Raw genomic sequence first — 72,089 nt, forward strand, 5'->3', positions numbered from 1 at the left:
CCTTGAAGTGCATATGTGTTTGTCATCATAAAAAAGGGGAAGATTGTTGACTCAAAGAGTCATTATGCTCTTATTTTGATGATAACAAACTAATATGTCCCTTAGCATATTAACTAATGATTTTACTTGAGTGTGTGTTTAGATTGCAAGAATTTATCTAATGCACTTGAAGGAGTTTCAAGATGAAAATGAAGACAAGGCTCAAGTGAAGAATTCTTGAAGATTTGAAGTAAAACTCAAGTTTAGGTAGACATGTTTATAATTTGGAGCATTTGTTTTGATTAGAATACTTATTCGCATGGGATAGCTCACTTGAAAACTCATTTTTATATCTTTCACATTTTGGGTTAAAATGTCATTTTTTCAAACTTATTGGGTTAAGCCAAGTTTTTCACTAAAGTTTATTAATTCATTTAAAATGATGAAGTTTTGTGAACTATATTTTCATATCTTAAAGTTGGTTTTGAAAGAATTTTCAAAAATGGGTTAAATTGTCACTTTTTAAAGTTTTAAGGGTCAAATTATGATTTTTGAAAATTTAGGGGGTAAAATGTAATAAAATTTGATCGTCCAAATTTGAACGATTGAATTCCTCAATGGCAGCTTCCGAATTGTCTAGAAGCCATGTATTTCAGCTTTTAGAAATTCGATCAACCGAATTTTGGTTTGAATTTTCCAACGGCTAGTGCCACGTAAGCTCCACGGAAGTGCCACTTCACATTCGGTTGACCGAATTACATCCGATCGATCGAATTGTGCATTTTCTAGAAAACTAAAACGGTTATTTTTTATGCACAACGGTAACTTTCCTTATTTTCCCCTATATAAACCTAATCAAATTCGTTCGAAAAAAAACTTTTGCCACCAAAAACTTTCATATATTTGAGAGCAAATTAGTTTTGAACTATTCACTTGCAAATTCTTTTCTCTAATCAAAACCCTTGCTCATACACTTTGTAATTTCATTTGCATTGGGTTGTACTAAGCTTTAACTTTCATATACACTGTTTGAGAGAGAGATCATATTTCAATTTCGTACTAAAATTCGTGCTATAAAAGAGTGAGGTTCACTCTTTGAGGGATTAGAAAATCTTTAGTAAGAGAAATTGAGCTTTGACATTTGTAAAGGTTAATAGCACCTTAGAAGCTATTTTGGTTATGAAGAAAAGTTTGGTTGAGGTTTTAGTCAAGCAAAGATTAGTGGAATACTCCAAGGGAGAAAGCTTGGGAGAATGGACGTAAGCCGGGTTGAGTCAAACCACTATATATCACGTGTTTGATTTTCTCTTCCCTTTAACTCATACTTTATATTATGTTATTTTGATTGTATTGATTATTTGAAATATTTTTGTTATTCTCATAAATTGGATTAAAAATAGGCAATATTCATTGATTTGAATAAATTGTTTTAATTCTCTAAATTGGTAAAGATTGTTTTAAATTGCCTAATTCACCCCCCTCTTCGACCATTCGATCCTACACATAGAGTGTGTTTTAAGTATAGTACATTTGTACCTTTAAATAACTAAACATACGGATAGGACTAACATGGTAACCCAGACGGACGTACTACTATAAACAAGCCACAAGCGTATTCAACATTGAATCAAGCATATGTACTCACCATTGAGCGGGTTTGTGTTCCTTCAAGACATGTGCAAGCATGTGTCTCCTACTGTATGTTTGTACATCTACATGTCAAACCACAAAATCCTACAGGTAATTACGATTTCTGACCGACTACAAAAATACCTTAATCTCTAATAAAAATACTATGCATATATGATCATCCTCGAACATTTTTCTTATATAAAAATCTCAACAATACATAACAACAAATTATAGATCATTCACTAGCATCTTATACCTATTTCATACAAAACTTACAAAACCAAACACCTATAATATTCGTTTCCATCCATAAATTAGGTTTATTACATGTGTTTTCTATACCACATTTTTATGTGCGTGTACACAGACACATACACATATATAGAGAGGGAAGGAGAAACACTTATCACAAACCATTATTATCAATGTTCAATTGAAACTATAAACCAAGAAATTCACCATACTTACTTGGAATTCAACACACACTTAATCTTCACGTGGTTATGAGAGTAATACTAACGTCTTCAACAACCTTTTTAAGCGATCCTTTCTGTCACTCATACTCACAATTCTCTTTTTCTTTTTGTTGTTCTCTCTAAAATTGAGTTATGTAATAATTAGCCAAATACCTTGTGCAAGTCTTTTTATTTTGCATAAAACTTAACATGTACAGTCATGTATCTTTTACACATGCGCGTACTCACGATTATCGTGAAAATCACAATCCAAAATCATCAAAAATTGCTCTTATCCAAAATTTAACTATTCATAAACTCGATGCCACTAAGTTCGCTTTACAAGAAGTGGTAATCTAGATTAGGTTGTTGCAAGAGGAAGGGAACATTTTGACTAAAACCAAACAAAGTATTAAGTTCAAGCAAAGGCAGATTATAGTCTTATAAAAAAACCTAAATCGACACATGTCATTAAGGGAATCAAAAGTAAACAAACTCAGGAACTCTAAAGTAAAAGACTCATATGTAGGAAAAGCCATATATGAGTCTCATGTGAAGGGTTTCTATCCTTTGGCCTATCGTAGCACTTTCAGGTATGCGTTATCGATTTCTTGGCTATTGTGTAGTTAATAAAGAAAGGAAAATGGTGTGGCTTGTGTTAGTGAGAGTGTGAAATGTTAGTGAAATGGTGGTGTTGACAAAATGAAGTGGAAAGAAGAGAAAAGTTCATTGTATACTTAGAGTAAAATCACGACAAGAAAAAGCAAAAACAGAACCCAAGTTTTGCTAAATGACTTAGCCCTAGGATTTTAATCATTTTGGCATAATCTCATCATAATTTGCCTTTATTTTCTCATTCTAATCCATTCTAAGCCCTATCCAATATTTGTCCATAATTGAAACCCCATTTCCACTACTCCTTAATAGTAAATTACTGTAAAATGAATCATGTTAAACCCAAACAATCAAACAATAATCCAACAAATGTTTGTATGTGTTGTATTAGTTATTTCGTTATGCAACACTGACAGGTATATACAAAGGTACTTTGGTTTTTTTCTCTGAATTGACTTAAGTGTGCCTGCCTTAAAAAGGGCATAATTGTCATTTCAGGTAAGGCACATGAAAATGGCTAAATATAAAGGATGAACGACTATAGAGGTTAAGAGTCCACATTTGTGTGTCCATTTGTAGAATTTGAAATTGGATAAGGACCAATTTTGTAGTGATCTTAAAATGTGGTTCTCGTCATGCAATCATAGGGACAATCGTGCAAAGAGGATACATGACCACTCATGACATTATTTTAATAAAATAAAAATAGGCATGTGTTGTCTGCGATTTCTTTTGTGTAAGAAAATTATATTAAGAGAAAAAAAAAACTATACAAGACATGGAAGGAACTATACTATAAGACATGCCCTCAAGTTATGGAAGAATTCTTAAGATGCAAAACCTACACCCAAGGCCTAACAAGATACACACACAGTGAACCAACAACAAATAAGCAATTGAAACAACTGAGAAGCACTCTTATATTTTTATCTTAACATTTGCTATATAGAGCATAAAAGGGCAATAACCAAAATCTATACAAATAAATGCGCAAAAGTAGTTTTGGGGCAAATCAAATAACTTGCTTCTAAAATTTTCACTAAAAAATTTATGGATGAAGCCAAGCGAATACTACCTAAGTTCCTACAAAGATAACAATCAAGAGAAGTTAGATAGTACTTCAAAAGAAGGCAAACTAACCCAAAAAAGAGCACAAAACCAAGCCAAAAACTCTAATAGAGAAGAGTTAGGAAAACCATTCACACAGCCTAGAAAAACAAGAATCTAAACTAAGCAAAAAAAAAGTTGCTCTATGTAGCTATACACAAAAATGAAACCTGCATTAGGCTAATAACACCTAAAACTTTGGAATTATCACACCAAAACAAAAGGAGGTAGAACGATTTTAAAAAACACAAGAAGATAAAACTATCATGTGTATGACTAGGTTGTTCCAATATGTGGTTTCTAGATGTGTAGATAGTGCATCTATTTGTATTTACAAACTGGACAATTGGGTTGAGGCAAACAAATATAATACTAGACAATACAACACTTAGCATTACCACTACCAATAATCCAATCATAGGAAAACAAGTGAGCAAGTCTTAACAAGATAACATAAAAGACTAGGAAGATGTTTAGAAGAACTGGAAAACTAGGCAGCAAGGAATGAAGCTTGTTTTTAACATCTAATAAAGTTCCAATCTTTGAATGATCCTACTTGTAAAACAAAACACACGTTAGGAAAAAATAAGGGAATACCCCATTACTCAGCCAACCTACCCCTAACTCTACCACCACAGCTGTAGAATGCAAAATGGAACAAACATGACTCAAGATACCAACCGAGAATAACAAACACAATCATCAATTCCCACCAACTTTCTGTTTCTTTTCAGTAAAAATATGACTTAAAGGCCCACATCTCTTAGCTAAGTTAATATTATATCTCAAAGGTTTTTCTTTGGACAAACTTGTACCTTTATCCCTTATAAGTCTCTTAATGTTGTGAATGATACAATCTCTAGATTGTTTCACTCAAAAGAAACTTTTACTATTCCTCTCCCTCCAAATGGCATACATTGTCACTCCTAGCCCCATTTTGCATGAAATGTTATTAAAGTTATTATCTTTGCATTCTTTTGATATTTCATTGACATAATTATCCCAAGGTTGAATTATATAACCCTAACCATTCATCTCTAGGATACTCTTCCATATATATTTGCTAAAGGTACATTAGAAGAAGATGTGGTTTATAGTTTCCTCTTCTCTTTCACAAACGACATAAATGACTTTATTGATCAAACCAAATCTCACAAGTTTGCCATTTGTTTCATTCACATAAGATCAAGATTGTGTTCAAATACTAGAAATACCTTTCATGGCATATCTTTTTGTAAAAGAATCAAAATATATAGAACTCATACTTAATAGTCTTTCTTGCTTGCAAAATACAATGTTAAAAATATCTACAAATCATTAAAAAAAAAATCCATTTTCACAAGCAAACGACTACCTTGAACAATCATGACTTTTCCTCTCTTAACCTTGATAAATGCTCAATATTATAGAATAAGAATGAATATACGATATGTTTCAAAAATCATAGAAGCAATCCTTACGTAAAAAATTACATGTAATGGGTATCACAGTCACGTGTCATTTGATGCACAATCGTACACGCAACTTCACTTATTAATATGGCACGATTCTTTTATCGTTCATATGGTAAGTTAGTGTACAAATGTGCATACCTTATGTAAAATTGTAGATCAGGTCAGAATTTTACTTTTCTTCAACACTAAGCAATATTTTATCCATAATACATATCTCTTTTTATGAAAAGACTAAAATAACCCTTCACATACTAGTGGATGTTACATTACTTGGAACGGTCATATGAATAAAGAAATCAATTGTTTCCATGAGGTGATTGAATCATAGGGTAATTTTTTTAACCATTTTTTCACTCCCTTTGCAAGTGACTACCATGCATTAGTATCAGGCAAGTTTAGAAACTGGGTGAAGCTCTATTAGATCATTAAAGGTGTACAAATGATCTGAAGGATCTCCGGTTTCATTAAAAAGGTTTATAAGTCACGCCTTGAATCTATTTAGTATAAGTGCATTACAAATTTATAGAGAGTAAGGAAATTCTCCTAATATGACCTATATATCATTTTCTTGACTATCTCAATATTCCAAAGCTTGTTTAATATAGGAAGGCTAAATGTTAATTGGATGTTTGTGACAAGCACAATAGTCATTCAAGTGATCCCTTATATCTAATCTTTGGGATTGTTCATCAAATAAGTAATTTTGTCAAAGAAAGACCTCGATTCATCTTGAGATTATTGAATAGATCCCTCATGGATTGAGTTTTCTTTCGCACGCCAAAGGCCAAAATTCCTATTATAAGGTTTTAGCTTGCTCTCAAAAGATGTCTTTAGGCAATGGATTGGGATTCACATGATATAGAGTTACTTCGTCATGATATAGGCTTGTGCCTTACTTATGGCATTGCCCCAATTTGAGTTATTTTTAAAAGGTTGAGGATTGCCCACACATATGACACATCTTATGCATTGATTAACCTTGCTAAGATATGAGTTATTTCCACGTCATCATAAGTCAACAACACAAGCTGGTGAGTTCAAATCCACACCTTAATTTTTGATATTATGACAAGGTATAACATTTATATATTTCATAAGTTATGTTCTACATGCAAGATAGGGGACAAACCCCTTACCATAGAGGTTTTCTATCATATTTTCTTAAAGGGGGATAAAGAATTTATGTGAGAAGCATGAAACCTTTCATGAGTTACTTGTAAAGGAATTAAGGACTTTATTGGTGCTACTAAAGTGGCATTATCAAGTCATTGTATAAGTGTTTGGATAGCATTGGTTAAACCAATTTTTTATATTGCCACTTTTGGGGGTGTAACATGTTATCTTTCCAATCACAAGGATGGTTTGGTTTTCCAATAATAGTGAAGGTGTTAAACCATGACTATAGCCTTTGTCATTAGCATGACTAACAATACTCACTAATTAAGTAATTCTTTTACTTAGTGATGCTATTGAAGTTGAAAATATTGACTCAAAGAGTCATTATGCCCTTATTTTGATGATAACAAACTAATATGTCCCTAAGCATATTGACTAATGACTTTACTTGAGTGTAAGTATAGATTGCAAGAATTTACCTAATGCACTTGAAAGAGTTTCAAAATAGAAATGAAAGACAAGACTTAAGTGAAGAATTCTTGAAAATTTGAAAAAAAACTCAAGTTTAGGTAGATATGTTTGTAATTTGGAGTATTCATTTTGATTAGAATATTTATTTGCATGTGATAACTCACTTGAAAACTTATTCTTATATCTTTCACATTTTGGGTTAAAATATTGTTTTCAAACTTATTGGGTTAAGCCAATTTTTTTATCAAAGTTTATTAACTCGTTTAAAATGATGAAGTTTTGTGAACTACATTTTCATATCTCAAAATTGGTTTTGAAAGAATTTTTAAATATGGGTTAAATTGTCACTTTTCAAAGGTTTAAAAGGCAAATTTCAAGTTTTCAAAATTCAAGAGGTAAAATGTAATAAAATTTGGTTGACCAAATTTGACCAATCAAATTCTTTGATAGCAGCTTCCAAATTATCTAGAAACTATGCATTTTGGCTTTTAGAAATTTAGTTGATCGAATTAAATCCGATCAACCAAATTTTACTTTGAATTTTCTAATTACTAGTGCCACATAGACTCCACAAAAGTGCTATGTCACATTCAGTTAATCGAATTACATTTAATCAATCGAATTTTACGTTTTTTAAAAAACTAAAACAGCTAGTTTTTGTATACAATAGTAACTTTTCTTATGTTTCCCTATATAAGTCTAATCAAATTCATTTGGAAAGGACTGTTGTCACCAAAAACTTTCATATATTTGAAAGCAAATTAGTTTTAAGCTATTCACTTGCAAATTCTTTTCTCTATTCAAAACCCTTGCTCATATATTTTGTAATTTCATTTGTATTAGGTTGTACTAAGCTTAAACTTTCATATGCACTCTTTTAGAGAGATTATATTTTGAATTCATACTAAAATTTGCATTATAAAAGAGTGAGGTTCACTCTTGGAGAGATTAGAAAATTTTTTAGTTAGAGAAATTGAGTTTTAGCATTTGTAAAGGTTAATAGCACCTTGGAAGCTATTTCATTGTGAAGAAAAGCTTGGTTGAATTTTTGTCAACCAAAGATTAGTGGAATACTCTAAGGGAGATAGCTTGGAGGAGTGGACATAAGTCAGGTTGTGCCAAACCACTATATATTGCGTATTTGATTTTCTCTTCTCTTAAACTCATACTTTGTGTTATCTTCTTTTAATTGTATTGATTATTTGAAATATTCTTGTCATTCTCATAAATTACATTAAAAATATGCAATATTCATTGATTTGAATAGATTGATTTAATTCTTTAATTTGATAAAGATTGTTTTAGATTGTCTAATTCACCCCCCTCTTAAGTCATTCGATCCTTCAATTGGTATCAAAGCAAGGTTACTAATTTTTGTAAACTTAACCATTTAGAGCAATGACCATGAACCTAGGAAAATCTCATACTGTTAGTAAAGAGTTTGATGGCATCGGATATGTCATATTAAAAACATTGTATGTCAATTTTCTTTCAAAGTGATTATGAATTGTGGGATGTAATGCAAGATGGATAGGGAAAACAAGTGTCTTAAACTAGGGAAGAAATGACCCCTCAAGATAAGAAAAATATTGTCATTAATGTTATAGCTATGAATGTGTTATATTATGCATTAAATGAATATAACTTTAACAAGATACAAGTTTGTACGTCGACTAAAGAAATTTGGAAATTATTAATGGTGTCAAATGAAGGAACTTCATAAGTCAAAGAGACTAAAATTAGCATGCTCACACACTCATATGAGTTATTTAAAATGAATGAAGATGAGACTACTAGTGACATGTTTGATAGATTTATTACTATTGTGAATGAATTGAAAAATCTTGATAAAATTTATACTAACCAAGAAAATGTCAAGAAACTTCTTAGGTGTTTGTCTCCTTTTTGGGATCCCAAAGTGACGGCAATTAAAGAAGTAAAAGATGTCAAGACTTTATATCTTGAAGAACTTTTAGGTTCACTTCTCACTCATGAGCTCACTATGAAGCAATAACAAATTGAAGAAGTGGAGAAGAAGAAAAAGAGCATTGCCTTCAAATCACCCATCAAAGAGAGTGAAAAGTTCCTAGAAGAAAAAAAAGAGACATCAAATGATGAAGATGAAAACATTGCACTCTTAACTAGAAAGATTAGAAAGCTTCTAAGAAATAGAAAGCTAAGAAGAAATGGAAACTTCACAAAAATGGAGGCTAGTAAAGGTGAAAGAGGAGAGAGACAAAGGAAAGAACAAGTTGTGTGCTATGAATGCAAGAAGCTGAGACACATCAAATATGATTGTCCTCTTCTTAAAATTGATAGATCGAAAAAAAAAAATCAATAAAGGCTATATGAGATAATAACGACAAAAGTGAATCTGAAAAAAAAGGATAATGAAGTAACCAATATGTGTATCATGGCAATTACAAATGATGAGGTAATTAACTCTAGTTCATCTAATACTTGTGATGATTTAGAAAATATAGATGATGAGATAAATATGCAGACTTATATGATACACTTGAAGAGATAAATGAAAAACTTGTTTTTTGTATGTCTAAAAATGCAACTCTTAGAAAGACAAATTTTAACTTGAAAAATGAAAATGAGTCTTTAAAGAAAGAAAATGAAATTCTTAACCAAAAATTTTTAAGTTTAAAGAAAAAGAAAATGAAGAAAATAAGTGTTCCATTTTTGAAAATGAAAAACAAAAGTCTGAAAATGATCTTTACATAACTAAAAAGGAAAAAAAAATTATAAAAAGTGAAATTGAAGTTTTAAAAAGGGGAACAAAGGATTTAAGTAAAATAGTTTTAAAATTCAAAAATAAAAAGGACATTTTTGATAAAATGTTTAGTGTACAAAAGAGAATTTTAAACAAAAGAGGACTTGGTTACATACTTTTTTATCAAAGCAAAATATTTAAAAAATTATTTTGTTAAAGTTTCAACTTCAAGTGAATCAAATATAACTTGAAATTATTGTGGAAATAAAGGTCATATCTTATCATCTTGCCCAATTTAAAAGAAACATCACATGGGCACTAAGAAAGTGTAGGTTCCTTAGGAAACAAAAACTAACCACTAACGACCTAACATGATTTGAGTACCTAAGACAAAATCTTGAATATCTCATTGTGTTTAGGAACCAAAAAATAAAAGGAAGAAAAGAAAATAGTTCCTCAATAGTGTTTGCTTAAGACACATGACTGGAGATATTTCACAATTCTCTACAATAAGCAAGAAAAATGGAAGACATGTCACCTTTGGAGACAATGCGAAGGCTAAAATTATTAGCATTGGAGATATTGGTAACAACTCTCACATTATCATTGAAAATATTCTTTTAGTGGATAGTCTTAAACATAATCTCCTTAGCATTAGTCAACTATGTGATAAAGGATTTAGAGTTATTTTTTAGCCAAATAGTTGCATTATAGATAGAAAACCAATTTGTGTAGGAAATAGAGATGGAAATGTTTACACTATAGATGTGACAAAAGACATCTCATGAAAATCTATATTTGTCCGCATTGTATAAAAATAGTTGGTTGTGGCATAGAAGATTAGATCATGTTAGCATAGACTTGATTTCAAAAATCTCCAAGAAAGAGCTTTTCAAGGGTCTTCCAAAAATAGATTTTGTTAAAGATAAAATTTGAGATGCATGTCAATTTGGCAAACAAACAAAAAACTAATTTAAAAGCAAAACTCATATTTCCACATCTAGACCTTTACAACTTCTTTATATTGATTTTTTTAGTCCTTCAAGAACCACATGCCTAAGTGGAAAATATTGTACTTTTGTTATTGTTGATGATTTTTTAAGATTCACTTGATAATTTTTCTTGTATCAAAAGATGAATCCCTCAATGCATTTTCAAAACTTGTCAAGAAAATACAAAAAGAAAAAGAAATGGACATTTCTTGCATTAGAAGTGATCATGTGGGAGAATTTGAAAATCATTTATTTGAAAACTTTTGTGATGAGCATGGTATTGAACATCAATTCTGTTATTCTAGAACTCTTCAACAAAATGGTGTTGTTGAAAAAAAGAATAGAAAAATTCAAGAGATGGCTAAAACCATGCTAAATGAGAATGTTTTACCTCAAAATTTTTAAGTGGAAGTCGTAAATCCCACATGTTATGTTTTAAATCATGTTTTAATAAGACCATCATTGAATAAAACTTTATATGAACTTTGCAAAAACAAAAAACCAAATATTGATTATCTTAAAGTTTTTGGATGCAAATACTTTATTTTGAACAAAAAAAACTTAGGAAAATTTGATTCAAAATCGGACATTGGTATCTGTCTTGGATATTCATCATCTAGCAAAGCATATAGGGTGTTTAACAAAAAGGCACTAGTAGTCGAGGAATTCATGCACGTTATTTTTGATGAATTTCAACTAGTGTGCAAGTTGATACTGATGATGATCAAGTTAAGAATGGAGATCAAACGGAAACACATGATTCACCAAGTGATGTTAAAGATGAGACAAAACAAGAGCCAAAACATGAAGAAAATAAAGATAAATATCTTCCTAAGGCTTGGAGGTATGCAAATACTCATCCTAAAGAATTAATTATTAGTGAGGAAAATCAAGGTAATAAAACTAGATCATCCTTTAATCTTTGTGATAATTTTACATTTTTTTCATAATTTGAACCAAAAACACTTCATGATGTATTAAATAATGAGTCTTGGATTTTAGCCATACAAGAAGAATTAAATTAATTTGAAAGAAACAATGTTTGGATAGTTCTTTGGCCGGATCATCAATCCGTTATTGGCGTATAATGGGTTTTTAGAAACAAAATAGATGAATCGAAGTGGTTGTTAGAAATAAAGCTAGATTAGTGGCTCAAGGCTATAACCAAGAAGAAGGAATAAATTTTGAAGAAACTTTTGCACCAATAGCTAGACTAGAATCCATTAGGATGCTTTTGGCATATGTATGTTCTAAAAATTTTATTTTATATCAAATAGATGTCAAAAGTGTACTCTTAAATGGATTTATTATGGAGAAAGTTTATGTTGAATAACCTCTCAGGTTTTAAAGTTATGATTTTCTTAACCATGTTTTTAAACTTCAAAAAGCTCTTTATGGTTTAATACAAGCACCTTGAGCATGGTATGAATGTTTGAGTAAATTTTTGCTTGAAAAAAGTTTTTGCATTAGAAAAGTAGATACTATATTGTTTATTAAACACAAAAAAAATGATATACTTTTAGTTCAAAATTATGTTAATAATATTATTTTTGGCTCTACTAATGTTTCTTTGTGTGAAGAATTTTCTAATCTGATGAGCAAAGAATTTGAAATAAGCATGATAGGAGAACTCAAGTATTTTCTTGAACATAACATCAAACAAAGCAAAGAGGGCATCTTCATCAAACAATCTTCATGCATCAAAGATTTATTAAAGAAGTTTGGCATGGAGTGACTAAAAGCCTTAAGTACACCAATGAGTTCAACTATCAAGCTCACCAAAGATGAAAGTAGGCCAAACGTTGATGTTCAAATGTATAGAGGTATGATTGGCTCTCTTTTATATTTAACCGCTAGTAGACCCGATATTATGTTTAGTGTATGCTTATGTGCTTAATTCCAATCATGTCCTAAAGAATCTCATTTAAAAGCCCTTAAAAGAATTTTCAAATATTGGCATGACACTAGATTTTTACGCTTGTGGTATCCCAGAGAAACTTTTTTTGACCTAGTGAGTTATTTAGATGCCAACTTTTTGGAAAGCCAAGTTGATAGAAAAAGTACTAGTAGCGCTTGTCATTTTTTAGGTCATGCATTAGCTTCATGGTTTTCAAGAAAATAAAACTTCGTAGCTTGATCGACCATGGAAGTAGAATATTTTGTCGCCGCTAGTTGTTGTGTCCAAGCCTTGTGGATGCAACAAACCCTTAGGGATTATAGAGTTAGTCTATCTAAAACTCAAATCTTGTGTGACAATATAAATGCTATTAGTTTATCCAAAAATCTCATTCAAAACTCTTGAACCAAACATATAAAAATTATATATTATTTTATTCGAGACCATGTTCAAAAGGGTGATATTTGTCTTGACTTTTTATCTATCGAAAATCCACTTGCGGATATTTTTACAAAACCTCTTGGGGATGATTTGATTGAATTGAAAGTGTCAATATATGTTTTATGCATCATTTCATATTTGACCATATTTGATAGTTTTCTTGTACAATCATTCGTGTATTGATTTTTAATGTGTTTGATTTAATTTTCATCATATTTAGTATCAAAGTTCATTGTACTTTATGTTACTGAGTCAAAATTGCATAGTTGGATCATTTTGGCTTTGTTTATACTCAAAATGGGATAACAAAGTGCAAAAAATATACACCAAAATTCTGTAAAATTTGGCTAACGAATTGAACAATTCAATTGACCTAATTTTTCAAAATTCAGCCTATCTAATTTGTCAAAATTTGGTTGACCTAATTGATTTTGCATAAAATTTAAATTTAAGTGGCACATGGTTGTGTGCCTTAGACACACACCCATGTGTGTTGAACATATTTTCAATTTATATATGACATGTTATTGCGTTTTAGGGATTATAATCCATATTCCCTAAAATGCACAAAACCTCCCAAAAAGAGTGAGAGAGTAAAGTTTGATCCTCCAACATTCTTGTGGAAATCAAATAATCCAACTCCAACAATGTGGGAAGGAGAAAAGTAAGAGAGAATAAGCCTTTTTCATCAATTTTGTTGCAACAATTTGATAAGAGGAAAGTAGGATTTTTATTTTTTGTTGTGATTAATGTTGTGGTCATTTAAGGTTGTACACGATTCTTGTGGTCATGATAATTAAGTATAGAATCATGCTTGATATGATGGTTTTGATAAGATCAATGAACTTGTTATGTTTCCATTATGATTGTGTGATGAGTTTGCATATTCATGTGTTGCCATGATAAGTTTTTATATTTAATTGTTAGTTGGCATAGAAAAGGCTTCTGGAGATGTTTGTGTATGTGAATTATTGATAAGAATAAGGTGATAAGTGATTATGTGATGACATTGGTTCCAAGTCATTATTTTATGCAACATTGCGATAGTATATATCTGTAAAGCATTGATATAATATGCACACTTTAATGATAAGTTATTGAGTATAAATCCATGTGAGTGATGTGTGAAATTGCTAGAAGAAAGAAAGGTTTTCATAGAGACTAGATTTGGGTGCATAACTACAAGTTTTCTACATTCTAGACTTGTCACACAGTCATTTGGTATGAGACATATGCCCGTGTATGCGAAACCCAAAATTCAATTAATATTTTTTAATGTTTTGATGATCGTTGGATACTGTTGACTAATATGTGGTCAACTAGAACACATGAACTTCTCATGTATAATATTAGCAAGATCATGTGTGAGGTGAAATGACTAAAGTACCCCTAAGGAGTAGTGTAGTCAAGTTGAGAACAAATAAGGAAAGTAGAATAAATAGCTAAAAGAGCACACGCCTACATAAATAAGAACACATGCCCATGTATCTATAAATAATAACATATAGGTAGAAGCCATGAGGAAGGATGGTCATGTGCAGAAGGAAATGACACACCCTTATGTGTCAAGAGCTATATGTCCGTGTATTCAGGTTAGAAGAAATAAATGAGTAAAGAAACTAGGCTAGAGATTTAAGGGTTGTCCACGAGTAATAGTATAGAGATCTTGGGTGCATAGTAATACCCTACATGCCTAAGAGTTAAATCATAGTGTGACACGAAATATACTGTTAGGTGGAAGCGAGAGTGAGCAAAGTTAAGAAAAAGCTTGAGATGCATGCATACTATATATCAAAGAATCGTTACAAGGGGGCACCGTGAGTACACATTCACTATGTTGCCTATAGTAAGACACTTACTCAGTAGGACACCATATCATAGTAGGATACTTGCTCATAGTATAACCTAATTGAGATATAGTTTTAGTGTTGTGGAACATAAAGATGGCTCACATGGCCAAGGTGTCACTCTCTATATTTAATCCGAATTGATCACTCTAGTATACAATTATAGTTACATTTATAGTTATAACTTTCAAATTTAGATGTTTTCATCAAGTTTAGTCTGGTCACATTAGATAGGAATTTAGGAGAGTGGTTTTTTAGTGCTCTAAAATTTATATCCGAAAGTTATGATATATAACCTAGATAGTCCTTATAGTATAATATAAGCACAAAGACAGTATATATGACCCATCATCATCCATAGGAAAGTTCGATACAAACTGTAGATAACAGAGATTATAAAGGTTGAGACTAAGAGCATTTTGGAGATTTCAATTAAAGTTATTAGTGGAATCTTCTACTTATTGAGTGTTCTTATTACTCATTCTCCTAATTTCATGTGTGTTGGTACAAATGATCGTGATGGTTGTGGGATGGGCGGCGGTCTGCAAGCATAAAGTAGTAAAGACATTGCATTAAATTATTATTGACATTGTGGTCTAGGTTATTTTAAAGTGATTCATTACAACTCGCTAGTTGTTGAGTCATTGTCCATTAAAATAATTTTTAAGAGTTGACATCAAACATGATTTTTGACCATATAACACTTTATAAAAGCAATTCAATATAAAGATTTTGTAATTTTAAATACTATATATGAATATATTTATTATTTTCATCTACAAAATCAAATTAGAGAAATACGTTAAATTTTAAAATATCCTCCACATAAGGTTTAAGGAATCACATCTTTTCACAAAATAGTTTTAACAAAGTGTTATATAAGTAAAATAAAAAAAAAAAAGGTGCTATATAGGTCATTAACTATTTTACTTTTACTTTATTCTTTTTCCTAAAATTTTGAAGTGCATAAAAAATCACTTTAACTTTCCACAATTTTGAAAAAAATAATTAAAAATGACAAAAATTAGTTGAATCTGGTCGTTGCATGGCAAATTTTTTTATCCTACTTTGACCTTTTTCTTTTCCTCTTTTTATTCTCCTCCTTTCTTATGCCCTATTAGTTTCTCCATCATTTCTTTCTTTCTTTCCTTTTCTACTTTTTACTTTTTCTGCTTTTTTTAAATCTTTTTTTTTTCCTTTTACTTCTCATTTTTTTTCCGTCCTTTTATTTCCTTCTCCTTATTCAATCCTTTTAGGTGCCACAAATCTAACCAAGTTATAGCAAATTTAAATGACCAAATTTGTTTCCCATTTTTAATTGTTTTAACAATTTTAGATATTTGAAATGATATGTCCTCTTATATTTTGGTTTTTTCAATAGAGCTGTAATTTGGGTCGGAGTTCATATTAAAAGATTTCAAAGAGTAGAAACTCGGATAAAAATTAATAGTTCACATGTTTGAAAATTACTAATTAAATTGATTCTCATATAACCTAGTTTAATTAATATGGCTTTAAAAGTTGCTTTTTTATATAACCTTTTAATTATTTCAGCTATAAAGTAAAAGTGATTAATTAGCAATCTAGACACTATTAAATTCTTTTATGGTCACTAACATTTTCTCTCCTCAAGTTTTTGGTTTAAAAAAAACTTCCATCATTAGAATGTATGAGTCACAATTTCTCACTAAAAGTGGACTTTGAGACAAGTGTAAATGTTGAAATTACCATATTACCTTTATTTGTTTGACTTTTGTTATTAATTATTTGGAGATATGTGAAATGCTTGAAATACCCTTAATATGTATTGTATTTACAAATTTACCCTTAACACTAATTTTCCATTTAAAGAAGCATAATGCCCAGCATACCTTGAATAATTTGACTAAAGTTACAATCCTAACCTTAAATATGCACAATGGCCAACATATTCTACTTGGATTAACACTTTTTATGTATCTCAAAATCACAATCACTAAACAAATAAACCAATTACTCCTACCAATACAAGAACACACTAAATTAATACCAGACACACGAAATCATTTCCTTCTCATTCTTAATATTCTCTGTGAATCCATAGAGACAATCAAATCCATATCTCTATTCCATTCTATAGAAACATAATCTAGAGTCCAAAGGATGTCTTCTAGTTAGGGGAGTCTTTTTAGCTATAATTTTTGGAAAGCATTTACATCAATTGTTTAAGATCTTGGTACTCAATTTGTAATGGGATATCCAACTCCTTGTGCTTCATCCATATGCAATTGGAAAATTGATTGCTAGCATCAGGTGTTGCCTTAGAATTGGAAAGGGAAGTCATAAAATCAATGGGTTGGTATACACGTGGCAATAGTCGAGGTAAGACAAAATTGGAATGAGGAAAGTTGTGTGTTAAAAGATAAGGCTTGGTCAATGTGGTCGGTTGTGGTGGTCAAATATGATGATGTGTGATGGTAAGTCTTTTGGGATAAGGAGATTGGGTGATGTGGTGGAATCATTGTTGGGTGATGGTGAAGCTGTTAAAAGGAGTAGGGTTGTTAGGTAATGGTGGAGTTGTTAATGAAAAAATATGATTCAATGATGATTGGTTTGGTGGTTGTGATGGCAGTGACAATAGAAATGTGGATATGGTGGTAGTAATTTGGGGTGAGGGTGGTCAAGTTTAATGGCTCCTAAAGGCGCAAGGTGGTGGAGGCAAAGACATGACATTGCCTATATTTTATTTTATTTTTTATCTTTGATTATTATTGTTTATACATGGTGGTGTGGGTTGTTTGGCGTAGCTTGCCATGCCTGGCCATGACTTGTCAAAAGGCAAAACGTGCCAATCTACACTATAGTAAGACTCGAAACATAATCAAGAGTCTTTAGACTGTGCCTCGTAGACCTTTAACCAATCAACCAATATATATATATATATATATATATATATATATATATATATATATATGTGTGTGTGTGTGTGTGTGTGTGTGTGTGTGTGTGTGTGTGTGTATTTATATGTTTATATATTAATTTTTTATATTATTTGCTAGCACAACCTATCAAATTATGGAATACAGGCACACCTATGTGGGTTATGCTTTTGGAAGAGGGTTGGTTTAAGAGCTTAACATGTTTATTCTTAATTTTTAATATTATGATTTTTATTGTAAATTTTTTTTTAATAAAATTCAGAAAAAATAAAAGTATATATAAATATATATATATATATATTATAGTATAATTGAATGATTTTAAATTAATAATAAAATAATAAAAATATATTTATATATGTATATATTTGTAGAGTATCAAAGTGTATGATTTGTGGATCACGAAGATATTAAAAACGTTTTTAATCAAGGGTGTGAGTTGTGGGCATGTAGCGTGGGCAAGTAAGAGCCACATCGACAGAAATCTGGCTTATAATTCAGTCGCATTCTGTCTGGCCTCTGCCATCATCAATGGCCCTAATTTCCTTCTCTGCTTCAGCTTCGCTTTTACCTTTCAAAAGTATGCTCTCTTCTTCCTGAATGTTCTCGCCTATTTATTGATGAATATGCTGAAATTTAACTGACAGTATAAATGTTTCTGTAGATATATCCGGTGGACCAAAACCAAAGCAATGGACTCGGCTGTTTCATTCTTCTTCAAAAATGTTCACAACCTCTTCCGAGCCACTTATTGCTTACGCCTTTACGGGGAGTAACCAGGGTTTTCTTGAAATACCTGGAGCTCGAACAGAAACGCCTCCTCATACTTACTATAAGTGGCCAGATAAAAAGGTTCAACTCTCTCCATCCTAAATTCTTTTAAAGCTGATTGTTATTTTTTACTTCTTAAAGTAAAACAATATAGACTTGCCCTTTTTCTGGGGAAAGAAATCGTTCCAAATTTTTATCTGATTCTAGTTTTAGAAATTTAGTCTTTTTAAATTCAAATTTGACTATATTTAGTAGGCAAGATTTTCCTATTTTTTCTTGGGGATTCAGTTCTATAGTATTAGGTTTAAATCAAATTCAGTTTAGGCCTCTTAGTTTTAGAGTTATGAGTGTTGTTTTTGTAGGTGTCTAGCTGTAATTCATATATTGCAGCCTTATTGCTGCGTTTGTGACGTTATTTTTACCGTCTTGAGAAAGCAATTGAAAAATTAAAATTTCTTGGTTGATCATTTTTATGACAATAAATAATTTATGGTTACAGAATCCTAGAGTTTGCATATTAGGTGGTGGTTTTGGAGGCTTGTATACTGCTTTAAGACTAGAATCACTTGTCTGGCCTGATGACAAAAAGCCGCAAGTAAGTTTTTTGTGTTGTTTGTTGCAATTATTGCTATTTTTTATTTCCCCTAGCTCCTAAACTACTGTCATTCATCTTTCATGAAGTATAACATTATAACTGCCTCTCTGAAATATTGCACACTGTTTTTTTAGTTGTATTATTTGATCTATCTATTTGGTCTTCCTTTGCTGTCCTTCCTTTTGTGAAAAACTTTGGTAATGGGTGGCCTATGAACAATACAGAAGAACAAGCAGGAAAAGTAGCAAATGGAAGTAGTTGGTATATGAACCCAAATCCAAGTTTGAAATGGAACTGTTTATCACCTGTTCTTGTAATTCATATTTGCTTATGCCTGTGGTATAAACTAACTAAGCCTGCAAAAATATGGAGGCTTCATTATCTCATTTTGTAATTCTTTTTTTAATTACATTTTCATGCCATAGGCAACGGAGAAAGAACTTATACAATTTTGCATTCTTGGCTACTATTTTGGTGATTTAGACAAAGATAAAGTGTTAGGGTTTTTAAAGATTGACATGAGGAAGACATTAATGCTTCCTAGGACAGAGTTCGTTTATTATCATCCTATTTGGCCCTTGTCTTGAAAGATTAATAGTACATTTTGGTTTTTATTATAAATTGGATAGGAGTTTTGGGGTAATTTTGTTTCTTGGTTTTATCTCTTGAGATGGTCATAGCTTATTGAGAGTCATTGAATATAACCTATATAGACCATATTTTTGCGTCTTTAGGTTCTTCCTTATTTTTGTGAGCAACTTGTTGAGTATTTTTAATTCTCATTTTGTAAGTCATTTTTCTCTTGTTTATTAAAAAATAAAAAATAAAAGTTTACTCTTAAGATAGAAACTATACTACTAATGCATTGAAGTACCTTTACTTCGTCAAGAAGTTTTTATTTGATGGTGGAAGAAAACTTAGAATTAAATAGCTAGAAGGCGAGATTGCTTAGATTGGTACAAGTTGTAGTATTAGTTGATCTATATAAAGAAATTTTAGGTGTATCTGAGTGCTTTTTAATTGTTTTCTTTTATGTAAGTGAGTGTTTCAGTTTGCATCTGCTATTCAAGGGATTGCTTCATGAATGTGATTGTGCTTATTCTTGCTAGCTATTTGTTATCCTACAAGTTATTGTAATTCTACAAAGTTCTAGCTCTGTAGATCATTACATTTGAAGGGCAAAACTTGTAAATTATTTCACTGAATGCTTTACTAATACATACAAAGCATCAGCGACAAACACTCGTCCAAATTGTATTTGGTTTTTATCTATTTATTGAAACAATATTATTCTCTCTAAAATCATCTTCTTTCTTTATTATTTCTTGGTCATTTCCTAAAAAGTTCATATTGTCGTAAAATAACAACTAATCCATAAAGATTTCCATAAATTCCAGTAGGATTTTGGGGAACTTTAGTCATGAATTTGGTATCCCATTGCCTAATGCTGCACTCCACCATGAACTTCAACATTTCTTCCCCTTTGTCCCAAGCTCTCTTGTTTGGGGAGCACCAGATCACCACCATTTTAGCCTAATGGTCGACTTCTCATCTTTGCTCCTAACAATTTCATCTCTTACTTGGTTTTTGATATTTTTTTTGGAAACATTAGAAAAGTTTGCTTAACCCAACTTCTATTGTCAAAGACTAAATTAGAAGATGGGGTATTTTTTGCCAAATGACGTATAATGAAGGATCTCTAATATAATTGACATTGGACATGACAAAAAAGGGAGAAGAGTGATGTATGTAAAATAAAATTTGCTATCAATTAATTTGGCAGTTGAAAGTAAAAGAGGAAGTGAAGAAGAGAGAAACATAGAGCGAAAAAAAATTAAAAGGGAACAAATCTTTGAGTGAGATTCAAGAGACATAGTTCAAGTATTCTTCTATTTAAATAATCAATTTGTGTTCTTCGAAGATGATAGATAGCCTTATTATGATAGATTAAATCACTAGAAAAAGAGGTATACTCTTAGCTAAAAGTGATTGAATCCTAATAAGACAAAAACCTTAACCATTTGCGTAGCTACAAAAATTATTAATATCCTAGTTGTCTTAAACATAATTCTTCTATCTTTATCATCAGTTCCGTTCTGACCAAGCATACCTCCCTCACAAAGAACTTGATAGCCAACATTTAATTTTGTTGGTGGTCTTTAGTGAATTGTTTGTTAGTTATTTATTGAAAATGATTGCTTTTGTGTGAATGATATAATATTTACAAATGATTGGTTGATCTAGGAAAAGGGAAAGAAAAGACAAAAAAAGAAAATAATTTGATGTTAGCTCTTTTGTTTTAGTAAAAATGTGTATACATATGAGTTAGTTGTAATTGTGTCCTTAATTTGTGGGATTAGGATATAATATTTTATTTACGTTCTTTTTTTGAATTTTCTTATAAGTTGTTGCCTTATCCTAAAATATAGCATTCGAGTTTTGTCCGTTAGCTTAAGTTTGAATTAGTGTGACTTATTTAAGATATGCTAGGTTATATATTTTATTATTGGAGAATACTAAATAAACTCAGTTTTTCCTCCTCAAAGGTGACATGGTATTAGAGCTAGACCTATTTAGTTAAGGAAAAACGATGACAAAGACTACCATGACTAAAGCAAATAGAGGAAGTGAGTCTGAATGTTCAACAAACACCTCATCATCACCCTTTACAATTGCCTTCCATATTGGCTTCACTTGTGAAATCGAAATCTCTCCAAATTATTCCCTAGGAAGTAAATGGGAAAATCTTCTTGCAATGGTCTCGGTTAGTGCAAATGGTGATCCGTGGACATGGCAAGCTTGGTTATCTCATTGGAACCACCTTTAAACTAGTTCAAGGTGATCCTTAGAATGAGATGTGGGATGCAAACAACAATATCTTGATGTCATGGTTGTTTATGTTTACACAACAAAAGAAAAACCCTAAACCTTAAACCTTTCAAGTTGGTGAATTTCGATATGACCTATTAACCCGACATGGAAAAAATTGGGTCAAGGTTGAGTTTTCTATTACGAAAAATAGTTTGGGTCAACATGAAACTGAATTGGGTTATGTTCGAGTTGACATGAAACCAATTTGAACTAACACGAATGCTTTTAAAAAGAGTTGCAAATGCAATAATATGATATCTATGACTATCGAGTGAATGTGAAACCCTTATTCTAGTTTCCTCACTTGAGTCTAAACTCTAAACTTGATTGAGCACCCACCCTAAAATCTAAGTCCCTTGTTCCCAATCTTATTTGTCAAACACTATTCATGCATGAGTCAACATCGAGCACCCTCTAATGTAGTCACACACGACACAACATTACACCTTGACCTCTCTAATCTCCACTGTCTCCACCAGCATGAACCTTAGTGACCATTGATCGATGAAGGCAAGCCAATCGATCAACCAATCTTTTTGTGCTCTTCTTCTTTAGGTTTTGTATCATAATGAAATTGGTTATTTTGGTGGAAAATCATGAAGATTTAGGAAAATCAAGAAAATCTAAGTATTAATGTGGAAAATCAGGAAGATTCAACTATCAATGTGGAAAATCAAGAAGACTTAGCTATCAATGATATTGAATAACTAGCTTATCAATTTTCCTTTATTCTATTTCTATATATAACTTAGTCAACTCTTGTATTTTTAGGAAATTGAATATGTATAGTTGTACATAGTTATTAGCTTCCTATAATGTTGTTTTTCTTTTTATAGTCTTTTGTATTTCTCCATAAAAGGATAATGATATAAACATTTTTATATGAGAGAGTAATATAAATAATTCTTCTCTTCAGTTTATATGGTTTTAGAGACTCCCTAAACTCTTGTTGTTCACCTAAAGTCTTGTTCTTTCACCATGTCTAAAATCTCATCAGCCTCTAGTATCCCTACTCTAATCTTGAATACACACAAGAACATTGACACTTGATCCATTTCAGTCCAAATTACCATTATCCGGTTGAATGGTGATAATTTTCTACGTTAGTCTCAATTGGTTTGGATGTATATACATGGGCGAGGAAATACTGGATACTTGACTAGAGACATAAAGGCATTGAATGAGAAGGACCCAACCTATGCTTTATGGGACCAATTACATGCGTTATGCCACGATGAAGGAACTCTGGGACAACATCAACCACATGTATTCAAATTTGGGAAATCAGTCCCATGTATATGAAATCACTCTTAAACTTGATGAAATTTGACAAAGGGAAGATAATGTTACTGAGTATTTTAATTCATTGAAATGCTTGTGGCAAGACCTTGTTTTGTTCAGTGACTATGAATGGAAGTCACCTGATGATTGTAACCACAACAAAAATATGGTTGGAAATCACCAAATATTTAAATTCTTGGCTGGACTTAACATTGAGTTTGACGAAGTCAGGGGAAGAATAATTGGTAGACAGCGGCCTCCCTCTCTCGAGGAAGTTTTTTCAAAACTTAGGAGGGAAGAGAGTCGTAGGAGTGTTATGCTTGAAAAGAAGATTGGGAACTTGTAAATTAAGACCTCGACATTAGTTGTGGCTGATGCAAATATGAGTGAAGCAAGCCAATAGGAAAAGGCTTGAATCTAGCCCAACCATTGCTATAAACCATGGCATACACAAGACACTTGCTGGCTTATTCATGGGAAACTAGCAAACTGAAAACCAAAGAACAAATCTGGTCGCACTCAACCCACCACCAATGAAGTTGAGACTAATCCATTCACTAAGGAGTAGATGGATCATCTTTTAAAGTTGTTGAAATCCAATTCCTCTTCTAGTAGTATTCCTAGTGTGTCTATTGTCTAAATAGGTAATAATTTTATTGCCTTATCCTGCATGTTAACTTCTATCACTTGGATCATAGATTTAGGTGCATCTAATCATATGAGTAATTTCTTACATTCATATACTACTTATTCACCGCATTATAGTAATCAAATAGTCAAATTGCTAATGGCAGTTTTGCACAATCATTGGAAAGGGATAAATAAAAATCTTAGAAAACATTAATTTTAAATTCGCTCGTCATGTGCCTAAACTTGCTTGTAACCTCTTATCTATTAGCAAAATAACCGAAAATTCTGACTATTGTGTTGTCTTTTACATATCTCTTTGTGAAATCTAGGACTAAAGCTTGGGGATGATGATTGGCAATGCTAGGAAGATAAATGGTCTTTACTACTTTGATGCTAATGCCTTCAATAATAGAAAAGCTAACGACTTGAATAGTGTTAATTCTCTTCCTACTTATGGTCTAATAATGCTTTGACATCGTAGACTAGGGCATCCTAGTTTTCTATATCTTAAACACTTATTTCCAGATTTGTAAAAAAATATGAATATTTTATCATTTCAATGTGGACATTGTTATTTGTCCAAAAGTCATCGTACTACTTATATTGCAAAACCATATTGTGCTTCAAAACCATTTCACTTGATTCATAGTGACATTTGGGGACCTTTCAAAGTCACCACTTTAATTGGAAAAATTTGCTTTGTAACCTTTACTGATGACCATACATAGTGCTAGACCCGAACTGAGTTGACTTGGGTTCGAAAGTTGGTTCGGCTTGATTTAGCTTGAATCAAATTCGTTTACTTTGAATATGAATTAAGTTCGAGTTAAAAAGTTCGGTTCATTTTAAAACCGCATCGAACTTGAGCTATAGAAGTTCGGCTTGGTTTGGCTCTCGAGTTGGATAGATGACTCTATTCGGTTTGAACTTGACTCATGACTTGATTCGAATTTTGTTAAATAATTTTTAAATGACATCGTTTTGTCAATGAGTTACGAATTCAAACCACGAATTTGAGCCATAAATTCGAGTAGAACTCGAATAACCTTTAATATTGGCTTAACGAATTTGAACCAAACTCAAGCCGAACTATTTTTCATTGGAACCAAATTCGAGCCAATGGGGTGTTCGGGCTTGGTTCGGTTTAGTTCGTATTCACCCCTAACCATATATGAGCAGGTTGAATATATTTGATGAGAGAAAAATCGAAAGTAACACATTTATTTAAAGAATTTCTCAACATGATTAAAAATCAATTCCAAACAAAAATTGGGATACTTTGTTCCGACAATGGGATAGAATATTTCAATGAAGGCTTCGGAAATTTTTTTAAACAAAAAGGCCTACAACCAATCAACTTGTTGAAATATGCTTGAATAGAATGAAATTTCTGAAGGAAAAACAAGCATTTACTTGAAGTTGCCCATGCTATTATGTTTCAACAAATGGTCCTAAATACTTATGGGGTGAGGCTATATTAACATCTTATTTGATTAATGGGATGCCCACTCAAATTTTAAAATATACAACACCATCAAAATGTTAAATTTTTTTTTTTTCCAGAGTCTAGAATACAATTTGAACTACCACTTGAGGTATTTGGCTGCACGACTTATGTTCATATACCTGGTAAATTCAGATCTAAACTAGACCCTAAAGCAGAAAAATGTGTTTTTATAGGACATGTAACAAATAAAAAGGGTACAAATGATACAACCCTTCTACAAAAAAAATGCATGTCAACATGGATGTCACATTTATTGAAAATGAACCATTTTTTAAATATTCTCTTTTGGATGAGAAAGAAAAAGAAGGAAGATAATTTTTTATTGTAGTTTCTCTATCTGACACTATTCTTGAACAAACTTCAATAAATACAAATTCATTTTTTGATACTATAACAAATACAAATTCATTTTTTGATACTTTAACAAATACAAATTCATTTTTTGATGATGGAAAACAAATCAACTCAAGTTCAACATAGACAAATCCATGTACCTAACTTAAGAGCATGGATTTTTCCCTTTCAAGTACCTCAATTTCCTGAATCTTCCCGATTTTCCACAGGTACACTGCAAGACTAGTAGCAAAGGGCTTCAAAGAAACGTATGGGATTGATTGCAAGGAGATGTTTGCACTTATTGCAAAACTTAACACTACGCATGTTATCCTATCATTGGTTGCAAATTTAGAAGGATTCTTCATCAACTAGATATAAAAAAATACATTTTTGAGTAGGGACCTGGAAGAAGAAGTCTATATAGAGTTACCCCCAGGTTTTAATGAAGATAGAATTGAAGGAAAGGTCTATTTCTAAGGAAAACACAATAGGTCTAAAGCAGTTGTTAGGGCCTAGTCTGGAAGGTTGGCTAAATCTCTAATGCAACAATGATATAAAAAAGCTCACACTGACCATACTCTATTTCATTGATACAATGGTGACAAGCTAAATGTCTTTATTGTTTATGCCAATGATATTGTTTTAACAAGCAATGATGGAGCTGAAATGGTGTGTTTAAAGAGGAAATTGGCATCTGATTTTGAAGTCAATGATTCGGAAAAACTACGACATTTTCTTGGAATGGGGGCGACAAGAAGTAAACAAGATATCTCTGTCTCTCAAAGAAAATACTTTCTTGATCTTTTGAAGGAAACTAGAATGCTTGGTTGCAAACTGGTTGATACACATATGGAGCCAATGACATAAATAGGAGCTCACAAGAATGGGCCCACCATTGACAATGGAAGGTATCAATGTCTAGTAGGAAAGCTGATTTTGCTGTTAGTGTAGTAAGTCAATATATGCATGATCCTTATGAAGAACACATTTATGCAGTGTACAGGAATTTGAAGCATCATAAGGGATCTTTAGGCAAGGGACCTTTCTTTAAAAACAGCAAAATAGGTGTTGAAGGGTACTTATGTTATTGTACTCTGATTTTAGGTAATTTAGTAACTTGGAAGGAGTCATAAGCAGAATTTTGTTGCACAAAGTAGTGTTGGAGTAGAGTTTGAAGTAGTTACCCATCGAATGTGTGAGATGATATGGTTAAAACGTGTACTTAAAGAATTAGAGGTTACCAAGAAGCTCTTTGTAAAACTTTACTGTGATAATAAGGCATCCTTTAGCATAGCTTGTAATCCAGTACACAATGATAGGACAAAGCATCTGGAGGTTGATTGACACGTTGTTGAAGAAAAGATTTAAGAAATAGTTGTATGGCCTATGTGCCAACAGGAGAGCAAGTTGCAGATTTGTTGTCTCATGCTCTAGCAAGGAAGGTGTTTGAGAAGCAGATTAACAAGTTGGCAATGTTTAATCTTTGTTGTCTAGATTGAGGGAGAGTGCTGGCTATTCTGTATTAATCTACATGCTTATGTGTGTGACTTAGCTGTGGTTGTGTCCTTAATCCATGGGATTAGGATAATTTTATGTTTTTTTGAATTTTTTATAAGTGGTGTTAACTTATCCTGAAATATAGGATTTGGGTTTTATCTATTAGTTTAAGTTTGAATTCGAGTGACTTCTATAAGGACTATTTGGGTATGCATTTTATAATTGGATAATACCAAATAAATTTAGTTTTTCCTCATCACTGATCACTTTAGAAAGGGGAGAAATTATGGGAAATAGAAGAGAAAAGGATAGAAGTTAAGAGTGAATGGAGTCAAGAGCATAGCGGCAGGAAAAAATAGAGGGAATGATGAGAAATAAGGAAGAAACAATTTATTTATTTCTTGTAACAAGAAAATTTTACTTGAGCCAAATCCCTCATTTGGGTTTGAATTGACCACACCAAACAAATGAAATCTTAGGCCCAGTAACCAAATCCACAACCATTGCACCATATAAGTTAAGAGTTTAATTTTGAAATGTTGTCAGAGGGGATTTGAACCCTTACTCTCATGTTTGGAATCTCATCCCTTTTCCACTCAAGTTATCCTTTAGGGGCTGAAACAATTTATTTATCGTATTATTCTTTCATTGATCTGTATAAAAGACAAAAGTGCAGACCTGATCATTTTGGCTTTCTGATACTCAGAATTCTATGAACCTGCCCTTTGTAAGTCAAACAAATCCTACTTTTATAAAGTAGTCAAAATTCAATAAACGAAATCTTAGCCATTAACCTGATTCTAAATTGTAATACGCCTAAATCTTGCTGTTTTTGTTTAAATACCTGATTAAACTTAATCACCTGATTCCACATTGATGTTAATACGGGGAGAACGTCACAGGTGTACACAAATGTGTTTCTTTCTTTATTAGTATACTGTTATTCTATTCTGTTTTGCATCTGAAGAGAAGAAGCATATGATAAAGAAAATCTTGGTAAACACCTATCAAGGTTAAGCAATTAATTCTAACTACATTGTCTTCATGAAACTCATTTCAAATATACCAGGAAGTATTACAAAACAATAATTAACCACAAATGTTCTTAAGCACCTTCTTTCCCTGAAACAAGACAAGCAAGAAGAAGAAAGAAAATTTATATCCACCGTGTTGGTGCTTTGGATTTTTAATTCTTGTCTACACTTCTATCGTCTAAACTTTCATTAACCCATGTAATTTTCATTTGAATTTGGTGACACCAGATACTTCTCGTTGATCAGTCTGAACGTTTTGTTTTCAAGCCAATGTTGTACGAGCTTCTTTCTAGAGGTTTGATCTTATTTGGTTAAATTTTACCGTCATTTTCTTATTCCTATTGATGGTTTACCTGGATGTTCAAAGTGGTTACTTTGTTTTTTCATTTCATGAGTATGAAACTGAATTTTAGCATGTATAACGCAGAAGTAGATACATGGGAAATAGCTCCACGTTTTTCAGAGTTGCTTGCAAATACTAGTGTGCAGTTTTTCAAAGACAGGGTGAAACGCTTGACTCCTTCTGACTATTTGGAAGTGATCAGCCCAATGGCTTCTGGTTGTGGAGGAACTGTACTGCTTGAAAGTGGCCTCTTGGTTGAGTATGACTGGTATTGTTTATGTTATCTTAACCTCACCTCTTTATTATTTTTGTGAAAAGCTATAGAATTCTTAGGTATTCATTCGGAAGTACTGACAGAATATTTTGTGTAAATGTGTATATAGGATTGTTGTCTATATTAGAGGAAAATTACTAGTTTAATGTCCTGATTGTTTTAGAAAGAATCCAGTTAGCATATTAGACTTTAATTTATTTTCTTTTTGTTAGGATTTTTGCTGTGGCCACTTCTTATTTATATTGTATCCTTATTTTAGAAATTAAATCAGAGTTGTATATTCTCTCAAATTAGTTTTATGGTATCAGAGGTCAAAAGTTGAAGAACTGATTTTGCTTATGAGATCTAATTGAGTTTCCTAGAAAATAGATATCACCGGTAACCTTTCTATCGTTGAAAAGGTCTAAAAGTCACTGGAAAAGCCAAGACGCTATCAAAATGATACGAAATTTGCCAAAAAATTTAGACTCTATCTAATGTATTCAAGAGCATCTAGAAAAGCATATAAACTATCGTAAAGCTCCAAAAGTCTTCGGAAAAGCACAAACTTTGTTGAAAAAGCTCTATTGTCACTAGAAAGTGTTGATCTACCCTTATCACCTTTGGCATCAAAAAGTGTTTATTTGCCTTTGAACTTGTTGATCTACCCATGTAACCCTTTGTTGTCGACGAAAACATAAAGGTAGCCCTCTGTAAACCTTCATTGTCACTAGAAATTGTTGATCTACCTTTTTGGCCTTTTGTTGTCATTGAAAGCGTAGAGGTAACCATTAGAAAGCATTGATTTATCTTTGTTGTTTCTAGAAAACTATAGATCCGCTTTTCTCCTTAATTTGTTCTTGAATAATCACAATGATGAGCACAGGAAAGGAGGTCTCTAAGTATAGACAAGGAAGTATCTAAATATATACAACAAAGCATGGTCTCACAATCTTTTAGATTTGACTCATCCCTACAGATCGCCAATCACAAGTTGAATGAGAAAAACTTCCTACATTGGTCTTAATCAGTTCTTGTAGTAATTTGCTAAAGTGGAAATATTGGATATATCACCAGTGAGGTTAGACGACCCAATATCGGAGTTCCAAAATGTGCCACACGGGAGCTCATCAATTCTATCGTCATGGCCTGGTTGATTAACTCAATGGAATCCTATATAAGTTGCACCAATCTATTTCTTCGAATCACCAACACTCTTTAGAATGCTATCAAAGAGAATTACTCCGATCTTGAGAATATTGCTTAGGTTTTTGAGATAAAAAATCAACTCAAAGACATGTGACAAGGCGATTCAAATGTGATTGGATATTACAATGCATTATAAATTCTTTGGTAGAAGCTTGACCTGTTTTATGAAACCTATTTTGGAGATCGAAAAGAGAATGTGAAATTGAAGAGGCACCTTGAGAAGTCAATTAGGTGATAATAAGCCTTGCGATTTAGACCTCCCAAACTTGTTAAGCATGTATCATTACCAGTTCCTTCCTATTCAACACTATTGCCTTACCATCAATGTAAATCTTATTGCGCCACTCATAGTACATGTAACATCTTTGGTCTAATAGTTTGGTTCATTGTCAAGATATTGTCCATTTTGGACACATAGTCCATCATGGTTTTGCTTTTGTGTTTTGCAATTCAAAACATGTCTTGACAGTTTAAGGAGCTCATAGGTTATTTAACTAGTCAAATCTTCTTATTCCCAATCAATGTAGGATGAACAGACAAACCTAACATCTTTCTTGTATTTTGCTAATGTGACATTTGTCTAAGGGTGTTATATTCACCATCGCTCAAAAGCACATGCAAAACAGCTTTGATACCATTTGTAACATCCCTGGTCTAATAGTACAACCTATTATCAAGATATTATTTACTTTGGACACATAGTCCATCATGGTTTTGTTTCTTCCCTTGGAGGGTCTGCAAAATAATTCTTAAATGTTCTTCATGTCCTTCCTCACTCCTAGAGAAAACCAATATATCATCTATAAATATGATAACAAATTGATCTAGATAGCTTTGAAATACTCTTTTCATCAAATCCATAAAAGTTGTTAGAGCATTGGTTTACCCAAAAAACATAACTAAAAATTCATAATGCTCATAACGAGTACAAAAAGCTATTTTGGCACATCATCAGGCTTAATCTTCAATTGATGGTACCCTGATCGAAGGTCAATTTTTGAAAACATTGCTCCACCTTGTAATTGATCAAATAGGTTATCAATTTGTGGGAGAGGATACTTATTTTTTATGGTGACCAAGCTCAGTTGATGATAATCAATACGTAATCTCATTAATATGACACCCTTAGACAAATTCCATATCGAGAAAGTACGGGAGAAATGTTGAGTCTATTTGTTTATCTTACATGACTTGGGGATATAAAGATTTGACTGATTAAATAGCCTGTGAGCTCCATAAGCTGTTAAGACACGTTTTGAGTTGCAAAACCTAGAAGCAAAACCATAATAGATTGTGTATTCACGCAGAAATTATTCACAAAGCAGTGATAAAGTGGAAGCTCAACCAAGTCAAGATTCTAATCCGAGACCTAGCGCTTATGTTGAGCCTCCCATTGAACATGAACTTCACAACAAAGATAATGATTTATCGTGCCAAGATCAACTAGACATACCTATCACTCTTAGAAAAAGGATTAGGTCATGTACTCGACATCCTATATTAAGGTTTGTTTCTTAAGAAATATTGTCATATTAATTTAAAGCGCATACCCTTCCATTGTCTAAAATAAAGATATCAAAGAACATACAAGCACTTGCCAATTCCACATAGAGATAATAGTCCAAGAAGTAATGGGTACCTTAAAAAGAAATTGTATTTGGGAAATTGTGACGCTGACCCAAGGAAAGAAAGTCATAGGATGCAAATTTTCATCGTGAAGTATAATGTATATGAGAGTATAAGTACAAGACGAGACTTGTTGTCAAAGGTTTTACTGAAATCAATGGTGTAGACTATCAAGAAATGTTTGCACAAATAGTTAAACTCAATACTGTAAGGGTTATCCTGTTGTTAGCATCCAACCTTGATTGACCTCTACAACAACTAGATGTAAAAAATGCTTCCCTAAATGGTGATTTACATGAAAAGATTTATTTTGAGCAACTCTCTAGTTTTGTAAAGCATGTAACCTGGTGTGCATATTGAAGAAATCACTCTATGGTCTAAAATATTCACCAAGAGAATGATTTGAGAAATTTACTGTTAGGAACTTTGAAAATGTAACGATTGCTTGAACAAAAATCCAAAAATGAGCAAGAGAATGGAATGTATTTTATATATTCTTTAATGGATAATTCTAACTATTGAAGAAACTAGATCTCTCCCTAATTTGTCTAGCTTTCAAGAGATTAGGCTTTCTCTCTCTCAATCAAACAAAGCATTCTCAAACACAACCTAATTTCCTACCCTTTTTCTTCTTCCTCAATCTTTATTTTATGCTTGCTTATTTTATAATTGCTCATACATGTTTCATATCTGTCCAATCCCATTTCATGACTGTCTATACATAATTCACCTAAATATTAGTCCTAATATTTAGTCAAGCAATCAAAAGAAGAGGATTTACACAAGCCCATTCCTCACAAACATTTTTGCAAGCATTCTAAGGACGGTAAATTTTCTATTTTGATAGTATATGTGGACGATATCATCATCACGGGAGACTGCCATGAAGAAGTAGATGCTTTGAAAAATTATCTTGCAAGAGAATTTTAATGCGAAGATCTTGGAACTTTTAGGTACTTTCTTGGAATGGAGGTAGCTCAAAGCAAAGTTTGTATTACTATATCGTAAAGGAAGTATGTACTTGATTTACTTCAATGAACGGATATTTCTGGATGCAAACCTATTGAGACTCATATGGAGCTAAATGTCAAATTAGGTATTTGTTAGGGCACACATTTATGTGAAGAAGAGAGAAAGTAAAGGATCATGAGCGCAAGTGGCAAGACCTTGGAGGTGACAAATGTCAATTACACAGCAAGAGAATAACCAATAGCCAAGCATCTAGGAGCAGTAGACAAGCAATCGGAAAAAGAGATCATATGGATATTCAATGGTGAGATGGCAAACCAGGATTGAAAGGAAAGTTATGGAGAGGAGGATAAGAAAAAGATCTACGAAGAGGAAAAAAAGGCAAAGAAGAATTGTAAAAGGAAGTTGGGGGTAAGAGGGAGAGAACAAGCCTCTTGAATGTTGGATATGTGAAGGAAAAGTTTATGTCATATGTTGATATATAGAATCATTGAACTCTTGATATTATATAGGTGAATGGGATTAATATAAGTTTATATTATTATCTTTTGCATTGTGTTTGCATTTTGTGATTGAATATTGAGTAAGCTAGCATACTGTGTAATGGTGGGACTGGATTTAATGTAACCGTACAACCATAGGAGGAAGTTCAGCAGAAGTGCATAGTTGAGAATACAATAAGCCAACAACCTAGGTATCTATCAATCTAATATAAGAGCTCCTATTCTGAGACGAACCTAATTATGGTGGCAAGCAAACCTCCAACTGATGCTTCCAACGGCAAGGAAGCTCCTCTAGATGGTTCCAGGCTAAGCTTTTCTTTCACTTTAGTTCACTCAAATCACTCAAGCAATATTCTCTAAATAGAATGCAATCTGATAGCAGCAATTGGGTGAATAATTGAGGAGATTTAACAAATAATTGAGAAAAGAATAATAGCAGGATGTAATCCACTATCATCAAATGTAAATCAACATATTATCCATGAGTTTACACTTTCCCTTGGAAGGGAATTTAAACAAACAACTAAGGGTAACACCTAATTATTTTAGAAACAAATCAATAATAATATTCCCTAAATTAATCACAATATTTTCAAAATTAATAGTAATATATTCTAATCAATATTCTCCCTGCTTCCTTTCTATTATGTTGAATTTATTCCTTCACTGAATAATTCCATTGTAGCATTATTTTATTGCCTCATACAACTTTGAATGACTAGGATGAGTTTTCCAAACTTTCCTCTAGCTCTTTGCCCCTATTTTTTTCAACTGCAAGCTTCCTTGAGCTGTCTTTTGTTAACTTCTTTTTGGACCTACGAACATATGGTCTTCTCTTGGTCCTACAAGCATAAACATTGATTAACAAGTTTCTATCATTACCCTCCCCATGCAATCGCACCTTGTGTGAAAGCTTGAGAGCAACTCGTGAACACCCATTCGCAATTGGTGCATACCCAAGTCAAGCAAACCCTCTCTAATTTCAACCAAACACTTTCCAATAGTTGCATATTTTGTATTGGTTAAATGTAAAGAAAGCATGGCTCCAAGGGCATCATCATGGACCTTAGCATAAAACTCAACATCCCAATCTTCCACATCATGCACACAAGAAATTTTGGGCGGCTGCCTAGGTGGCTCGACAAAAATGGATCGGTTTGTGATAGGAGGAAACAAGTGGTAGAAATGAGAATTTGAATTGTAGTAATTTGAGATTATGGGTTGGGTTCGGTTTAAAGAATAATTAGGTTTGGAAATATAAATTTGGGTTGGGTGTTTAGATTTAGATTTATGTGGGTAGGATGGGTTAGGTGTGAGTGTTTAAGGTATATAGTATTGAAGTTGATGTGGGCCAATTAGGTTTTAGGTCGGGTCTTATGTTTGGTCTTAATTTATTAGTTTGTGGACCTAAATAGTAACTTGGGTTTGGGTCGGTGGTAGAGGTTGGTTTTGTTGTTAAGGTGGACCTAATTAGGGAGCTACGGAGTAATGGGTATGGTGAGTGGATCAAAGTGGTTTCAATTGGGTTGAATTTGTTTAAATAACTTAAGGTTAGGTGCGCTTGCAAAATTAGGCTAAAATGAAAACTAAGTGGGCTAATTAAGTCATTGTTAGAGTCTTGAATTGGGTTTGGGAATTGATTTGGGTTAGTGTTTAGGTTGAATTGAGATGGGTAGGGGTTTAAAATTGGACCGGGTCGGGTTACTTCTTCCTTTCCTCCCTTCACATCTTTTTCCTTTATAGTTAACAATTCTATCACATCTTTTTCCTCCATCTTTTCTACATTCATCTCCATTGTCCAAGGGGTTAGACAGACTAGTGATTGAACTAATTTTAGCAGTCGATTTTCGCTAAAATCTACTGATTTAACATCCTACACTTTTGTTGACTTGAATTTGTTGTTGGAATACACATGAAACTCTAGTCGTTGTCAATCTTGATCACTCTGTGGATTCGTCTCCCTCATTGTAGATGTCAAATGATTGTGCAAAGATTTGTTGACCAACATTTTAGTCTCTAGATGCATCAATGATTGATTTTAAGTGATGACAGGGAAGTGATCTATCGTCTTGAGATTGTTAGCCTTCCCTTTTGCATTTCTCACCACATATTGTCGAATCTCAACCATAAACTCTTCTAAGGCATCGAATTGCTTATCATTTTCATCTATCTTTGCGTCAATTCTTCCAACCGAGAATCCATAGTGCTTAGTCTGTCAGACAAATCATGGTATCGTTGCTCCAAACTGTAGATTTGACCTTCCATTCTTGTTGCGAGCATTCCCAAGCTCGTTGACTTTGATACCAAGTTTGACACAAACTTAATTATGGTGGCAAGTAGACCTCCAACTAATGGTTCCAATAACAAAATAGCGCTTCCAAATGGTTTTAGGCCAAGCTTTTCCTCCACTATAGTTCACTCAATCACTCATGCAGTATTCTCTCAAATAGAATGTAATCTGACAATAGCAATCAAGTGCATAATTGAGGAGATTTAACAAATAATTAAAGGAAAAAATAATATCAAGATGTAATCCATTACCATCTAATGTAAATCAACATATTATCCATGAGTTCACAATTTCCCTCGGAAGGGAGTTTAAACAGACAACTAAGGGGTAACACTTAATTATTTTAGGAACAAATCAATAATAATATTCCCTAAATCAATGACAATATTTTCTAAATTAATGATAATATATTCTCCTCAATATTCTTTATGCTTCCTTCATATTATGCTGAATTTATTCTTTAACTAAATGATTCCTTTGTATCATTATTATACTGCCTCATATAACTCTGAATGACTAGGATGAGTTTCCCAAACTTTCCTTAAATTCTCTGCCCCTATTTTCTTCAACTACAAACTTCCTCGAGCTGTCTTTCGTTATCTTCATTTTGGACTTGTGAACATAGTTCTTTTTTTGGTCTTACAAGCATAAACATTAATTAACAAGTTTCTATAATATTCTAAAGATGGAGAAACATCGATACCATTAAGGACGACGGTGTACGATGGTGGATCTTTCAATGACTTACATATTAAAAAATCTGAGAACAGAGAGTGAACAGAATTTGTCTCCACTATAAAGGCAATGAAAACTCAAATCATGACTATAAACACAAGTCATAGTTTGTTCTTATGATAGAAGAAGACTATCTGGGTGATGAAGGGATTCTAATTGTATTCGAAGGGGACATTGAGAGAAAAGAAATTGAGTTGGTTGATTTCGGTGTCTTGGAGGGAAATTTGACATTATCTGAAGATCTATTAGTGAAAAACGACCATCATAATGAAGAAATAGCATATTCTGGTGAGTTCCATTCATTGGAATCGGTTGGTTCATCTAGGGATTGACTTCAACTGATAATAGGGATAAAACGAGAATCAAAGTTGAAGAAAACGAAAGCCAAAAAGAAGAAAAGGAGAAAACAATGAAGATGCTACTAATTACCAAGTATGTTGAAATTGTGAGGAAAAAGGGGGAAGACAAAGAAACTGCTACTGAAAAAGGAAAAAAAGAAAAAAATTATAACCTAACTTGCCCAAATGATGCATTTACCCAACACCAGATACAATACGCTGAATGTTACATCCTCACCCAATTACCCACCAACCCACTCCTTCTCAATTGCCCAATCAAGCTCAAAGTCAACTAAACCTAATAATAACCACATTCAATCAAATTAGTTCATATAGTAACAATTCAAGCCCTATGTCTGAGCTAAAACTCAATTGACTCACACTAAACCCAATATTATATATTTTCCAAACTAAACCCGGTCTTTCAACCTATTTAACTACAACTAAACCCAACCCACTTATACCACCAATACTATCCAACTCAATTACGAACCAAACCCAAACTCACATTATATTAACCAATACATAGCCCAACGTAAATCTTCCCAAACCTAACCCATGCTTATCTCAACTTAGTCCAATCTCTAAGACCCAATATCTATACCCAATTCGAGCCCAAATGCTTTTCTCCAACCCACACTCAATTGATACTTATAACTAATTATACAACAAAACAAAAACTTATCATGACCTTACGATATTAGCCTCCAATTGAATACCACTAGCTTTGGTGCCTTGTCAACGAATCTTAGGAGGGATGAAAATTTCGAACGTTTGTTAGATGAAGAGTTCCATTCAAAATGGGAGTAGGGCCTATGCTTTAGATATGATGAGAAATACGCATTGGACCATAGATGTCAATTTTCGTAACTCTTCATCTTGATAGCTTGTGAGGATAAACCTAAGATTAAAAAGGAACATGTTAAGGTAGAACTTTTTGGTGAGACTTTGATGGAAATGGAGCCAAATTAGAAAGTCTTGACGAAAGTAAGGAGCTTGTGGAGATTGGTTTGATAGAGACTATGAGGGTGAAGGAGGAAAAAATTGTAAGAAATATTTGGGAGGAAAACTCAAAGTTAGAACTAGAAAATTATGACAGAGGTGTTGAAAATGAAAGGAAGTGTTTGAAAATTTGGAAGAAAATATCTTTGAAGGAGGCAACAAAGAAAGAGCTCCAGCAGAACTGTCATCACCAACTTCGTTGGACACAACGTCGGTGAAAAAGATCTAAACATTATTTTAAGAGAGACTAGGCACAAAAGAGACAAGAAGAAGTCGACAATCAAGAAAATGGAGATGGGATTGAATACGGTGAATAATTAGAAAAATGCAATTCATCAAAGGTTGGAGTTGTTAAAAGATGTAGGAGAAGTTTTGATGACTAGAAATTTTAAGATGAGAAAACCTGTTTTACACCCATTTATCCCATATCATTTTGCTGCATTTTTCTCATAAGCCCCATCAATGACCACTCAGGCCTAAACCATCTAATGCATTCAATCATTCACCAACCAACCCACACTAAGCAACACCAATTACCAAGCCCAACAACTACCCCTTATTCTAGCCCACACATAACTTGCAGTAGTCCAACCACAAACAAACCACTACCCACACCTATTTAACTAACCCCAGCCCAATCCATATCTCCTTAACCCAAAACGACCTAATCATACTAACCATTACAACTCAAATTGAATTAACCCAACCCAACTCCTATAAAAATTCCCTATCAATTTCTTCTTCCCTGAATCAATTCAAACACAAAACTCTTTTTTCTTCCTTGGTTGAAATCAACTCATTATCCAAGCACCTCGCCAACAGTTTATCACAAGAAACTCATACCACAAATCTTTTCTCCATTCTATAAAGAATAATACTACATGTGCAGACAAATTGTGTAAACTTTTGTATCCAACTTAATGTGCTAATATCTAATTTGATGATTTTGAAATGAAAGAAAAAGTAAGTAATCCTATATCAGCAAATCACAAGCTACCAACTCCGTTTGCACATAAAAGGTTGTACAATTTATTTGTATGCATAGTTTTATTCTTCCATGTACCCTTTCCATTTTTTCTCACATTCCATCTCCATTGCCTTATTCTTCCGATAATCTTCTTCACAAATTATTGTGAAACAACAACCCTATCTCTTTTGAAAATCAATGTAAAAACACAATTTATAAAGTCCAGAACAACATTGTTTCATCCCTTCATTTTTCTTCCCCTTGTGGCCTTCTAAAGGAAGAAACTCATCAATTACTCCAACATGGAGTCTCAAATGGTTTGTGGAGTTGTGGCCATGTGCCTTCGTCAACACCCACCCACCCTAATATTCTAAAGACCGATGAAGTCATGGTTTTCTACAATTCCAGGGTGGTTCATGAGTTAGGTTTGCAAGTATAGCCAATTAAACAAATTGGAGTGTTTTTATGGAATGGGTTTACTTTTCCACTCTTTAGTGGGTTGTCTTAGTTTTGGCATGATTGTTCATAATCATGTCTTACTAATAGGTCTCCAAGATATTATTAATGTTGTGAATGAGGTAATTAGAATGAATGTAGAAAAGAGACGAATTGATTATTATTGTAGGATGTTGGACAAGATACGAGTGAGAAATCATGTTTCGTGGAATTCGATGGTTTTTGGTTTTGCATTAAACCATGATTGGGATGGTGCTATTAAGATGTTTCAGAGATTGGAATTTGAGCTGAATTTGATTATGTCTTACATGTTTCTAAACGCCATCTCATATAGTTTTTGGTTGGATTTAGGGAGACAATTACATGAATTTGTACTTAAATGGGGATGTGATGGAAACATGTTGGTGTGTAATGGACTTGTCGATTTTTATAGTCATTGCAAAGAGATTGGTTTTGTAGAAATGGTTTTTTATGAGATTAATGTAAAAAAATGATATTTCTTAGTGTTCAGTGGTGACTGTTTACGTGCCAAATGATGAGGAAGAGAAGACGTCTGAGTTCTTTCTAATTGTATGGAAAGAAGGATATGAGCTAATAGATTTTATGGTTTCAATTATGCTAAGTGCTTGTGCAAGGATGACATGACTTAGATTGGGCAAGTTTGAAAATTCCCTGCTTGTAAAGAATGCAATTATAGGTGTGTAAGGGAAGCACGGAGATGTAAATGCGATTGACAAATTGTTTTTAAAAATGAAAGATACACAGATAGTATATTGGAATATGTTGATAACAACATATGAAGAGATTGGCTTATTTTTGAGACTTGCAAAATTGTTACAATTGGAGAATTTAGATATTGGTAGAATGAAGAGATCTAATGTGATTAGTTGGAGTGTTGTAATTGGTGCTTTTGGTCCCAAGGAAAGAGGTGAGGAGTCCTTGTATTTTGCTCACAAGATGTAGCATGTGAATGACATGGCAAATTCTATAACAATAACTACTGTTCTATTAGTGTGCGTTGAGTTAATTTTACAACCAAAGAAATGAATTGGGTCCACTGTAAGGAGTGAACCTCTATCGGACTGCCTAAGTTAGGAGGTTGAATTAGAGGTACAACTGAAAAAAGTGTTAGAATATATGTACTCCTCTCAAGGTGAACTAGAATTGCTTACTAAATGGGATGGTTTTCAGGACTGCAAGAATTCCTAAGAGTTGTATAAGAACATCAAACAACTCTTTTCACATCTGTACCTTGAGGATAAGGCAATTCTAGATGGGCGAGGCAATGTTAAGATGCACGTTTATGTGAAGAAAAGAGGAAGGAAAAGGATCATGAGCACAAGTGGCAAGACCTTAGAGGCAACATATGTCAATTACACAACAAGGGAACAACTAGTAGACAAGCAGCCAAAAAAAGGGACCACAAAGGTATTCAATGGTGAGATGGCAAACTAGGATTGGAAAGGAAGCTATGGAAAGGAAAATAAGAATAAGACTTGGGAAGAGGAAAAGAAGGCAGTGAAAAATTGTCAAGGAAGATTAGGAGTAAGAGGGAGAGAACCAACCCCTCGAATGCTAGATATGGGAAGGGAAAGCTTATGTAATATTTTGATGTAAAAAATCATTGAACTCTTGATATTATATTGGTGGACGAATTTAATATAAGTCATATTATTATATTTTGCATTGTGTTTGCATTTTGTGATTGAATATTGAGTAGGGTAGCATACTGTGTTGTGGTGGTACCAGATTGAATGTAACAATGCAACCACAAGAAGAAGTTCAGTGGAATTGCAGAGTTGAGATGATAGTAAGCTGGCAGCCTAGGTATCTATCAGTATTGAGGGAGGTAAGTTGAACGAGAGTGGTACCAACGATTAGTGGGAAAGTTGATCAACTTATCTCACATAAGACCATACATTGTTTTTGTTGTAAGTATAGTGTGATAGTTTATGCATGCATTGAAAGAGAAGCTTGGAGTAGTGCAAAGGTTAAATTTCATGCATTGGCTCATGGGGTATGTGAAGAAATATGGCCAGGGAGGTTACTAAGTGAACTAAAAATTACTAGTAACTCTCCTACGAAATTACAACAAAACGGCCATGAGCATAGCACTTAAATTAATTCATCATGGATGGACAAAGCATGTGGAAGTTGGTTGTCATTTCATAAAGGAGAAGATCAATAATGGAAGTGTATGATTGACTTATATTCCTACCATAGAACATATAATAAATATCTTAACTAAGAGCCTCCATAAACCGAGTTTTGAAGATTTAGTAAATAAGTTGGGAATGATCAGCATATGCATCCCAACAATGGGGGAGTGCATGAAACTAGATAAGCATCGAATGGGACATGATATTGTTCATGTCGATATTAGATTTGTTGATATCGTTCAACAAGACGAAAGAAAAACAAGAATGCAAAAACAATTCTTTTAAAAAAAATCATTTTTATCAAATCATTTGAATTGAATTTTGAAATAGATTATCAAATTGAATTGAATGACAGTTACAAAGGGTTGGAGCCTTTTCAATGGGTTGATAATTAACCTAATTAAAGTAGGAAACTAAGACTCATAAGGATTAGGATTACTTTTAAAGGAAAACTAATTTCACTAGAAATAAGAAAATATAATTTTTCATAACTAGGACTCTAATTTTTTAAAAACTAACTCTATTAGGACTTAGACTTTAATTAAACTTAAAACACTATCTTATAGATAAAATCAACATCTAATCTTGACAAGGAAGAGGATTCCACGCTTGATAAAGAATAGGATTATTACTTTTAGGAAAACTACTACTAATCTAAACCCAATTTTAAAAGAAAACTCATCTAACTAGGATTATGATTCTAAACTAGCAATAGTTCTAACAAAGAAAGGATTTGTTGTTTTTCTTCTTTATTATTTTCTTTTGATGACATCATCCTATGCCTTTTTTCAGCCTTTTGGACTTGGTCGAGTACTTTTCTTGCCTTGGTTCCTCTTCATGTTCTTGCATTGCTTCTCTATATGTTTTGGTTGACTTTTTCCTCCATCAATGTAGAAATTGTAGTTGTTCATTAGGAAATTTTGACAGAATATATCTTAGTATTTGTGTATATAGGATAATTGTCTATATTAGAGAAAATTATTAATTTGATTTCCTTGTTGTTTTAGAAAGAATCCGGTTAGAATATTAGGCCTTAATTTGTTTTCTTTTGATGGGATCGTGGGTTGTGTCCACTTCCTATACATTGTATCCTTATTTCAGAAATTAAATAAGCGTTGTATATTCTTTCAGATCAATTTATAAGCATTATTGTGTCATTTTAGAACCTTGATGATATATATTACAAATTCTAGTTTGACCCTTATAATTGTGGTAAAGGCCTAAGAATGGCCTGATGGAATGTAATAATATTATGAATAGCCAAATTTTGTATGAACTGAAAAAGGAATTACACTTTTGGTATTTGTAAGACGTACTTTTTATCATCTTCTTGGAATATATATTCTTGTGTTTGGTCTAAGTGACTTTAGAAGTCCCAAATAATTTACTTTCTTGTCTTGGGCAGCTAGGTTGGTTCTTGCTTTGGGAGCTGAACCCAAACTTGATGTTGTACCAGGTGCCGCAGAATTTGCATTGCCTTTCTCCACACTGGAGGATGCATGTGTAAGTTGGATTGGATGGAGTATTATCTTTACTACAATAAGGTTACTTTTATTGGGTCTTCATGTTATTCTCCTTTTTATCCAGAAAATTGATAAAATGTTAAGTACATTGGAGCGGAGGAACTTTGGCAAGGGCTTTCTGATTCGTGTTGCTGTTGTTGGTTGTGGTTACACTGGGGTTGAATTAGCTGCCACACTATCAGAGAGACTGGAGGATAGAGGAATAGTACAAGCTATCAACGTGGAAACAACCATCTGCCCAGCTGCCCCCCCTGGCAATAGAGAAGCTGCCTTGAAAGTAAGATTTTCTAATTCTGGGATGCAATAATATGTTCTGTGATATTTGTATGGGTTCAAATGGACTGTGTTTTTATACTTATTTTTTAGCTGTAGGATAAGTGAAATTTTTCAAGATTTCCTGATTTTTCTTTTGGTAAGTTCATATAGCATATTCTGGATTCAACTGGTACCACCTGTAAGTATGATGAGTATTATTTGGAATGGCTATTAAGTGATAGTCCTATTAAATGCAGTCAAATTGTCTTCTCTTGTCCATGTGTTCTAATTGTTATGATCTATTCTCAACTATAAACATAATTTGTAATGATCTCCCTAACGTTTTAGAGAACTTTTTTTTTTGGTAATTGAGGGATCTCGTCCATATTGGTTGGACAAGTAAATCTAAGACACAGTGATCAGACTCACAATTACTAGACCAAGTAAGTTAATATTTCACAAGCGTGACAAAGACTTGAACCCAGACTTTTTCCCTAAAAGTTCTAATATTCTACTAGTTTTGTTAACTCTTGAGGTCATTTTAGAAAAATATTTATTAGACCTAAAAGTTGTTCTAATATTTAGTGAGACTGACCCCAAAGCCATTAATTAACAAACTAAAGATTTATCAGTGCTATGTTACATGTATTAAGATGAAAAGTCTAATATAATTATTATTCATGAATGGAGTTCCCCTAACAAATGAGTTTTTGGGTCAAATTAATACTTTCTCAAAACGCAAGGAGAGGTCATTGATAATACTGCCATTAATTATATTAATTTAAGAAGTCAGAATTCAAATTCATATTGGCATTCTTGCTGCTTGTTTTTGCCTTTCACTTGAAACATAATTTAAATTAGCATGTTCCACTCTTAAGTTGTAAGTGTACATTATTTTTGTTATTTGTTGCTAGGTTCTCTCAGCTAGGAAAGTTCAACTTCTCTTGGGCTATTTTGTCCGCTGCATAAGAAGAGTTGGTGAAGATGATACTTCAGTAATGGCTGGAGCTGGTGCATCAGTTCTGAATATTGCTAGTGAACATAATTCTGAAAAATATATATTGGAACTTCAACCTGCTGTAAAGGGATTAGAAAGTAAGAGTATTGAGGCAGATTTAGTACTGTGGACTGTTGGGTCTAAGCCTCTTCTTCCCCAGTTGGAACCTTCAAGGAACCCCCTAGAACTTCCCCTAAATGCCCGAGGACAAGCAGAAACAGATGAAACTCTTCGTGTTAAGGGCCATCCACGTATATTTGCCCTTGGTGACTCTTCTGCTTTAAGGGATTCGGATGGAAGGCTTCTTCCAGCCACTGCTCAGGTATAATATGCTAGTGCGTCAACTTTGCACTTCAAATTTTTTATATTTACTGTTGCTTTGGTGCTGTAAATTTTCTACGCGATTGTCAATTCAAATCATTTTCATGCCCCCCTTCTCAGGTTGCCTTTCAGCAAGCCGATTTTGCTGGTTGGAATTTGTGGGCAGCAATCAATAATCGTCCATTATTGCCCTTTAGGTTGGAAATTATGAGACTTTTTTATTGCTAAGTTGTAATCCAGAACACGTAGACACAGCTACATGTTTTAGCTGTTATTTTTCATCATATAGACCATCTATGCAAACGTGAAATTCACATAACCTTGTCCATTTGTTTCCAGGTTTCAAAATTTAGGTGAGATGATGACTCTGGGAAGAAATGATGCTGCTCTTTCTCCAAGTTTCATCGATGGCCTAACTTTAGAAGGTCCTATTGGTCATACTGGTAATGTTATACATGTCTCACCTTGGAGAATTACCTCAGCTTTGGCATTATATCTTAGGTTTGAATTTCCCGTTGTTGCAGCAAGGAAAATTGCATACTTGATACGATTACCGACAGACGAGCATAGGCTTAAAGTAGGAGTCAGCTGGCTCACCAAGTCTGCCATAGATTCAATTGCAGTATTACAAAGTACCTTAACGAAGGTTCTTTCAGGCTCATAGTTTTATTTTTCCATATATCTCATTTTTCTGTTCTTAAATGTTTTTGTTTTCACTTATTCAACCCCTCTACCTCTTTTGTGTAAACAGTAGGACACCCTACTAACTGAATTAGCTCATGCTGTGCAATGTGTTTACGAGTTTGCTACATTAATCTTTAATATAGATTTTTGTAGAATTTAGATAATAATTTTTATGTTTGTTAGAGAGTGCGGGAAAATGAGAGAGAGTTAAGATACACATTAAGAGAAATATTTTGGCTTTATTAACGAGTGGAAGTCTCTAATGACACTTTGTATGCGTTTGGCCTTGCAGGGAAATTTACAATTACAATAATGACCTTGTTTGTATGAATTATCTTGCAATTTCTGAGCATATAATATGTTTAGGGTATTTTATATGAATAATCTAATTATGAATTATAATTATATTTTTAGATTATTGAAATCATTTTCCAAAAGCTAATAGGATTAGCTTTTTTTGAATCATTAAATTTAATGAATTTTTAGCATCTCTATTGATTAGAAACATCAAATTTTAATTGTCACAGTAAGCATGACTTGACTTTGAAATTTTAGACAAGTGTGCACTTTCTTGCTTGGATGTTCCGCTTTTGTCTTTCAAACTACTCATTTGTGGCACCGCATATCAATTATTTCCAGAGAGGCAGTTCCAGCAACGTTAGGGATTGATGGAGGCATCTCTTGCCCAGACTCTGCCCTTTGGTAACATGCTCAGAAGTTGATGTCGTTAATAGGAGCCTCTGCCATACAAGGAAAAAATATATAATGCAACTTAAAATTATTCTGCACAAACTGCCAGTCTCAACTTCCACCGCATCTCAGTTGGATAAATTTAAATTCACATTACTTAATTTGGAATTTAAATTAAACGTAAAATAAGATTTTATCATATTCATGTCCTCCCATGGAAATTGATTAGGTGGTATACACCCAGTGTAAGTGCCTGGAGCAGGTGTAAAGATGTAAGCATGGGCGCATTCAATGTGGATGGGCTGCATGTGTTGACAGTTGAATTTATAAATCAAGGAAATAGAATCACATAAAGAGGAAAATGTTACACATCATATATTAGGAGAGACTATATTCTAAATATATTTTAAATAGCTGGCGTGAGCACAACCCAAAATTATAGGTATTGATTATTTGCGATATTAGAGTAGTAGGTATTTTGGAAATCCATAAATTAAAGAGTGTAAGATTGCTATATATACATAAAATATATTCCAATATGAAACTTATTGGTTCTAATTTTGTTATAGAAAAGCGTACGTGATTAAGAAAAAGCCAGAAAGAAAGAAAACTTGCAATTGAAGGCGACATGCAGCACTAAAATATATGTTAAGTTTGGAATTATTAGACATCATACATTAATGAGTAGATGAAAATGCTAAAAAGTCAGAAGTGGTTGAAAGTTTTAATCTTAGAAATTATCAAGTTGTACAAAAAAAAAATGTATAATAAATACGCAAGCTAGCTAACTTTTCTTGCCACATCCGCCCACCCGACTGCTCTCTTTCTCCTTCTCCTTCTCCTTCTCTTTCCTTCTTCTCCTTATTTATATATCTCTCTGTTGTCATTCATCCGCATAAGAAAGACACTGATCCAAGGATGGGATTGTTGAGAGATGAAGGTGTAGTTTACAAGGCAGTGAATGAGGTTGATGTTAGTCCTGAAAGCGATCATGTTTATGTCAAAGCCAATGTCAAAGGTTCCATTTCTCTTCTTTACAATCTCTCAATTCTCTATGCAAATTCCTTCGACTGACTGAATTTTCACTTCTCCCTGTTGCTGTGTCTGTGAGTTGCAGAAAGAAATACAGTTGTATAGTACTAGGTTGTTGTCCTTGTAAATGTTGGTAAATGTAATTTTAAAAACTATTTTTTACTGGAACTAGTAAAAAAAAAGGCACAAATTTTAATAACATTAACGCTGGAGTACGTAGAAAATTAAAGACAGTAACTGATTTTGATTTACTTTTGTAGCTCCTCGAATGGCTGGATTTGTGGTTAAAATATTTGTTTGGCTTCTGGAGATGCCTATTCTTGGACAAGTGTTGTCTTACTTCTTGAAGAAAAATAACCTAATTCAAAAGGTACGCACTTTTACTTCACCTTTTCACCTCTTTTTCCAATAACCAAATAAAACAAAAGCTTGTCAACTTTGCATGGCTCATCCTTACATATATAATAACGCAAAACAAGTTTTAGTGAGAGTTAATAAATTGATAATTAAATTTTAATTATTTATTTATTTATATAAATAAATATATATTTGATATATATTATTTAATAGTTAATATTTTAAAATTAAAAATAAAATAATATAAATCAAATACACATCTATTTATTTACGTAAAATAAATATATTTATACTCATAATCCTACGTATTTACTCAAAACTTCTTTGGGAAGTTGAATTCATTCGGCAATTATTGATTTCGCAAGTAGTTATATTTTGGGCCCGGCTTCAATAAATGCACAACAAGAAAAAGCGGCCACCTACTCACATAAAAAAGAGACGGTCCCCGTTACCCCACGGAATTAAGTGTACTGGGGCTGTAACGCCTACGGATAACATGTTGACGGCAGATGATAAACGGATAGGTTCTCATCTTTTAAATTTAAAAATATTATTTTTTTTTATTTATTAAATTAAAATATTTTTATAAAATGTAAAACAAAAAATAATAAAAATTTTAAACAATGGGTTCTGGCTGTTTTTTCAATTTTATTTTTGAAAAGTTAAAATAATTTTTATATTTTCATTTCTTAGTTTTTTTTTATCAGAATTATAATTTAAATAAAAATTAAAATGAAAAGATTCGAAAAAGATTATTTATGATTTCCCAGACCTTAAAAATTAGTCAATACCCCCAGCATCAGGCAGGCAGGAGCAGTGCGAAGGGCAGGTGCTCTCTTACTCCCATCCCATCTGTCATCTGCTCAGCCGAGGACACGTGAACAAATTAGATATTTTCGGTCATAAGAAATTGATAGAAGTTACAGTGGCAATTTCGTCATTATATATGGAGTAACGGCATCTATTTCATCAACTCTCGCGTGTTTTTGTTTGTAAGTGGGTTCCCCTTTAGTATGAAAATTAAAAAATGTCTACGTCAATCAAATTACATATGTCTTGGTTAAATACATATTTTGTGTACTTGTTAAAATATTTACACTAAGATTTTTTTTTATATTATCAAATTATAAAACTGATTAATTAAATTATTTTTTAATTTATTATTTATTATTTTAATTAAAAGTAAAAATTTTATCTTAAAAGAACAAAATTAATATTATCATTTAGTTTATGAAAATTTATGTATATAATATATTTTTTAAGGCCAAAGCACTATGTCCCATCCAAAGTATGTTTTTTATCCAAATTTCTCCCGTTAATTTTAAAAATCTCATTTACCCACCCATAGATAACTAAAATTAACTGAGTTCATTAGCTATATCATTTCTCCCACTTAAATCTTAAAAACTAATAATTTTCTCTCAATCCAAGTTTTCAAAAACTATATTTTCCCCCTAGGATTTTCAAACTTTCAGATCTAATTTTTTCAACGATGCCCAATGATCTCCAAACATCTATTCTCTCTTCGGACGTCATGTGGCGTCGTCGTCGACGAAGACGACGCATCTTCATCCAGACAAATTAGACTCTTCTTGGTCTTTGACGAAGATAAATCATTTTCGTTCAAAGATGAAGATGATATCTTCTTCAAAGACGAAGATGGTTGGTCTTCATCGTCTTCGTCGACGATGACATTGAGGAGGAAGAGTTGTCGTCTAGAGATAGTCAGTTGTTATCGAAAAATTCAATCCAAAAAGCTTGGAAACCCTAAGGGGGAAAATTGTTATTTTTGAAAACTTAGATTAGGGGAAATTGTTAGTTTTTGGGGTTTAGGGAGAAAAATAAAATCAAATTTAAGTTTATTTTTAATATTATAAATAAAATAATGATTTTACCCTTGAAACTGTCTTTTTTAACAGCCCATGGGTGGATAAATGAAATTTTCAAAGTTAATAGGGTAAAACATATTTTGGGTGGAAAATAGTCCTTTGGCCTATTTTTAAAGTTGAAGTCTGAATTCCACTGAAAGTCAGACCACCACAACATGTGTAGACCATTAGTTAATAAATTTATTTGTATAAAAACCTCTCGTTTCATTTAAAAGGTTAGGGTTACAGAAACTGCTACACAAACCCTTAGTTTTTCCGTTAAATATAGGGCTTGACCAAATGAAAATATGAACTAGTTATATTTTGCACTTGTGTATCTTTACCTAAAACAATTCATTAGCATCTGATTTATAAATGAAAAAAAAAAAAAGTAAAATAACTAATAAAAATCTTATGTTAAAAAACCTTAAACCTAAAATAAATATATTTAACTCAAAAAAAATCTAAAAATGTTGCCATGTCATTGGGCTATCTAGATGTGCCCTGATATCCTTGCGTTGGCCTAGAAATTAAAGCTGCAGAGGATGACCACACCGAGCACGATGTGATGTGTCATGATTTGGCAGATTCACCATTCACTGCACTTCACGTGAGATCCACTTGGCCAGGGCTGGCACCAACCATGCCACGTCAAGGGCCTGACACTTATGGCTAAATTGATTTTTTTCATCCTTAATTTGAATACCTAAATTGTGTTTTCAGAAAATTAATTATTTTGAGAAGTTACTTGGAGACAACTAGGAAGCATGAAAGTAATTGAATTGTGTGTGTGTATGGCTTTTTTTATTTTTTATTTTTTTATGAATTAAAAATTAATAGTTATGGAAGTTGTGGCAACTGGGATATTATAACAGAAATTATTTTGAAATTTTTTAAATGGAGTGCCTTAAACAAATAACACTTGTGTGTATGTAGGCGCAGCCATTTGACAAAGATACGGATTTCAGTTCAGTTTGTCTAAAATTATTGTTTCTTCGCTGTGATACCCACATGAACATGAAGATCCCTTCTTACTTCATTCAACAATAATTTCATTGATGTTGTTATAACAGATCATTCATCAAATGTGAAACAAGCGCATATATGAAGGCTCTTTTATTGCTTGAATTGATGTATAATTTTAGTGCTTGTTAATTCTTTTGAAAGTCTCTCTGTTATTTTCAGCTACAAACATTTAACGACAATGTTTTTTTTCCCCCAACTTTGGCAGCTTGTTACGCGCGCAAAACTTGAAGAGCCACCTCTCTTTGTTCCTTTACATCCCTATGAAGGTTTGTTTTCATAAACTGTTTGCTGTTTTCGCATGCACTGCAACTTCTTCACCACATTGTTTAATAAATAACCTTGCATTGTATTTCAGATTGAGTGATACAATGATTTGATCTTCTTGTTTTGGAATTGTTTATTCATCCGTTGCATTCAATAATTAAGTAGTTTATCTTCTTTCTGACTTTAGATCTTAATGAACAACAAGTCAAACCCATTTCTTCTGATTTATCTCCACCCGAACAAGTTCAAGAGGCCATAGACTGTCTGCCTTCATCTTTGCCTTCACATAAACCTAAGTTTCATCGCTGGACAATACTGGATTATGCCAGAGCCTATAGTTCTGGAGAAATAACTCCTCTCATGGTAATCTTCTCACTACATTTTCATTCTTAATCCTATTTTCGAAAACTCAAATTATTTTATACTCTGCAAATGTTGCTTTCAAAAATTATTACATGTTTTTTCAATCACTCCTATAAAACCTTTTCTATAAAATGGTGTATTGGTGAGATACATTGTTTCCCAAGGAATATAGCTTCGGTTTGTACAGATTGCAGAGCGGTTCATAGCAGCCATCCTTGAATCTTCAAACCCTCCACTGCAAATGTCATTCTTCATTAACTATGATGCTAAGGATATTCTACGGCAAGCCACAGAGTCTACTCTTCGATATGAAAAGGGTATGTACCAATAAGCCAGATTCTATGTATTTCCCTTAGGAAAACACTGTATTTAAATGCTCTACATCTTTTTAGTAGTAAAATAATTACTAACTTCTGTCATTAACTCAGTTAAGACTGCAGTCCTATATTGGAATCTGCTGCCTTTAGAAGTTGTGTTAAGCTCTAAGAATTGTTTTAAGATCATCTGACTATATTGCTTTTGGCCAATGATCTTTCTATAAAGAGCAATGTTATATTTATCCACTTTTGGCATATAATTCATGTACACAGATGATATGTCATTATAAGATTAAATGTTATTTTATTTTTAATTTAAAATCACCCTATCATATGGTAACATATAATCTATGTACACGAATTGTGCATTATAAATAAGTACACATAGTTTTATAGTTTTAATCTGTTATATTCTCTCAGAGCATTTTATATTTTGCTTGTCAAATCGTCAATAGTATCGTTAATGTTTCTGTTTATTAGCTATGAAACAGATCATGCTTTTTTCAAAATCTTCATCTTATTCTTGTTATGGTGCTCTCCAGGACAGCCAATATCGGTTCTAGATGGAGTCCCAATTGCTATCAAGGATGAAATAGATTGTTCTCCATATCCTACTACAGGTAACCTGATGTTCCATGGTTTTCCACCGAGTTTCTATAGTCAAAGAAGCCTTCTTGTTGAGATCAGTTGATTATTTATTCCATCTTTAGCTCTTTTACCCATTTTTGTATTGTTTCTTATAGGAGGTACAAAGTGGTTGCCCAAACTCAGACCTTGTACAGCGGATGCATGCTGTGTAGCTCGTCTTAGACAATGTGGTGCAGTACTTGTTGGGAAAACTAATATGCATGAACTCGGGGCTGGAACGAGTGGAATTAATCCTCATTATGGGTGAGGAAGATGTCTCTTCTTATGCTAAATATTGCTTTATTGGAATCATTTGCTGCTCTTTATAGAATCCATGTTTTACCATTTTGATCCCATGTAACTGATATATAGACCATGTTGCACTTAGTCCACCCAAAGTTTCTAGATTATGTTATTTTATCATTCAGGATTTATAGGCATTGAAGGTGACATATTCATTTCATGAGTATTGTAGGATCACCAGAAATCCATATGATACCAACAAAATCTCTGGAGGTTCTTCAAGTGGATCTGCTGCAGTGGTGTCTTCAGGATTATGCCCTGTGGCCCTTGGTGTTGATGGAGGAGGTAATTTACACAATATTTTCCACTTAAAAAAGACCAATGCTTAGAGGAAATCTGAATTTCATGATTTCAGCTGCATTGTTAATTATAACAAGGTTATTCTGTACCAAACTTAAATACTTTTGTTAAAGGTAATTGGAATTTGGAACTTATATCAAGATGTCTTCATTAAACAGAATGAAATGGTGAAGGCTACTCAACCTAAATAAACAGATTCACATCAAACTGGACAATTGGTTACTGATATTTTTTTGTTGTGGTGTCCTTAATGAACTAAGAAATTAAAATTATTGAAACTGAATTCCAATGTTGATATTTACAAGTTAAATTGTGTCATTCGAACATAGAACACCTTAAAATATTTTAGTGGAGGCTAGGAGTATATTTTGAAGATTTTTAGGATACTAAGAGAGACATGTGTCATCTTGTAAGTTTATGATGTATTAAAGTGTGTCTCAGCCTCAATAAAGAAATTCATGAAGAGATTATAGAACGGTATTTTTCTCAGAATCATGCTTCAAGTACATCTGAAAGAAAACAATTTCCTCAAGTAACAGGTAGTCCCTAAAATATAAGAAATTATGAGACCATACGTTGTCAGATTATGAGATAGGAAGATGACATATAATATGTGGATGCAACTATAGAGTTAGACTTGTGCAACCTTTTATCTTTTTGGCAAATACCACCAACTTTTTACCTTACTGAAAAATGTCTCTTTTTTAATGTTTATTTAGGATCCGTGCGAATGCCAGCAGCACTTTGTGGTGTTGTTGGTTTCAAACCAACGTTTGCGCGTGTACCTCTTTCTGGGTGAGAAATAAGCATTTGCATTTGTGTGTAAAATTGTTTCAATGCTCTTTGAGTTTCATATCTAGAAGTTTTTGATAACTTTTTGACAATTTTTTTAGTGTTCTCCCTTTCAACTGGACCGTCGGGATGGTTGGAATACTAGCAAGCACTGTAGAAGATGCATTTATTGCGTCAGTGTTGTTTCTCTGGTTCTCTTGGCATTTTTTAATCAATTTGAATTCATAAAATATCTTCTAATTTATCTTTTTGAGTTGGAAATATAACAGAAACCACTTTATTTTGTTCAGTTACGCAGCAATTAATGGCCCTCTTCCAACTCCCCCGTCTTTGGTAAGACTTTCATCCCACTAGCTATTACTTTTCATTAACTATCCAAAAGCTTACAATTCTCTATTTTTATAGCAACAGAAATGAAACATGGACATTTTATAAGAAAGTTGTATGTTGATTTTGCATGTCATATAGATGGCACAATATAAATTTTGTTTCCATGAACAGCCAAAACTATGACATAGAATAGAGTTTAACCAACAAAAGTAGAATTAAACCTCCATGGCTTTGACAAACTAAAGGATCAACATCTGATTTCATGGTGATATGTGACCTCTTTTTTTGTTTGTATCAAAGTATCATTTCTGTAGGACAAAATAAATAACAAGCAAGTACAAACAATTACTACATATATTTCTTCTAGGAGTAAGCTAACACACATGGACCACAAGTAGTGAATATCTATAAAATTCATTATATTTACTTACGGTACCAGGAGCATTTGGGCTTTATTCTGTCTTTGTTATGCATTTCCTCTATTGCTTAACTATGCAGTTTCCTCAACCAAAATGAGGATGTAGTTTTTATTAATGGTGGGTAATTTTTTTGGTATGCGGTAATCTACCAGCCCAAAGTATATTTTCCACTGCTGAAGTCAACAATACCGATTTCAGATATCAGATTAGCCAAGTATGGAGAGGTTAGTAATAGGATTTATCTAAATTATTACATTTATGATCAATTTAAGTTCATTGGGTAAAGGCTATTTCTAACCTTTTACTAAAATTTGAATCTAGTGGTTTAATGATTCCACCAATGACATCAGAATTTGCTGCTCTTCTGCCCTGGACCAGCTTTGTGAGCACTATAATTGGAAGGTATAACCATAGATGCTTGTTTTAACTGTTAAATGGTATCATTTCTGCAATAATTAGACATCTAGTGTGCTACATATGTATTGCATCATTTATTTTCTTTCCAGTTTTCTTAGGATCTATTTCATTCTTATATTTTCCAGCTAGAATTCCTTATTCACGTTGATTTTTATTTCCCTCTGGATGTTTATTAATATTCAAACCAGGACTTTTGCAGACTATGAACAAGATTTTTTATTTAGTTTTGTTGCACAAACATGCTTATAATTGAATATTAGCATTGCATTGATATCTTTCCCTCAAAATTTGTCTAAGTTTTCACTTCCTCCCTTTCTCCCTCGAAATTTTCATCAACATCAATATTTTTGCTCTCATTGCTATTTGTATGTTGGTTATATAAATAAATTTAATGATTGCTTGCACGCTAATGTTCCAAAGGTTTTTTTGTGTGTAAGACTATAGCGGTTACTATACCAGAGATAGAAGCTATGCGATTGGCACATTATATGACAATTGGATCAGAGTGTACCACATCGCTTTCTTCTTATCTAGAAAAGTTGTATGTCTATTTCAACCCCCTCCTGTTATCACTTTCTTTCTACAAAAATTCTAAAACTGGGATGCTGACACTTGAATCTTATCAAAATAGGAATTATGCAGAAATAGGGTGGGATGCAAGAGTAGCACTTGGTGTCTATGGTGCTTTTAGCAGCAACGATTATATAAAAGCTCAGAAGATGAGGTATATGATAGTCTAGATTTACTTAATTCAATTATTATCATAATTATTTATTTATTTTTGTTTCAAGAATATTAGTTACTACTTACAATAAGTCAGAATTGGAAAGAAATAAAGCCTAGAGACCTATATAATGCACATATGAATTGAAGCAGAGAAACCAGGTCAACCAAAGAAACTGATTTTAATTGTCTTTCATAGACAAAATATATTGAAATTTTAAGATGGCTTCAACTGAACAAATAAATTAACTGTATTGAAATTGTACAACTCCAAAAGTTCATTTCAAAGACTTCATATTTTCTTATGCTCTTCTTAAAAGTAAAGTTCAATACATATGACATAATGGTGTTTATTTGTCTACTATAGTCATTTTATTGATAGGATCTAGGATGTTTTGCAAGATTTTCTAACAGGCGGCAACATTTGGGTTCACTTGCAATATTCATTCACATTTGCACATCTTATTAATTCATAATCCATAGTCTGTGTAAGCTTCCTCATCAATGAACATATCATATTCATTTTCTCAGTTACTTGGCTTTTGTGACATTCCTAAACCAATTTCAATTTGTTTTAAAATTTGTAGGAATCGCCAAATGCAGATCCACAAAAAAATATTTGATAAGGCAGATGCCATAGTTGTTCCAACAACAGGGTAAGTTTTCGTAGATTTTGAGTAATTATGAGACTTTTTTATTATTTTAAATTGTACAAGATACATAGTTTATAGAATTATTTACAAACTCACAAAACATGAAGCTAGATCCTAATGGAAAGAAACTAATATTTGGCTTTATGAGAAGAATTACATATAATAAAAATGGAAAAATACACTTTATAAATTAGGAAATAGTTGATATCTCAATCTCTATTTGTCATACTACCCCTCAAGTTGGGTTGTCAATGTTAATCATTCCCAACTTGGATTAAAGGCATTCAAAATTGGTGTGTGAGAATGTTTTGGTGAAGACATCGACAGTGTGAAAAGAGAAGGGTTTGTAGATTAAGAAAATAATTTCTTGATTAAATGACAATCTATTTTTATATGTTTAATTTTATCATGATGTACAAAATTTTTTACAATATTTATTGATATTTGATTGTCATAATACATCTTTATAGATTATCTTGAAAGAACTTTTAGTTCATCAAGAACTCGTTTTAGCCACATCCCTTCACAAATTCCATGAGCCATAGCTCTGAATTCTGTCTTTGCACTACTCCTAGCAAAAATAGATTGCTTCTTACTCCTTTACGTAACCAAGTTTTTCCATACATAGGTGCAATAACCTATAACAGATCTTCAATCAATGACAAAGCTGACTCAATCTACATTTGAGTATGTCTAAACATCTCAATTTTGTGTTTTCTTGAAAAATTGTCCAACACTTGGGGTCATCTTTAGATACTTGAGAATACGGTAAACTCCTTCCATGTGCATCTTAGTTGGGTTGTTCATAAACTAACTTGCAATACTAACTAAAAAGTTTATCTTTGGTCTTATGTGGGAGAGATTAAATGAACTTACACCTAAGGAGTTGGTGCCTTTCTTTATCTGTGAGAGGATTATCTTCAATTATGCTCTGTTTGTAGTTATTGTCTATTGGATTATCTATAGGTTTGCAACGAAACATTCTTGTCTCCTTTAATAGGTCAAACACATACTTCTATTATGACATTACAATTCCTCTTTTGATTTAACAACCTTTATCTTGAGAAAATATTTCAAATTCCCCAAGTTTTTTATTTCAAATTCATGTGCCAAGAACTTTTTTAGATTAGTGATTTTATTCTCATTGTCTCTTGTTAAAATAATGTCATCCACATAAATAACGATGATAGTGATTTTACTTACAATTATATGTTTCACAAATAAAGTATGACGTGTTAGACATTGTGAATATCTAAATTTCTTAATTGCCTTAGTAAACCTATCAAACCATACTCTAGGTGACTATTTGAGTTTGTACAAAGACTTCTTTAATTGACAGATATTATTGACCTTTATTTTGTTTTTCAAGCATAAGGGAGTCACTATATAAACTTATTCCTCTTAATCACCTTTGAGAAATGCATTTTTAACATCCAATTGATGAAGTTGTCAAATATGAATTAAATGCCAAGGAAAGATATTCGAGATTCCTGAAATTGATCCCATTAAATCCCTAAAATCTCTCCCTTTAATTCTGATATAAATCTGTGTACATCTCAGAATGATTTGTTAGCTGATTTGTTTTTTATTTGATTGATTCTTTTCTTCCTAAGAGTTGACCTTAGGATATGATCCTTAATTGAGATCTTCCTTTGTTGTATAAATACTATAAAATTATTCCCAGATGAGGTGAATGAAATTATTCTTTCTTTTATGGTATTAGAGACTCTTTTTTAGAGTCCATTCTCCATCTTTTCAAATTTTTTTTTTTTTGGCTTTCATTGCCAAACAACCCACTATTATCAGCCTTTATTGTTGATTTTCCAATTCAACCTTTATTGTTGACATATCCCAATTCTTAGAGTCTTTTGGCAATAATATGTTTACCATTTTGAATGCCATCTCAAATTTTATAGGTGTTATGTAACACCCCTCCTCAGATACATACCCTTATCTACAATATACACCCAAAGAGACCTGTCAACCTTTTTACCCATAACATTGTTGCTAATATATTTTCGGCTAGCATCTTGAGTCAATTTTACAAATGTGACTAATAAAAGTAGACACTATTTTTTGCATTCCCCTCCTAAACTTGTGGCTATAACATCTGATTTTATGATAGCGTGACAGCATACCCAATAAAGGATGATGCTTCGAAGACCGGTGAGCTTGATTACATAAATGGAGGTATGAAAGGAATGATAGAATAGTTTTTTTTTTTTTTTTTTGGATAAGTGAATGATAGAATAGTTATTTACCTAAGATGCTCATTTGCTGAACTTTCTATTTCAGCTGCACTTATTCGGTATTCCATAGCAGGAAATTTTCTGGGCTTGCCAGCAGTGACAATTCCAGTAAAATCTAACCAATCCTTCAATTTCTGTTACTGCCAATTTTTTATTATTTGATGTATTGTTGTTTCTTATAGGTTGGATATGATAAAGCAGGCTTGCCTATTGGCCTTCAGTTTATAGGGAAGCCATGGTCTGAACCCACATTGATTCATATAGCATTCGCAATGCAGGTATAATATTTTTTAACCAATTTTCTCTTGATTTGGAAAGCCTTCGCCCCATGGAATGGGAGACTAATATTTAAGCTCATTATTTGCCTTCTACTGCGTGTATATGAACTGGTTAGGCAACAATTATAAGGCCCGCTGATATGTAAGCTACTTTGTTTCAGGCCTTGCGCATTGCTGACTACAGAAAGCCCAATGTTTTCTATGATCTGCTCAGGAATGAGTAAAAGCACCTGGAAACGAAGTCATTATTTACACTGTATGTAGCCGAAGTTTTAATAAATCTTTGAGATTAACAAAATGAACTGCTATGTTTATCTATGTAGCAATGATCAAATGCACAAGTATATTCATTAATCATTATTATTCTATGCTGTTGTGGAGAATCAGTTGTTATTTGATTCACTGTTTCGAAATCTTTTGAAACGTATATAAGCTAGGCCTTTTTTTTTTAAATAATTTTCCCGTGTTATATAAAATAGGATTCTTAATATTTGTTAGTGCCGCATTAGATTTTGTAATAGACTAGATATTTATATTTCAAAGCCAGCAAAATTATAATGTTCAAACTATTGGATTTCTTTTAAACAATATTTCTTGTGTTATAGGATCTAATTCTCTCGTATTTTCCACAAGACTCATCTTCCCACTAAATTAATTTAATAGTGTGTTAAAAAAGATCAACTTTACATGTACAATGATACGACAAAACATTAGTGTTAGAGTACTATTATATATACAAATAATGTATATAATTTTATGTATAAATAATGAAAATAATGAAATATTGTTATGTGGTTGGATAGTTCTAAATTAGATAGATATAAATGCTATAATAGATCAATAAAATATTCATTATTTCGAGCATGAAAGTTGATATTTCATATATGGCCTATTGTCAGATGACAATAGCCAATTAAACTTATAGGTTACACCCATAAAGAGTTGATCGAACTCTAGAGACATAGGATTATCTAAGTTGAATATAGTCTATAATTCAAATGGAGGATTTTGAGTCTCGATAAGGTCTTTGAACTGGAAGTGTGTTTTCCAACACCTAAGGACCATATACCTCTATATATGGTTGGCAAATAAAGATGATCCATCATCCTTATATGTGTCTGAAGATTTGGATGAATCATAGATCATATGAGAATAGAAATCAACAACGTACACTTGTACACCTTCAGTATATAGGCAGACATGATGCCTAAAAATTTCAAAATTTTTAGGTTTTCTCCTGTTCAAACAATGTCACACTCGTACCCCCCTAAGTACCTTCCTATACATCACATCTTAGTAAGCCTTTAATAACTGTTCTAGCCTCGGATTCATTTGTGATTTGTGTGGATATTACCTACACTTGGTCTGAAAGCAACTTTAACACCTTTCCAACAATTGTGAAAAATGAAAGAGCTCCCAACACATGTATAACCTTATAAACACCTTATGTATGTGTTTATGCATATTTATGATTTGATATCCCATGAAGATGATCTAAGTGGAGTTTTTTAGTGTTGTTTGTTTGTAATTGAAAAATGTTAAATGATAATTCCACTGCCGTGAAAGTCATAAAACCTTCAAATTCACATTTATTCCCTCCGACATGTATCTAACATTTCCCAATCATCAATTTGTGAATTTAAACCTCAAATCAAACACCTCCAATTTTATCATCTAATTTCATCATCAAACACCCCCTAAAATACCTTTTTCGATTATCCTTTTTAAATTTTAACCACACCATTAGATTCCTCTAATCATTTTTAGCTTGTATGTACATTGGAAGTCATTTTGCCCTTGTGAAGTCACAAGTTTCAATATTGTGACTTTTCATATGAAATTATGTTTTTGCCCTTATAGTACATTCGAGGTTGTTTTGCATTTCATCACATCTCATTAAACTTAGTGTGGTATTTATACTTCTTCTTTATTTTTCATTTCAAAACTTGCCTTTGTGCTTCATTTAATTTAAATTGATAATTATGTGATTAGTTTGTGCATCATTGAAAATTTGTTAGTTTATATGATGTATTTGGACATTTTACATGAATTTACATTTTATTTTGTCTAAACATTACTACTCTTATTTTGATGATTATGGTTGTTTAGACACTTTGTCATTGGTTTTATTTTAATAATCATATTTCATATATATATATGTGTGTGTGTGTGTATGTGTTATATTTATATATATATATATATATATATATATATATATATATATATATATATATATATATATATATATATATGAATTACATTATCATTGATATGAATATTTGAGATGAATGGAAATTATTGACTCAAGAAGTCATTATACTTTTATTTTGATGATAACAAATTAATATATTCTAAAGCGCATTAACTAATGTCTTTATTTGAGTGTAAGCTTAGATTATAATAGTTTATCTAATGCACTTGGGTATCAAGATGAAAATTAAAAATAAAGCTAAAATGAATAATTTTGAAAAAAATCTCAATTTTAAGTAGATATAATTGTAATTTCAAGAAAATCTCAAAAATTTGTTTTCATGTGTTTCAAAAAGTGTCATTTTTCAAATCTAATGAGTTAAATTGATTTTTGTCAAATTCCAATTATCTAATTGAAATTATGAAGTTTTGTGAAGTAAAATATCATATCTCAATTTTGGGTTTAAATATGTTTTTTGAAAATAGGTTAAATTATCTTTTTTCATATCTTTCAATTTTTTTGAGTTAAAATGTCAATTCTCAAACTTCATAAGTTAAGCCAATTTTTATCAAATTATAATAATAAACTATTTGAAATTATGAAGTTTTGTGGACTAGAATTTCATATCTTAAAATTGGTTTTGAAAGAGTTTTTCAAAATAGGTCAAATATCATTTTTCAAAATTTTGAGGGAAAATTGCAATTTTTCAAAACATCAAAGAGAAAGTGTAATAAAATTTTGTTGACCAAATTGACCAACCAAAAATTTTAATTAATGGTTGTCGGATTATCTAGAAATCATGTATTTTGGCTTTTAAAATTCGATCAACTAAATTTCTTTTGGTTGATTAGATCAAGTGATTAAAAATTCTAACAGTTAGTGTCACATAAATGTCATGGAAGTGTCACATCACAGTCAGTTGATTAAAATACATCTGATCAACCAAATTCTATGTTTTTTGGAAATTATAACAGTTAGATTTGTGCATAACAACTAGTTTCCTTATTTTTCTCTATATAAACTCAATCAAATTCACTTAAAAACGACTTTTACAAGCTGAAATTTTCATATATTTAAGAGCAAAACATTTTTGAGCTATTCACTTTCAAATATTTCATTCTAATCAAAACTCTTGTTTATTCATTTTCTTGAATAAATTTGTGTTGGGTTGTATCAACTGAAAACTTGCATATACACTATTTGAAAGAGTTTTAAACTTTATATTATTATAAATTTGTATTGTAAAAGAGTCAGGTTAACTCTTAATAAGGCTAGAGATTTATAGTGAAATAAATTGAGTTTTAATACTTGTAAAGATTTATGGTACATAAAAAGCTATTTGTATTGTGATAAGAAGCTAGGTTAGGGTTTTGTTAACTAAAAATTAGTAGAATACTCTAAGAGAGATAACTTGGAGAAGTGAATATAGGCCGAGTTGTGTCAATCACTATACATCGCTTATTTGATTTTCCTATCCTTTAAACTTATATTTTGTGTTATAAATTATTTTGATCGTATTGATTATTTGAAATATTTTTTGACATTCGCATAAAATGCATTAAAAATAGTTAACATTCATTAAGTTGTGTAAATTGTTTTAATCTTTTAATTTGATAAAAATTGTTTAAAAAAGCCTAATTCACCTCCTTTTAGGCCATTCGATCTTTCATATTCCATATATCATCTCGTTATCATTCAACCAAGATCATGCAAGGTTTCATATCATCGAATCTATAGAAAATAACCATTCTTTCCAGTAAATACTACTTTTACATCAAAATCTTTTCATGGCAAATCATACATACTCATCTTCAAATCATCAAAGGAAATATCATGCAATCACATCATGATAACACAATCATAAGCATGACATTTTTGACAAATCGAAAGTTAGGTTGTCCCTACTTACTTGTCCTTCCACAAAACAAAGTTTGGGGCCAAAAACTTCTTTTAACACCTCATCAAAAATTGATGAAGCCTGGTCAAATCTTACCTCTAAAGAAAACTCACTCAAATTAGCCAAGAATTGGATAAGAATGAGAACTTGTTATTCGTATAAAAATCCCTAAACACTCGTTAGCATGCCTCACTTATAAACTCTTTCCATTACAGATTGCACAGGTGTGCATCTTAAGCATGTACAGTCGTGCATCATTTTTAAAAATTCTAACATGACATGTTGTCTTCTTGGCTGACATGACCTTGGATGAACGAGTATGCACCCTTATGCATAATTGTTCATCAACTTAAAAACTTAACAAATATGCTTAAATTAATGTTTTATGACACACTCATATATAAGCATTAATACACTTAAAAAGACTATTTTCCCCTAAAGGCATATATGTGGGTGTGATAAAATATCTCATATGGTCATTGAAAGGTAAATAATTAAAATTGCATCAACAATTGTCTAATTTGTATTGACGTCATCAGTGGATGACTATTGTTGGTGGTGTTGTACCCCTAGTTAATCACCAAAGTGTTATTGAAATGATAACAAGAATAACATTAGTTATCAAATAAATAGAGAAATAAATTATATCATGTAATATAAACACCTACACATACATAAACTCACATTGTATGTGAGCCATTACCCCAATGTGAGAAGTGGCATCTAAAGAATGTTGCCTACTTTGACACCCCATAAGGTAAACCTCACGAGTGTCATCATCCAAGATAGAGTCATACCAACTATGGACTGTTACATGTAGATTGGTGGAATCATGTATGACCATCTCAAACTACACTAGCTCTTATGGTCTCCTTACTTTAATTGAAATTATATAAAGGTTACTTGATATCACCTGCTGTTTAAAACACAATCATACATAAACGTGTACAAATTGGTTTTGTAAACCGAACTAAATTTTTAGTTTCATAAAAGTTGTGAACCAAAACTGAATTGTTTTATACATTAATCATTTTATAACTAAATCGAAATTACTAGGTAACCAAACCAAATTTTCAATTAATCGATTTTGAACCGAATTTTTGAGAAAGAAATTGTTGTTGACATTAATAAAGTAATTGAATATTACTTGATTTGAGAAAGAAATCATCATTAACATCACCATAAAAAGGCAAGATAAATGTGGAGGGAAAATGGCAAGCGGTTGGCCATAAGTGTTGGCTTATAATGAATCTTTTTTTTTTAAATGAGAACAGGGAAGATAAAGCCAAAAGAAGTTTTGTTGAATGTAGAGTGTTAGTTGTTTGCTGCAAGTTTGTTGCAATCCTATAAATGGCAACTCTGCAATTGGCTATGTCACATTTAATCAAACCAACTTTTGATTGTGATAAACATATTTTCTTTAAATAGATGTTTGACTTTTATGTAAACATTAAAAGTTGTATAACATAATTGCATGTTTTAATTTTTAATAAATATTTTATTAAGTATTTAATTGAAAAATTGAACTAGTTATTGGGTAATCAATTTTCAAATTTTAGTAACCCAAAAACAGAACCAAATTCTAACCTAATAATCGAATTGGTTTTGTAGGTAATCGATTTTTTGGTTCATATATCGGTTTAGTTTGGTTTTCGAAAAAATTTGAACACCCGTAATCATACCATGTCTATGGAAAACCACTTGACAATGGATAGTCATTGACAATCATGATTGGGACAACCCTAGGATGTTATGGCTCGTCCTAAAAAGGATAAAGATAATAATATGGATATCATCATCTTGTTAAAATAATAGTTAAGTCATTACATTTAAGTTTACTATATAATCAAGCATAAAATAAATGAAAAATCAATAAAGGACATGTTTTTTTCTTTTTAACCTTTATGATAGATGCATCATTGCTTGCCATATGCTCACATCAAGTAAGCATTTTTTGAAATCGATCAAGATAAATGTCAAACATTAGATAAAAAGTTAGATCAAGGGATAAATTGAAGCCTAGGTAGGGTGCAAAGCCACAACAAGGGACAAAGTTGTAATAGAAGGGACACCACCGCAAGTGGCTAAGTTAATAGGATATCCTTGTATGTTGCATTCTCAATACTTGATATCCTTATCAAATTGATAGCGTAATCATTAAGGATAAGCGAGTGGTGTCAACATTTGTGTAGCTCAAGAAATCCATCATAAGTCGATACCATTCTACTTTTATTTTTGTACTCATTGGAATCAAAATTGTATTAACAATGTCTTGATAAACTCAATACAAAAATGGTTAATATTACTTTAATAAAAAAGTTAACAATACGTTTTACCTCCGTGCCAACGATAATAGGCGTGTATTCCTAACTTGGGATGTTTTTGGTCCTATATTTCAACATATAAGAGACCTTTCCATATCCTAAACTTTCAAGACAATCCCTTATATTTTGTAGGTTTTTTATAAATCCACACCTACAAAATGAAAATTAATGTTCTTAATTAGTAAAATATAATGAAGAAAAGTGCTATGTGAACAAATAATAAGAACAACTTTACACATAAAAAATGATATGTCATCATATGATTGAGTAGTTTTAAATCAGAGATAAAACAATACACAATCAAATGTGACATGTCATTACTTAAACACAAAGTTGTGCACATTGTTTTATTATATAATGAAAAGAAAAAGTTAACAAATAACATAAAATGTTTACCTTGAACATTAGAGGGAAACTTATGAGTGCATATTTTAGCATCGGGGGATCTCTACAAAAAGTGGATACTGTAGGCAACTATTGTGTCTCACTCGCAAGTGCGTAAGTTGTCAAGTAATATAATAGATATCGATTCTACAATGATTAGGAAACCAACTACTAATTTATTTCGAAGCTTGCAATAGCTAAAGAGACTGTAAATAAAAGATTGTAATATATGAATGCTACTACTGCTACTATTAAAACTATCAAACTAAATATGCAACTAAAACTATAAATGAAATATGATCAAAACACTAGTACTGGGATTCGCATAAAAAAAAAACTTCTAGGACTTTAGGTTCACCGATAACTCCCACACAGATCTATAGCTTAGATAAAACTGTTAAATTAATCATGATGTAATATCGGTTTGATATCCTGTATTAACCTAGTTCCTTTTGCAAGGCTAATTAAACATGTATATATTAAATGAATCCCTAATTTCATGATCACTCGAATGATAACTACCCATTACATTATGTGACTCTAATTACTCTACAAAGAATTGACATATCTCTAGTATTAGTTTTCCAGGTTCAATGAATGCATGCACTAACCTAGAATCCACCTTTTGGTAGTCTTCATAAGTCTACTAGAATATGCAATGATGGGCCTTTATTTTTATCACAAACGAAAAATAATCATTTACTAAATCAAAACATAACGATTTCTAATAATAAAAAATAATGTACTATAGCCTGTGGGGATTATTAGATTCCCTTTAGTTCCTAGAATAAAAAAAAATTAGCCACTCATATTAAAAACATACATGCAATAGATTATACTAAAAGCAAAAAGATGAAAAAATTGTATATAGATATGTACGTGTGCTTCGAGTGTCTGGCTGTAACTTTCATTTACTGTTATACGCTAAAGTTGGTACTCTTGATGGCTCACAAAATGCAGGTAGTGAATTGTTCAAGGCTTTTGCTATGAAATGCTAGAGGAAGAGAGGGAATATGCGTATGTGTCTTACTAATGAGTTAAATGGCTTTATAGATGTTCTCCTTATCGTAGTAAGAATATTAGATTCTTTTCCTGATTCTCATTAACGCTAAATCCATTGTTTCCTAATCTCTTGATATTGACAACTACAAATTTCTAAATTATTCCTTCTTTGTGTATTTACCTTCTCCTAATGCGATTAGGATACTTATATGAATTCTTCCATTTCTTCCTTCTTTTTTCGCAATTCTTCATTGTTTTTAACTTTTTATCCTATAAACAAAAACAAAATAAATAAATAAAATATCTAAGAATATTAATATTATTTAATTAAAATTCTAAACTAATTTATTACTAAATACAGATTTTTATGCCTTTAGACATTATATACGGATGTATATTTTGGATACAATAAATTCCCCCAAACTTGCACTTTTTCTTGTCCTTAAGCAAACTAAAAATTGAAATATAAGGAGAATATGTAAAATTTATAGCTTCTAATCTCCTTAAGCTCATGTATTTATACGAGTAGGGAAAATATGATTTTTAAAAGATTTTCCTATAAAGGCTTAGATTTCTTAACACTTGATCACAACTTGGTCGTCTGTTTAACTATCTAAATCAGTCCCAGGAAATTCCCTCATACCTTTATATCCAATTTTATTGCACTTCAGATCAAGCATATGTACACCTTGTTCCCCGTCATGACCTTTATGAATGATTAAAACCTTAACTCCATAGGCAAGACTGTTCTCCCAATCTCCACAAATGTAAGTTTCTACATTTAAGGAATTAGTCAGGTCTTTGTTATGGTTGTAACGTGGCCTCAAGGTGTTCAAATTTTGAATGAACTTGATAGAGGGTGATTTTCTCAAAAACATAGTCGTCTTCTCTTAAATGGAATCCAGACACTTGTATATTTAGGTGTTAGGAATATGTTTTTCTTCTGCTCATTTTCTCTCTATCTTCTTTTCTTTTTTTTTCTTTCTTTTTCAAGGGGAGTGATTGTTATTTCATCAAACTTTTTTTTGAATCACTTAACTCCCCCAAACATATTCAGGTATGTGTAGGTTGTTGCCATATGTTTCCTGATGTGTCTAAAGGTGGCATACATGTATATGTTCTTACTATCTAATATATGAAAAAAAAAAAAAAAACAATTTAGGCAAGAAAAATAAGAACAAACATTCTTAGGTCAAAAAGATAAAATATAAATGGAAAATAATTTCCTTGCCCTTACCACTTAAATCGGACAATGACCTCATTGGACGAAAGCAAAATAAGAAGTTTATGAACACAATGTGCTCTTTGTATTAGTGTGATTGATATATGCACTAAAAGTGTGTTATGGTCAAATTGTAAACAATTTTGTCTGATTAGTTATGATGAACTAGAAAATAACGTTAAATATATGTGAGACAGTATTATAAACTGAAAAAGAGACAAATACTTACTGTTCCATTAAACATTCAAAAAAAATTATATATTGAGTATGGAAAAAAAATTAAATAAATGCACAAAATGAACACAAGCAAACACCAAACAATGGACTATCTAATCTATCCTAAATCTATGCTATGTCTAGCTATAATTTATTTTTTGAACCTGTTGTGAAAACCTAGAAATCATTATCATCATCCTCTTTTTTCCCACCTAAGAATGCATGTGATATCGTCTCGCATATGTTGCTAATTTTTATCAACTTTAATCGCATCAAATGCTAGTCGCATTAAGGACCACGATCTGACATTGAACTTCTTCTATCTTCCTTTCTAGTATAGGTGTTGGCATTATTAGGGGAGCAGGTTTGAAAGGCTTTTAAGTGTATGGCTTAAGGTCAGTAATCGCTTCTCAATCTTCTTTTTCTTTAGCTTTAAGGTTCATGTATAGCCATTTAGATATGGTTATAATAGGTTCAGTTTGTGAAGGTGCAAAAATAAATATGCCATCTTTTTGGCACTTGCATATCCCTATATTTTGTTTCTGTTATGTAACACAGTAGGCATGTCCAAGGATGTATCCATCTTTTGTCTAGTGTTTTGATGATGATAAAAACATAAGTTAAAAGTACTAATATATTCAAACAATGTATTGAAGCAATACAAAATGGACAAAGTTTGAAATTTGCAAAATAAACTTGGACTGAAGAAAATGTAGTCAGACATCAACCATGTTTTAGTCATATGCCTCTCATTTAGCCTTTTAGAAACTTTACTAAAATTTAAAGAGAAAATTGCATCTCTAACCGTGTAAGGTGGAAGTCCAACTATGAAAGATAGAAGTTTAACAGCGTTATATTCTTCATTGTCTAGTCGTGCCATGATTCTGTAGCCATGCAATTCATTTAAGTATTCCAACCATGCAACATATTGTTCAACTGTGTTTTCATTTTCATTTCAGTCATGCGTCTTCCTTTGCCAACTATACATATGCAAAATTGATGTAGTCAAAATGTAATGTCTAACAGTATATCAATTGTGCCAACCATGCCCTGTGTAAAATCAAGCTAGTAGATCAACCATGCACAAGTCGACATGTTTGTTGTATAACCTTTTGGCATTTTTCAAAAACAAGAACTGAAGTATAAGTCATCTATGCCAAGAAAGTGTCGCCAGTTCCTAGTGTATTTAAAGCTATCCATTGAAAACTCTGATTGAGTTGACTAAGTCATATAATTCATATGCCAATCATGCTATTTAAACTTGCCATCTATGTACAAGAAATTTCAAAAGCAAAATGTCATTTTCAATAGACAAATAGTTAGTTTCCTGAACTCAACTCAAACTCAACGAAATTATTACACATTCTAATCTTTCAATTGAGTTGATTTTGAAGAGAAAAAGGTTAGAAAAATAGCATAGAGAAAATTGTTCTATTCTTCTTCATTGTTCATTTATTGCTTTTTCTCTAAATCTCTCACTAAACCTAAACTCATTCATTTGAGAATAACTTAAGCTAAATTTGTATTTCCAGCTTTTGTGAGATATTTAATATTCCAAAAATTTGTATTCTAAACACTTGAGGGCAAAGTCCCATATCAACTAATGTATTGGGTGTAATCCTATACAAACTAAGTGTAAAGAAATTTTTTAAGTGATAATAGAATTCCAAGGCGATTTACTTGGAAAAATGGATATAAAAGACTTGCAAGAGAAAACTTCAAACGACTCTAAATTGAGTCTTTCTAAACTTTACTCATTTTTTTTTTTTGCTTTTATTAATTGTTTATTGTTTGTTAATTATTTGCATTAATTGCTTGTGTGCGTTAAATTGTTTATGTTAATCTATTTTGTTGAAATTGATTATTTGATTCCCTTTATGTATATATTTGGTTTGTTTAACAGAATTTATTTGTTGATTTTTAAAGAATCTATTCACCCATTTTCTAGGTTTATTTTAGCCATTTAAAAAGGTATTTCAATAGCATTTCCAGAGTTAGAAACATTTTTCTAGGGATGACAAGGAGTTTGGTCTCATTAGTATTGAAATTAAACATCTTTTGAGTGATGGCAGTAACAATACCACCACAAAGTATACAACTTTTGTTTTTACTGTTTAATACGACTTGCATTAGATAAGTGAAAAATCTACTTGCGTTAATAGGAATGCATCCAATCAGACAACCTATAAGGAATAGGTCTAGTTTTAGATAATTGCATCACTTCCCGCTTTAGCTAGCAAGTGGCAAAAAATGAACAAATAGGACTCGATGAATAAGGTCTTAAAACACTAAGGCTTTATTGATGGAATTATTTTTGTATTGGAATCTGATGAGTTTAAACCAAAGTTTAAGGTAATCAACTGAAGTCGTGTCGGAAGGGGAAATGTCGTCTTGAGAAAAACCAAAGTAGTCGTTAATCTTAATCAGAGTAAAAAAGAGGTCTCAGTTTAGTAAAAGAAAATAGATAAGTTAGCAAGTAATGTCATAAGATAGTGTACTAAGAAACTCTAGGTAAGGTCTTGATAACTAAGTAAAGACACTTAGGCAAACTTTTCAAGCATGTAGGATGACAATATATCCACGACTTCATCATGGACCTTAAGATGCTAAATGGCTTCAAAATTGAGGTATAATATAGGTTCAAGGGCTCACTCCTAGAGTTTCAAATAACACCTTTTTTGGATTCAGGAACTTAATATTGATAGTCCTAAAAGAGGTAATAAGGTCAACCATGGTTAAGGTTAGGATAGATAGGGATAAAGTTATTGATCGGGTTACTCTATATTTGGGCGTAATGGCTTCTTTATTGAATGAAGAAAGGTATTCGGTTGTGGTGGTTTTTTTAGTCATAGTGGACGTTGTAATTGGCTTAAAGAAATAAAAGCTATGAAAATTTTAGAGTGTAAAAAGGATTTTATATAGCACTTAGATTATGAGGGATAATTAACCTTAGAGATATTCTTAGGCACTAAGATTTTTGAGAAGTGAAGCAATGTGCCTTAAGAATACTGTGTGACAGGGGTTATCATCATTGCCAAAGGACGTGTCTCTTGGCACTAGAATGGATTTTTACCCTATCCCTATTTTACCCATGTAAATCCCTATTTTTACTAATCTAATTTGTCAAAGCCCACAGTAAGCTAGCCTAACAACATATTAAATATACCTAAGTCCAACAATGTTGGGGTTGGTATCTTAGAGTCAATTCCTATGACGATACAAGTTTATTGATAAAGGTTATATTTGTATTTTATTATGGCATTTTTTTGTATATAAAACATATTAATATATGCTTAAACAAATGTCCTAAGAATGATTGAACCATGACAACATAATTAGTGTTTAGTACTCAGTTATAAGAACCCTATATACATATTAGGTAACTATTCTTAAAATATTCGTAACTTTGATATTACCATGACCATGGGCATAGGTAATGGTGATAGAGTTATCATAGTATTGAATGACCTCATAAAAAAATGATGATGATTCTCATGTGTCAAAGTTGTGTACTGACAACTTAGTGTAGTACATAGGTACACATTGTAGACCAAGAGGATTCTATATAGATGATTGTTCTAGTGGCTAGAATATATCCTCTTAATGAATAGAGGTCCTTCGACTTAAGGACATTAGATCGTTTTGTGCAAGGATCAGTATGATTTAACATCAGTCTAGCGCAGTCTAGCCAGAGAATTGCCAAAAAAGTTGTGATTAGCCATATCAAGATTTATAAAAAAGGTTGTGGTAGATCAACAAAAGATTCATCACTTACGAACACAGGAATTGATAGCTCAATTTGGGCCCTTTGACATATGGTAACCACCAACTAAATCTATGGCCATAATGGGATTGAGTTAATGCTCAATCCGATATTTTTTCTGGTCATTGATAAAAGTTAGTTTATATAACTCAAGTATCCCTATAGGAGACACTTTATCTATACCTTTGCCTTGAAGAGACATCATATGATGAAAGGATCGAATTGTATAAGCATTCGTATCACTGATAGGTTAAGAAGTCATATGTTGAAACTCCACTAATCGGGTGGTGATGATGTCTTGCTAGAGGCCACTTTTTGTCTATGCATAAATGGATACTGGGTTAGGAGCCCAATACTAATTTGATCATTATCAACTTAGTGGAGAGCCTATTGGTCACACACAAAAAGGGAGTTGATCGAACTTTATAGGCCTAGGATTTTTCAAGGTGAATCTGAATCAGATCTGATATGAATTCTGGATTAAGGATTTTAAGTCTTGAAAGACTTTTAGACCCGAAAGTATATTTTATGATATTTAAGGACTAAAGTAAAATAATCTTGAGTAATTAGGGTACTCTAGAGGTATAGGATTTTTCAAGGTGAATTTGAATAAGATCCAATCTAAATTCTAGATTGAGGGTTTCAAGTCTTGGAAAGACTTTTAAACCCGCAAATATATTTTATGATATTTAAGGACTAAAGTGAAATAATTTTGAGTGATTAGGGTTGTACATGAAAAAAGTACAGGGGTTAGATTGGATTTATCCAATTAGGTAAATCTAAGCCTAATGTCTAATTCTATATAGGCCTGATTTAAATAAAAGTTAAATTATATATATATATATATATATATAGGCATACAAATGCATATATATGTATTTAAGATATTTGTGAGACTTTCACATGAAAATTAAAGAATAGCTAAGTCTTAAATTTTGCATATATATAAACTTTTTTCACATGGAAAGAAGAAGACGCATATTATGAATGCTTTCTCATGGAAAGTGTATGACGCACCCTTTCTACTTTCTCACAGATTAAAAAGAGGTGGCGTACAGTATGAGTTTTTCTTCTTTCATAGAAAGAAAAGTCATCATATACATATTATTAACATGAATGGAACCCTAGCCATTGTTTCTTATGAAAAGTTTGTTATCACGACATTCATAAAACTACACAACTCATGCTCAAACCCTAATAATTTTTTAACAAGATTTGAACCTCTAATTTGGTTCATGCTCCATGTGGATACTAAGATTCGGGCCTACGCTTGGTGCTAGGAGC

The 72,089-nt window shown here is 32.1% G+C and overlaps 2 protein-coding genes across 4 annotated transcripts; both read left to right on the top strand.

The window, feature by feature from the left end:
• Positions 1-18,069: 18,069 nt before the first annotated feature.
• LOC123199089 (alternative NAD(P)H-ubiquinone oxidoreductase C1, chloroplastic/mitochondrial) lies at positions 18,070-45,129 on the top strand. 2 transcript variants are annotated; one of them, XM_044613923.1, is made up of 12 exons: positions 18,070-18,226; positions 18,311-18,498; positions 18,917-19,012; positions 25,865-25,903; positions 28,397-28,463; positions 28,596-28,779; positions 42,428-42,521; positions 42,606-42,818; positions 43,711-44,115; positions 44,235-44,311; positions 44,454-44,557; positions 44,639-45,129. In XM_044613923.1, exons 1-12 carry the CDS (start codon positions 18,178-18,180, stop codon positions 44,776-44,778), a joined length of 1,656 nt encoding a protein of 551 aa, XP_044469858.1. In that variant the 5' UTR covers positions 18,070-18,177; the 3' UTR covers positions 44,779-45,129. The 2 variants fall into 2 exon arrangements, with proteins under 2 accessions (XP_044469858.1, XP_044469859.1); XM_044613924.1 differs by lacking the exon at positions 25,865-25,903.
• A 1,148-nt stretch (positions 45,130-46,277) lies between these two features.
• Positions 46,278-58,189, top strand: LOC123199102 (fatty acid amide hydrolase). 2 transcript variants are annotated; one of them, XM_044613945.1, is made up of 20 exons: positions 46,278-46,506; positions 46,781-46,890; positions 49,977-50,037; positions 50,223-50,398; positions 50,586-50,715; positions 51,258-51,335; positions 51,459-51,606; positions 51,818-51,930; positions 52,665-52,740; positions 52,839-52,910; positions 53,028-53,070; positions 53,639-53,710; positions 53,808-53,888; positions 54,341-54,444; positions 54,535-54,627; positions 55,214-55,282; positions 57,405-57,469; positions 57,575-57,636; positions 57,711-57,806; positions 57,968-58,189. In XM_044613945.1, exons 1-20 carry the CDS (start codon positions 46,407-46,409, stop codon positions 58,028-58,030), a joined length of 1,812 nt encoding a protein of 603 aa, XP_044469880.1. In that variant the 5' UTR covers positions 46,278-46,406; the 3' UTR covers positions 58,031-58,189. The 2 variants fall into 2 exon arrangements, with proteins under 2 accessions (XP_044469880.1, XP_044469881.1); XM_044613946.1 differs by having other exon boundaries at positions 50,241-50,398.
• The last annotated feature ends 13,900 nt before the right edge of the window (positions 58,190-72,089 follow it).

The sequence above is a fragment of the Mangifera indica genome, chromosome 16 (assembly GCF_011075055.1).
Source record: "Mangifera indica cultivar Alphonso chromosome 16, CATAS_Mindica_2.1, whole genome shotgun sequence".
NCBI lineage: Eukaryota > Viridiplantae > Streptophyta > Magnoliopsida > Sapindales > Anacardiaceae > Mangifera > Mangifera indica.

Bases quoted from the DNA above. Each gene is read 5' to 3' on its own strand.
- LOC123199089 (XM_044613923.1), top strand. From the start codon at position 18,178: ATGGCCCTAATTTCCTTCTCTGCTTCAGCTTCGCTTTTACCTTTCAAA. The intron at 28,780-42,427 runs GTATTGTTTATG...TTGGGCAGCTAG, and splicing joins CTCTTGGTTGAGTATGACTG to GTTGGTTCTTGCTTTGGGAG. The intron at 44,312-44,453 runs GTTGGAAATTAT...ATTTGTTTCCAG, and splicing joins CGTCCATTATTGCCCTTTAG to GTTTCAAAATTTAGGTGAGA.
- LOC123199102 (XM_044613945.1), top strand. From the start codon at position 46,407: ATGGGATTGTTGAGAGATGAAGGTGTAGTTTACAAGGCAGTGAATGAG. The intron at 51,607-51,817 runs GTGAGGAAGATG...TGAGTATTGTAG, and splicing joins GGAATTAATCCTCATTATGG to GATCACCAGAAATCCATATG. The intron at 53,711-53,807 runs GTTAGTAATAGG...ATTTGAATCTAG, and splicing joins GATTAGCCAAGTATGGAGAG to TGGTTTAATGATTCCACCAA.